The 72,089-nt window shown below is 42.2% G+C and overlaps 1 protein-coding gene across 2 annotated transcripts; it reads left to right on the top strand.

The window, feature by feature from the left end:
- Positions 1 to 36,742: 36,742 nt before the first annotated feature.
- Positions 36,743 to 54,496, top strand: LOC126187572 (uncharacterized). 2 transcript variants are annotated; one of them, XM_049928738.1, is made up of 3 exons: positions 36,743 to 36,839; positions 53,876 to 54,074; positions 54,135 to 54,496. In XM_049928738.1, exons 1-3 carry the CDS (start codon positions 36,825 to 36,827, stop codon positions 54,368 to 54,370), a joined length of 450 nt encoding a protein of 149 aa, XP_049784695.1. In that variant the 5' UTR covers positions 36,743 to 36,824; the 3' UTR covers positions 54,371 to 54,496. The 2 variants fall into 2 exon arrangements, with proteins under 2 accessions (XP_049784695.1, XP_049784694.1); XM_049928737.1 differs by having other exon boundaries at positions 53,876 to 54,496.
- Positions 54,497 to 72,089: the final 17,593 nt, after the last annotated feature.

The raw sequence follows: 72,089 nt of genomic DNA, 5'->3' as shown, positions 1-72,089 counted from the left end.
TGCTTGTTCTTGTTACGATTGTTATTATCATTCTCTCATTCGCAAGAGTCTTATGCTGATGCTGTATGAATAAATTATGCCATTGGATACAAAGCGGTTTAGTTTTGAGACCTAACCCACGAGGGGGGAAGGCACAGTGGTCTGCTTCAGGAATTCCAAGCAATAAAACACAAAAAACAACCCAGGAAGGGTTCGAACAGCTACTTTCACGCAGAGACATGCATTTGGAATCTGTTCATCGTTACGGGGTCAAACAAGAGGGTAACATTACTGAAACAATGATCGGGCTACTTAGTATATAATAGAGCATACAGATTTCAAGGAGGAAACGTATGAAGACGCAGACTTCCTCGTTATCAATATGTGCGGCATATCTTTCGTGTTAACGAAAGTAAATTCCCGCTTTACCTCTTCTTACGTGTCAAATGAAATGAATGCCATGAGGAATATAATATTTGTTGACTGCGTCTCTTCTTGCTTCCATCCTTACCAACATATTTCTTCATTCTCGTGGTAATCATGACATTCTATGTGCATGCTGCAAACGATTGCAAATGGACAAATTCGACATCGAGGTGCAAAGCGTTTGGTATCTTACATTATATTCAATTCGAATAAGCTTCCGGTGTATTTTTACTTCGTTTGTATTTTTAGATGATTATGAACGTTACGGAAATTTATCTCACATGCTTTATGTTGAATGAGAAACATTGAATGATCCGTTTTGCTTTCCCTACGTTGAAATGATATAATGTCGGCGTCAACAGCCTTCTTCCACGCCGGAAGCTGAAACTTGTATCATTCTGGATTAATGATAATTGAATGTCTCATATGTATACGTAGCCCACAAGGCGACGTCAGAAACCATCAGGGGAGAACGCCGCATAAAAACCAAACGTGCACGCGCGTCTCCACTCTGAAGAACCGTATCGGAGAATCACGGCAAGCATTTCGCTGAAGAGCTGCCTCGTCAGAGAGCCGAGAAATGGCAGCGTCGTAGCAAGTATTTGTCAACACTCTGATAGTGCATTTACTTCCGGGTGTAGGTCGGCGTTACCTCGCTAAATTCACTTGACATTCGTTTTCCACATCGAAGACTCGTACGATATAATCCACTGCAAGATGACATAATTAGAAAGTATATTTAATTTCTGGACTCCAAGAACGGCGTTCTTCACATAAGTAACACCTGTTTGTGTGTGCATTCGGGAGGACGACGGTGCAATCCCGCGCCCGGCCATCCTGATTTAGGTTTTCAATGATTTCCCTAAATCGTTTCAGGCAAATGCCGGGATGGTTCCTTAGGAAGGGCACGGCCGATTTCCTTCCCCATCCTTCCCTAATCCGAGCTTGTGCTCCGTCTCTAATGACATCGTTGTCGACGGGACGTTAAAACAGTAATCTCCACCTCCTCTGTTTGTGTGTTTAAGGTTGCGTTTTGAGGCTCAGGCAACATCGCAGTGACTATAGCCCGCCTCTGGCCGCCAGTGTGTCGTTAGCTCAGAGGTTCCCTTGTGCGTTGCAGTGCTTGTACTATAAGTTCGAATCACGGTAGGAGCCGCTGACTACAACCTTTTATTTTTCATTTTAATTAATGGAGTTGCAAACTGCTAGTAAAAATTTCTTATGCGAAATCTGAAGAATGCCTTTAAACATCAATCTTCGTCCGATTTCGAATTAGTAAATTAAGTTAATATCATGGATTTCTGCTTTGCAAATTCCAAGGTGCTTCACTGTAAAATAGGTCCTGAAAAGATTCAAACCGACTGTCAACGATATAAATTTGAGCTTTGTCCGTCACATAGGTCTAACATGTCGGCAGGTTGTTTATGAAGTGCACATGTTCATTAATATAGTTCCCATCTTCTAAATTTTTGCAATAGCATTTAACTGTAGACGTTTTCTAACACCGGCGTTAGCAATTCCTTTCCGTTCTCTGAAACCTTCAAAATGACAAATTTTTCTGGTTTAAATCTGATGACCTTAACTATCACTTCCGATCAACAATAAATACTTCATGAACCCATACATGGAACTCCAAATGTGCAGTGTGCCTGCACTGCTACAGAGCATGCATTGCAAGGTATTCACACAGTTTATCGCATAGACTTACCATAAGAAATGAAACAAGAACTGTAATACACTTTACACCACAGACGCTCACTCTGGCTTGACGAAAACATCCAAACATTGACCAAAAGTTGCACAAATAATTAAGTTTGAAAGGAAAAGAAACGAGGTATGTAGCATTTATAAATTCATCGAATGTAGTGAGGTGGTTTAATTTCGTCCCAGTCTATAAAATTAATTTCGGGCCATACTCAGCTCTTGCCGATTACCCGCCTACTAATCAGGGCGTCTGTCTCCGTTGCTTTTGAGCGTGAATGGAAATTGTAGAAATTTTTTGTGGAGCAACATTTAATGATAAAGCGTTTTAAATCATCAAAAGCGATGAGTGGTAGCAGGCGCTTTCGATAAAGAACGGGGGGAGTGCAGCGCCGCTGCTGTCGCCACGGCCGCTGCCAGTAGCCAGCAAATGGATCCCGGAGCTTTGCCGCATACGGCGTCCAGAGGAGGACAGTCTGCAGGAAATCTGCCGCAAAATCGTTACTAGATAAAATTTTGATACCGGTGTGTCACAAAGCGAAATAGATTGAGTCTGCGCTACCATAACATTCACGTCTTCAGCATTCAGACAGAAGAGGCTATAAAAATATGTTATGCCAGCTGCTCTCGATCCACTGACATTATGAACAGAAACAACGCACGCTACCGCTAGACCAGAGGCGTAATCAGCCTAGAGTCTCTCTATCTTGGGACAAGTTTTCCTCCAGGAAGTGCCGCAGTCTACAGTGTTGCCAGATTGTGCAGATAACCGGACTTAGAGAATTAGCGAGTTGGCCAGTTTCTTTGTCCCATGTCGCGATCGGCGCGGATTTAGCCTCTGAAGCGGTCGGCCGCCGGTCGAGTTTTATGTCAAAGAGTGTACATCCCTCTTTTGAAGCATTCATTACCCGTGCTGTAGTGCACAATTACGTGATGGACAACCAAATATTTCGCTTCTGTAATTATCGTCTCAGAATATGACTCATAGATAATAAAACAGTTCAAGAGTCTTCGTAAAACGTTATCGTTCCATTTTCTTTGAACTTCGTGACTCTGAGTTTTAATTTTATGCTCCGAATGACACGGATAATTACGAGTGCTGTGAGGATGGGTTGTGATTCGTTCTTGGGTAGCTAGCTCAGATGGTGCCGGCACGGTAGCTCAGCGTGTTCGGTCAGAGGGTTAGTCGCCCTCTCTAAGAATAAAATTTAAAAAAAGTAAATGGATCAATGACGAAATGAAATAAAAAAGATAGTAGAACTTTGGCCCGCGAAAGGCAAAGGTCCCGAGTTCGAGACTCCGTCCGGCACATAGTTTTAATCTGCCAGTAAGCTTAATATCAGCGCACACTCCGATGCAGAGTGAAAATTTCATTCTGTAATTACTAGTTTGCTGGTAAAGGGATTGAATTAATGTTTACAGACCATGATCATGCGCCTTTCCCCTCGTCCCTCCTTATTTACAGTTGCAGTCGTTCTTCACGTTAGTAAATTTTAGATCCGCCTGTGAAGCTAAACTATCACTTCTGATGGCCATGTGGGGGTCCCGGGTTCAATTGCAGGAACTGCCAGGCATTTTCCCTTGGTGGGAGGACTGGAAAAGGGTCTAGTCAGCTTCGTGATGCCAACTGAGAAGCAACTGGAATGAGAAGTAGCGGTTCCGAGGTCTGGAAAGCCGATAACGGCTGGGAGATCGGTGTGCTCGCCCTTTGCTTCTCAGTACCGCACCAGAATGATGCCATGTGGCATAGGATGCACAACGGCCGGTCGTCATCGCATAGTTCTCTGAGCCCGACCGTCGAGTTCGGATTTTTTTAGTAGCAATGTTTAGACTTAAACACTAGATACCTAAAGCTTCCTTTCATGGAAATAAATATTTCAGCTTCCTTTTAAGGAATTTAAATAAATATTTCAGAGAAAGTAATCATTCACCCATTCCCCTCTCACATTAACTGAATAAGTAACCACACCGGAACCATAGAAACAAATAACTTAAAAATGCAGGCACTAATTGTTGAGATGTCTACAGTTAACGGGTACTGTAAAGCATCATTTCTTTTCTTTTCGTACAGGGTGAGTTATTTTTTCTTTCTTCCTCGCATATATTTTAGTGTTTCGTGCAGAGATTTTCAGTACACGAGATGGATAATAACGAAGGTTATAAAGATTGTAATTACAGTTTTGAATTAAGAGTTCAGAGAGAGGGTACTAAAGCTTGCTTGTGTATTTCATGCCGGCCGGAGTGGCCGGGCGGTTCTAGGCGCTTCAGTCTGGTCGCAGGTTCGAATCCTGCCTCGGACATGGATGTGTGTGATGTCCTTAGGCTAGTTAGGTTTAAGTAGTTCTAAGTTCTAGGGGACTGATGACCTCAGCAGTTAGGTCCCATAGTGCTCAGAGCCATTTGAACCTCCTTTTTTTAATTTTTTTTTATGCGAGACGCAGCGCCAACGCCATTTGTCTGCTGTTAAGCATATCCTGTGTTATGTTCGTGATGCTGAGACAGAGATGGCAGTTGGGAAATGGCATATCGGTAACTTATGATTTTACGGTTTGGAGATCCAAATCTTAGATAAATGACAGAAATATTTTAAACTTTTTAAAAAGCTATTAAAATCTTCTAGAAAACTTTTTAGCAGCCGGATTAGCTGTAAGTAGTTCCTTTATAATATGAACATACGCAACCTGTTTCGCGATTATTTAATTGCATCCTAGGTGTACGCTTCTAGGAAATGGATTTACTTACAGTTGTAACCATTTTTATAGCACACACTGTAATGTTTATATCACTAATGTTTTATCATAGAAAGTTTTTGCATTGTACTTTAATTTTATCTTAGTCTCTCTGTGTGTTTGTTATCTTACTCACTGTATTTTTTCTTAATTTATTTTGTAACAGTTCTCAGCTTTCGGTTGGTACGTAAACGTGTTTCTCCCGTCTCTATGTTCGCACCCTCTAGCGGCCTATTTCCATACTTCTTGTTGGCCGCTTCCCTCGGGCACACAGCGCGATGCCAGTTTCAGTTACTTCAACTGGGGTGTCACGTGGCCTAGCCGTCCTGCTTCAGGCATAGTCACTCGTCCAGCATGGGTCTTCTGCGGGAATTTTTTGATTTTTTATCGATGGTAAGTCTTAATATTTTTCTGTCGAAACACGGGTGTATTCCGAACAGTTTTCCTCCGTGATTTTATTTCAGCTCCATCTTTAGGTCCATACCCGAGAATCGCAGTCCTCATGTACACTGCCTGCCATCCTACCCACTGGAATTTGTGATATTTCATCTCGTAACCATCCAATTTAGGCGGTTCTGGGAATTCTAACACCACACGAAACCATGTTAAATTAGTTATGAATTTTTCCCCTGTCTTTCTGGTCAATTGCCCTATATTTATCATTGTTATACCTTCTGCTTCATTTTTCATAGATGTACACAACTGAGGGTGCGATTAAAACATTGCGCAACCGGTTGTGTACGATCCTGTAATAAAGGAATTACTAACAGCTAATGCAGCTATCAAATGTTTTTTAGAAGGTTTTAATAGATTTTTTAAAAAAAATTACAATATTTCTATCATGTCTGTAACGAGCCACGCATTATGGAGCAATTTTTCTTTTACTTTAGTCAGAACGAGATATACTGTTTTTTTTTCTACAACAGATAATTTCATTTATAAAATAGATCTTTAAAAATTGAATTTTATTGCAGAATATTATTTCAAACAACAACACAGAAAAGAGTTTCTGCACGATTAATTCATTTGTTACTGTTTAATGACCATGTGATAACAGATTAGTAATCTGATACATAAGTATTGTTGATGTAGAGTTAAAAAATTAGTTACATACAGCGAGCTGAAAAACTGTCATTGACTCTTATTTATTTATTCACTTATTTATTTTTTTCAATTCAAATAGTACTGCTAATTTGTACGGCCGACTTCGAAGTTGCAAATCGATTCAGTTAATTTTGAATTTAGTCTTGCGAGTCAGTTTCTTTAAGAACTTTATATTTTCACTTAAGGTAGTAGCTCGTAAAGAAACTGGGTTCTGAACTCTTTCATTACGCTCTTAAGTCACATTTCACACACGTAGATAAGAGTTACATTAAGATTTTGGCAAAGGACTGTGTTATCGTACGGAAAATGATTACAGTGATCATTTTTTATAGTTTTGGAGAAGAAATCATAATGTTTGGGCGTGTCCAGCTGTTGGAAGAGTCTCATACGCTTTTCTAACCCCTTAACAAATGCTGCTTTTTGTGCACTATTGCTTCCGAGTGTGTCTCTCTCGAAGTTAACTTAAATGAAAGCAAAGTAAAGAAACTGAATCTGTAAAGAAAAAAAGAGTTTTCAGTCTAATAGATGTAGTCATTTTCCAGGAAATTCCAATTTTTATTTCAGAGTCGCTATCGTGAATTAGCACAGCTAATACTATTATGCCATTTCGTAATCTGCTAGATCAACTACTACGGAAAAATAACTACACCACTGGCCATTAAAATCGCTTCAGTCCTGAGACTGGTTTGATGCAGCCCTCCATGCTACTCTATCCTGTGCAAGCTTCTTCATCTCCCAGTACCTACTGCAACCTACATCCTTCTGAATCTGCTTAGTGTATTCATCTCTTGGTCTCCCCCTACGATTTTTACCCTCCACGCTGCCTTCCAATACTAAATTGGTGATCCCTTGATGCCTCAGAACATGTCCTACCAACCGATCCCTTCTTCTGGTCAAGTTGTGCCACAAACTTCTCTTCTCCCCAATCCTATTCAATACTTCCTCATTAGTTATGTGATCTACCCATCTAATCTTCAGCATTCTTGTGTAGCACCACATTTCAAAAGCTTCTATTCTCTTCTTGTCCAAACTATTTACCGTCCATGTTTCACTTCCATACATGGCTGCACTCCATACAAATACTTTCAGAAATGACTTCCTGACACTTAAATCTATACTCGATGTTAACAAATTTCTCTTCTTCAGAAACGCTTTCCTTGCCATTGCCAGTCTACATTTTATATCCTCTCTACTTCGACCATCATCAGTTATTTTGCTCCCCAAATAGCAAAACTCCTTTACTACTTTAAGTGTCTCATTTCCTAATCTAATACCCTCAGCATCACCCGACTTAATTCGACTACATTCCATTATCCTCGTTTTGCTTTGGTTGATGTTCATCTTATATCCTCCTTTCAAGACACCATCCATTCCGTTCAACTGCTCTTCCAAGTCCTTTGCTGTCTCTGACAGAATTACAATGTCATCGGCGAACCTCAAAGTTTTTATTTCTTCTCCATGGATTTTAATACCTACTCCAAATTTTTCTTTTGTTTCCTTTACTGCTTGCTCAATATACAGATTGAATAACATTGGGGAGAGGCTACAACCCTGTCTCACTCCCTTCCCAACCGCTGCTTCCCTCTCATGCCCCTAGACTCTTATAACTGCCATCTGGTTTCTGTACAAATTGTAAATAGCCTTTCGCTCCCTGTATTTTACCCCTGCCACCTTTAGAATTTGAAAGAGAGTATTGCAGTCAACATTGTCAAAAGCTTTCTCTAAGTCTACAAATGCTAGAAACATAGGTTTACCTTTCCTTAATCTTTCTTCTAAGATAAGTCGTAAGGTCAGTATTGCCTCACGTGTTCCAGTATTTCTACGGAATCCAAACTGATCTTCCCCGAGGTCGGCTTCTACTAGTTTTTCCATTCGTCTGTAAAGAATTCGTGTTAGTATTTTGCAGCTGTGGCTTATTAAACTGATAGTTCGGTAATTTTCACATCTGTCAACACCTGCTTTCTTTGGGATTGGAATTATTATATTCTTCTTGAAGTCTGAGGGTATTTCGCCTGTTTCATACATCTTGCTCACCAGGTGGTAGAGTTTTGTCAGGACTGGCTCTCCCAAGGCCGTCAGTAGTTCTACTGGAATGTTGTCTACTCCGGGGGCCTTGTTTCGACCCAGGGCTTTCAGTGCTCTGTCAAACTCTTCACGCAGTATCGTATCTCCCATTTCGTCTTCATCTACATCCTCTTCCATTTCCATAATATTGTCCTCAAGTTCATCGCCCTTCTATAGACCCTCTATATACTCCTTCCACCTTTCTGCTTTCCCTTCTTTGCTTAGAACTGGGTTTCCATCTGAGCTCTTGATGTTCGTACAAGTGGTTCTCTTATCTCCAAAGGTCTCTTTAATTTTCCTGTAGGCAGTATCTATCTTACCCCTAGTGAGATAAGCCTCTACATCCTTACATTTGTCCTCTAGCCATCCCTGCTTAGCCATTTTGCACTTCCTGTTGATCTCATTTTTGAGACGTTTGTATTCCTTTTTGCCTGCTTCACTTACTGCATTTTTATATTTTCTCCTTTCATCAATTAAATTCAATATTTCTTCTGTTACCCAAGGATTTCTACTAGCCCTCGTCTTTTTACCTACTTGATCCTCTGCTGCCTTCACTACTTCATCCCTCAAAGCTACCCATTCTTCTTCTACTGTATTTCTTTCCCCCATTCCTGTCAATTGTTCCCTTATGCTCTCCCTGAAACTCTGTACAACCTCTGGTTCTTTCAGTTTATCCAGGTCCCATCTCCTTAAATTCCCACCTTTTTGCAGTTTCTTCAGTTTTGATCTACAGGTCATAACCAATAGATTGTGGTCAGAGTCCACATCTGCCCCTGGAAATGTCTTACAATTTAAAACCTGGTTCCTAAATCTCTGTCTTACCATTATATAATCTATCTGATACCTTTTAGTATCTCCAGGCTTCTTCCATGTATACAACCTCCTATCATGATTCTTAAACCAAGTGTTAGCTATGATTAAGTTGTGCTCTGTGCAAAATTCTACCAGGCGGCTTCCTCTTTCATTTCTTAGCCCCAATCCATATTCACCTACTACGTTTCCTTCTCTCGCTTTTCCTACACTCGAATTCCAGTCACCCATGACTATTAAATTTTCGTCTCCCTTCACTATCTGAATAATTTCTTTTATTTCATCATACATTTCTTCAATTTCTTCGTCATCTGCAGAGCTAGTTGGCATATAAACTTCTACTACTGTAGTAGATGTGGGCTTCGTATCTATCTTGGTCACAATAATGCGTTCACTATGCTGTTTGTAGTAGCTTACCCGCATTCCTATTTTCCTATTCATTATTAAACCTACTCCTGCATTACCCCTATTTGACTTTGTGTTTATAACCCTGTAGTCACCTGACCAGAAGTCTTGTTCCTCCTGCCACCGAACTTCACTAATTCCCACTATATCTAACTTTAACCTATCCATTTCCCTTTTTAAATTTTCTAACCTACCTGCCCGATTAAGGGATCTGACATTCCACGCTCCGATCCGTAGAACGCCAGTTTTCTTTCTCCTGATAACGACATCCTCTTGAGTAGTCCCCGCCCGGAGATCCGAATGGGGGACTATTTTACCTCCGGAATATTTTACCCAAGAAGACGCCATCATCATTTAATCATACAGTAAAGCTGCATGCCCTCGGGAAAAATTACGGCCGTAGTTTCCCCTTGCTTTCAGCCGTTCGCAGTACCAGCACAGCAAGGCCGTTTTGGTTATTGTTACAAGGCCAGATCAGTCAATCAACCAGACTTTTGCCCCTGCAACTACTGAAAAGGCTGCTGCCCCTCTTCAGAAACCACACGTTTGTCTGGCCTCTCAACAGATACCCCTCCGTTGTGGTTGTACCCACGGTACGGCTATCTGTATCGCTGAGGCACGCAAGCCTCCCCACAAACGGCAAGATCCATGGTTCATGGGGGGGGGGGGGGGGGGGGGTTATCCATTAGACAAATATATTATACTAGAACTGACATGTGATTACATTTTCACGCAATTTGGGTGCATAGATCCTGAGAAATCAGTACCCAGAATAACCACCTCTACCCGTAATAACGGCCTTGATATGCCTGGGCATTGATTCAAACAGAGCTTGGATGGCACGTACAGGTACCGCTGCCCATGCAGCTTCAACACGATACCACAGTTCATCAAGAGTAGTGACTGGAGTATTGTGACGAGCCAGTTGCTCGGCCACCATTGATCTGACGTTGTCAATTGGTGAGAGATCTGGATAATGTGCTGGCCAGGGCAACAGTGGAACATTTTCAGTACCCAGAAAGACCCGTACAGGACCTGAAACATGCGGTCGTGCATTATCCTGCGACCATCATGATGCTGTAAACAGAACCTGGATTCATCCGAAAAAATGACGTTTTGCCATTCGTGCACCCAGGGTCGTCGTTGAGTACAACTGCGCAGGCGTTCCTGTCAGTCATGAGCGTCAAGGGTAACCACAGCCATGGTCTCCGAGCTGATAGTCCATACTGCTGCAAACGTCGTCAGACTGTTCGTGCAGATGGTTGTCTTACAAACGTCCCCATCTGTTGACTCAGGGATCCAAATGCGGATAAGATGCCTGTCATCTCGACTGCTAGTGATACGAGGCCGTTGGGATCCAGCACGGCGTTCCGTATTACCCTCCTGAAACCACCGATTCCATATTCTGCTAGCAGTCATTGGATCTCGACCAACGTGAGCAGCTATGTCCCGATACGATAAACCGCAATCGAGATAGGCTACAATCCGACCATTTATCAAAGTCGGCAACGTGATAGTACGCATTTCTCCTCCTTACACGAGGCATCACAACAACGTTTCACCAGGCAGCGCCGGTCAACTGCTGTTTGTGTATGAGAAATCGTTTGGAAACTTTCCTCATGTCAGCAGGTTGTAGGTGTCGCCACCGGCGCCAACCTTGTGTGAATGCTCTGAAAAGTTGATCATTTGCATATCACAGCATCTTCTTCCTGTCGGTTAAATTTTGCGTCTGTAGTACGTAATCTTCGTGGTGTAGTAATTTTAATGGTCAGTAGTGCACTATATATGAAATTACATGTTTTTAAGTTAGGTTTAATACCTCGTGACGGCCAGATTCTTCTATGATCTTTATTGTTTTGGCATTGCACAGTTTACACAGGTTACGATATTCCGGTTACATGAAAAGCACCTCGTAGTATTCTGGCCAAATGTCTTTTCCAGAAACATTATCATGTCGAAACCACAAGCAATTCCATACCTCAAGGCAAAGTCATCAATGAAGTACAACACCACTGAAAGTATATATATAGCCGGCCGCGGTGGTCTAGCGGTTCTGGCGCTGCAGTCCGGAACCGCGGGACTGCTGCGGTCGCAGGTTCGAATCCTGCCTCGGGCATGGGTGTGTGTGATGTCCTTAGGTTAGTTAGGTTTATATAGTTCTAAGTTCTAGGGGACTTTTGACCTAAGATGTTGAGTCCCATAGTGCTCAGAGCCATTTGAACCATTTTTAGTATACATATTATTGACACCAATGTACAGCCAGAACAAAATGGACCAGAGGGAGCAGCAATTTATATGAACATAGAAAATTCTAGATTTTTGGTGTTAACAAAAACATAGAACATTCCATAATACACAAATATTACAAACATAAGCTATTTCAAAAACATTCCAGAAACTATAAATATTAAATAGCAAATAACGGACGGGGGGCGTGTTTGAACTTGCAACAGCGATGCTACACACAACACCACACTGCGTACACGCTAACTCGGCAGCATTGCTTCTTCCTCTGCAAAAAAGCAACACGCGGTTTCAGAATTCCTCATTAGAGCCAACTGCTGCATCCTACATCTAGATCTTGTCAAAAGTTCTGTTTATGGGGGCACGGGCAGAATGTCGCGTCCTGGACGCGTTGTTATATCCTCTTCGCTATGACGAGCATCGAAGATAGCTCCTCTCGTCGAATCTTTGCGACTGTCGAACGGATCTTTCGTTACCTTGAACTTTCCAACGTCAATTTGCTCCTCTGGATAGCAACAGGCCTTCATACGGTGGACGTGGACGATGTCTCTGCGCTTTTGTCTTTTTGATAAAGGGCAATAACATTCGATTTCACATGTGACGTCCGACAAGCGACAGTGGATAAGAAATGCCCCAAAGTAGGGTTTTGGAGACTTTTCACGCCGTCAGTGCATGACGCTACAGCATTCGCGGTCTTTCTCCCGGGCGTTCAGAGTCCATACGTGAGTCAGCTACGTCTCGCTTCTTCGGTCTTGGAGATGAAGTGTATCATGTAGACATTGTGAATATCATCCGGTTGAAACGAAAACAGTGCATCTATTGTCATTTTGGTCTCGTGGCTGTGGAACGGGAAGAATGGTGTCAAGCTTGTGCATTGCTTCGCCGTAATGGATGCGAATGTCATGACGGGCAGTATTCTACCCAAGTCTCTCTGTCTGACATCAAAAATCGACGTACGTCAAAAGCAAAATGGTTCAAATGGCTCTGAGCACTATGTGGCTTAACTTCTAAGGTCATCAGTCCCCTAGAACTGAGAACTACTTAAACCTAACTAACCTAAGGACATCACACACATCCATGCCCGAGGCAGGATTCTAACCTGCGACTGTAGCGGTCGTGCGGTTCCAGACTGTAGCGCCTTTAGCCGCTTGGCCACCCCGGCCGGCCGTCAAAAGCAAATCTACCAATGTCTCACTGCAGAGCTTCGTGACCCCTTTCCTATGTGAAGAGCTGGCAGTTGTCATCATGTGGGTGACATGAAATTATCTCTGATACTGATCTAAACTGGAAACTATTGCCACTGTCCGAGATCATCAGACGAAGTGCATCGAGCTTCAAATTGACTCTCCTGTAAGGAATTTTGGTATTAGCGAAACTATGGCAGTTGGAAAAGCTTTGGTACCAGCATAGTGGGTGAGGTAGTCAGTGCAGGTTTCAACGATTCTAGTTTGTCGACTTCGGGAATCTTCCCAAGAGGTCGATTCCAATTCGGTTAAATATCGGTGCTACAAGGGAATTGGTACCAAACGCTCCGGAAGCAACTGCGGCATGTGCTTACGTCACCGACATTCAAACATGGTTCAAATGGTTCTGAACACTGTGGGACTTACCATCTGAGGTCATCAGTCCCCTAGAACTTAGAACCCCTTAATCCCAACTAACCTAAGGACATCACACACATCCATGCCCGAGGCAGGATTCGAACCTGTGACCGTAGCAGCCACGCGGTTCCGGACTGAAGCGCCGAGAATCGCTCGGTCGCCACGGCCGGCCCCACTGACATTCCTTGCAGTGGTTCACATACTGTTTAACGAATCGGTAGAGATCTGGCCAGTGATGCCTGCATCTGATTCCGTTTAGTCTTCACGAATTCCATACGAGCGGGTAATGGAGCGTCGTGGAATACTTCAATATAGCTGGCCACAGATGAGCTTTGATGGCGAGTAACGATTTCCACCCCACTGCGTCATAGTTTCTCTTACATAACGCTCCGTCTACTAACCGGAATTCACCTCCTGTCGGTCCTCCTTCTTCAAAGATTCTATGATTTTCAGCAGTGATGGATCTTCCCTCTGTGCACAGGCTGTATCATCTAATGTAGCGATGACTGATATTTCATTCACGCTGCTGTGTTTTGTCAACGGATTCTACGTCTACATCTACACGACTCATCCTCAATTCACATTTGCGAGCCTCTCAGAGGATTCATTGAACCACTTTCCCTCTGTTTCTATACCGTTCTACTTTAGAAGAGCGCTCGGGAAAACACGAACTCTTAAGTCTTTCCATACGAGCTATGATTTCTCTAATTTCGTTACAGTGATCATTTCCCACTATGTAGGAGTAAAAAAATATTTTCACATTCGGAAGAGAAAGTGGTGGATCGAAAATCTGTAGAAGTATCTTGCCACAACAAAAAAACGCCTTTGTTTTACGACTGCCAGTCCATCACGCATGTCTTAACCGTTACGCTCTCTCCCCTATTTCGCTATAATATAAGACGAGCTGAGCTTCTTTGAACTTGTTCGGTGTCCTCTGTAGTCTTAAATGGTAAGTATCCCATACGGCTCAGCAGTACTCCAGCACAGGAAGGACAAGCGTAGTGGAGGCAGTCTCTTTAATAGACCTTTTACATCTTAAAGTGTTCTGGCAATAATACGCAGTCTTCGGTTTGCCTTCTCCATAATATTATCTATGTAATCGTACCAATTTAAGTTGTTTGTGTCTGTAATTTCCAAGTATTTAGTTGAATTAACAGTCTTTAGATTTGTGTGATTTATAATGTAACCGAAATTTGAGGGATTATTTTTAATACCCATGTCGATGATCTAACATTTTCAATTATTTATGGACAATTGCCACGTTTCACACCATACAGATATCTTGTATAAATCATTTTGCGATTGGTTTTCGTCATCGACAGTTATACTAGACGGTAAATGGTAGAATCATCTGCAAACAATCCAAACAATCTAAGATGGCTGATCAGATTATCTCCTAAATCATTTATATGGATTAGAAATTGCCGACGGCCTCTAACACTTCTCATAGAACGCAAGATATCACTTTTGTTTTACTCGATGACTTTCTGCCAGTTACTGCGAACTGTGACATTTCTGACTGGAAATGATGAATCCAGTCGAACAACTCGAGGCCGTATTTCACAGGCACGAAATTTGAAGCTGCTTATGAGGAAATACAGAAATATGGCGTCCCCTGTCCTCAGCACTCATTACTTCGTGAGAATAAAAGAGCTATTTGTGTTTCACGAAAACGATATTTTCTGAGTCCGTGCTGTATATCAACAGATCGGTTTCGTCGCAGTAACTCATAATGTTCGTAAACAGTATATGTTTTAAAATTCTACTGCAAGTTGACGTCCATGATATGGGTCTCTTTTCCATCGGATTACCTCTACTTCCTTTCTTGAGTATTGGTTTGACTTATGCAACTTTACAGTCTTTCGGTACGGATCTTACTTAGAGTGAGCAGTTGTGTATGAATGCTAACTACGTTGCTATTACACCAAAGCGCCAGAGAAACTGGTCTAGGCATGCGTATTCAAAAATATGTAAACAGGCAGAATATGGTGCTGCAGTCGGCAACGCCTATATAAGACAACAAGTGTGTGGCGCAGTTATTAGATCGGTTGCTGCTGCTACAATGGCAAGTTATCAAGATTTAGGTGAGTTTGAACGTGGTGTTATAGTCGGCGCACGAAGGATGGGACGCAGCAACCCCGATGTAGCGATGAAGTAAACACTTTCGCGTACGACGATTTCACGAGTGTACTGTGAATATCAGGAATCCGGCAAAACATCAATCTCCGACATCGCTGTAGCCGAAAATACACTCCTGGAAATTGAAATAAGAACACCGTGAATTCATTGTCCCAGGAAGGGGAAACTTTATTGACACATTCCTGGGGTCAGATACATCACATGATCACACTGACAGAACCACAGGCACATAGACACAGGCAACAGAGCATGCACAATGTCGGCACTAGTACAGTGTATATCCACCTTTCGCAGCAATGCAGGCTGCTATTCTCCCATGGAGACGATCGTAGAGATGCTGGATGTAGTCCTGTGGAACGGCTTGCCATGCCATTTCCACCTGGCGCCTCAGTTGGACCAGCGTTCGTGCTGGACGTGCAGACCGCGTGAGACGACGCTTCATCCAGTCCCAAACATGCCCAATGGGGGACAGATCCGGAGATCTTGCTGGCCAGGGTAGTTGACTTACACCTTCTAGAGCACGTTGGGTGGCACGGGATACATGCGGACGTGCATTGTCCTGTTGGAACAGCAAGTTCCCTTTCCGGTCTAGGAATGGTAGAACGATGGGTTCGATGACGGTTTGGATGTACCGTGCACTATTCAGTGCCCCCTCGACGATCACCAGTGGTGTACGGCCAGTGTAGGAGATCGCTCCCCACACCATGATGCCGGGTGTTGGCCCTGTGTGCCTCGGTCGTATGCAGTCCTGATTGTGGCGCTCACCTGCACGGCGCCAAACACGCATACGACCATCATTGGCACCAAGGCAGAAGCGACTCTCATCGCTGAAGACGATACGTCTCCATTCGTCCCTCCATTCACGCCTGTCGCGACACCACTGGAGGCGGGCTGCACGATGTTGGGGCGTGAGCGGAAGACGGCCTAACGGTGTGCGGGACCGTAGCCCAGCTTCATGGAGACGGTTGCGAATGGTCCTCGCCGATACCCCAGGAGCAACAGTGTCCCTAATTTGCTGGGAAGTGGCGGCGCGGTCCCCTACGGCACTGCGTAGGATCCTACGGTCTTGGCGTGCATCCGTGCGTCGCTGCGGTCCGGTCCCAGGTCGACGGGCACGTGCACCTTCCGCCGACCACTGGCGACAACATCGATGTACTGTGGAGACCTCACGCCCCACGTGTTGAGCAATTCGGCGGTACGTCCACCCGGCCTCCCGCATGCCCACTATACGCCCTCGCTCAAAGTCCGTCAACTGCACATACGGTTCACGTCCACGCTGTCGCGGCATGCTATCAGTGTTAAAGACTGCGATGGAGCTCCGTATGCCACGGCAAACTGGCTGACACTGACGGCGGCGGTGCACAAATGCTGCGCAGCTAGCGCCATTCGACGGCCAACACCGCGGTTCCTGGTGTGTCCGCTGTGCCGTGCGTGTGATCTTTGCTTGTACAGCCCTCTCGCAGTGTCCGGAGCAAGTATGGTGGGTCTGACACACCGGTGTCAATGTGTTCTTTTTTCCGTTTCCAGGAGTGTAGATCCTGTAAGAATGGGACCAACGATGATTGAACAGAATCGTTCAACGCGAGAGAAGTGCAACCGTACCGCGAATTGCTGCAGATTACAACGCTGGGCCATCAACAAGTGACAGCGTGCGAACCATTCAACGAAACATCATAGACATGGGCTTGCGGAGCCGAAGGTCCACTCATGTGCCCTTGATCATTGCACGACACAATGCTTTACGCGTCGCCTGGGCTCGTCAACACCGACATTGGACTGTTGACTGGAAATGTGTTGCCCGGTCGGACGAGTCTCGTTTCAAATTGTATCGAGCGGATCCATGGACCCTGCATCTTAGCAGCGGACTGTTCAAGCTGGTGGAAGATCTTTAATGGTGTGGAGCGGGTGCAGTTTGAGTTATATGGGACCCCTGATACGTCTAGATGCGACTCTGACAGGTGACACGTACGTAAGCATCCTGTCTGATCACCTGAATCCATTTATGTCCATTGCGCATTCTGACGGACTTGGGCAATTACGGGAGGAGGATTCGATACCCCACACGTTCAGAATTGCTGCAGAGTGGCTTGAGGAATACTCTTCTCAGTGTAAACACTTCCACTGGCCACCAATGTCCCCGGACATGAATATTATTGAGCTTATCTGGGATGCCTTGCAACGTGCTTTCATAAGAGATCTCCAAACTCCCTCCCCCCCCTCCCCCACAGCGTACTCTTACGGATTTATGGACAGCCCTGCAGGATTCATGGTGTCAATTCCCTCCAGCACTACTTCAAACGTTAGTCGAGTTCATGCGACATCGTGTTGCGGCACATCTGCGCTCTCGCTGGGGCCTTACGCGATATTAGGCTGGTGTACCAGTCGAATTAAATTGGGCGATGCTGAGGGAATTAGATTGGGAAATGAGAAACTTAAAGTAGTAGATGAGTTTTGCAATTTGGGGAACAAAATAACTGATAATGGTCGAAATAGAGAGGATATAATACGTAGACCGGCAATGGCAAGGAAAGCGTTTCTAAAGAAGAGAAATTCGTGAGCTTCGAGTATAGGTTTAAATGTCAGCAATTCTTTTCTGAAAGTATTTGTGTGGAGTGTAGCTATGCATGGGTAGCGAGATATGGACGATAAATAGTTTAGACAAGAAGAGCTTTCGAAATGTGGTGCTACAGAAGAATGCTGGAAATTAGATGGGTAGATCATGTAAGTAATGAGGTAGTACTGAATAGAATTGGGAAGAAGAGGAATTTGTGGCACAGCTTGACTAGAAGAAGGGATCGGTTGGTAGGACACGTTCTGAGGCATCGAGGGATCATCAGTTTGATGGCCGTGCATGTCAGCAGAGGACTGTACAAGCTGGTGAAGCCTCTGTCATGGTGTGGGACGTGTGCAGTTGGAGTAATATGGGACTCCTGATACGCCTAGATACAAATCTGACAGTGACACGTACGTAAGCACCCTGTCTGATCACCTGCATCCATTCAGGTCCATTGTGCATTCCGACGGATTTGGGCAAATCCCGCAGCACAATGCGACACCACACACATCCAGAATTGCGCATATCTGGGATGCCTTGCAACGTGCTGTTCAGAAGAGATCTCCACCCCCTCGTACTCTTAGACGGATTTATGGACAGCCATGCAGGGTTCATGGTGTCAATTCCCTCCAGCACTGCTTCAGACATTAGTCGAGTCCATGCCACGTTGTGTAGCGACACTTCTGCCTGCTCGCTGAGGCTCTACACGACATTAGGCAGGTGTTCCGGTTTCTTTGACTCTTCAGTGTAGATAATAGACAGGAACCAGTATGGGATTTGATAAGATGTTTAATGAGGTACAAATATTACAGTAGCAAACAGCACACGCTTGATCTGATATATTTGTTTGAAAACATGCGCATCTGTTAGCAGAGTCACTCCGCGTATTAACTTCGTACTATGCCCTCACAATTTAGCTGATAATTCTAATTAAGTTCTTAGTTCCAGTGTTCACGCAATATAATCATTAACCATGTAAATACGATAGACGCAGTTCGGTACACATAAGCTTCCTTTCCCATAAGTCTATTAATGCTTGAAGTTAACTATTTATTCGCACTTCTGTAATTAGTATGTATTGCAACAATGACCATCAGAAACCAAAATTCTCGATGCTTCACATACATGACGTCAGTCATTAACATTCCTTCAGGTCCTCAGTTCTTCTTTTCTGCACTGTGAATCTCCACTATGCAAATGCTACTGTCCGTTCCTAAACCTTGCGGTCTAGCTTCCTATAGTGCATCCAGAGTACTCATGTGCAATGTTTAACCGACGGCTCTATGGAGCGGGAGCGTTCGTCAAACAGTTCTACAACCCCGCCACTATGTCCCGCACTCCGACAATTAAAAACACTTGACAGTTTCTCTCAAAGCCAACTTCATGTTGCGCGACAACGAACGCACCTTGTTTAACCTTCATTTCACCAATACATTCCAAGTTAGCGTTTCTCCACGTTTTCATAGTACCGACTTTTCCCAACTCACAGTTCCACACTCAACTCTCAGCTATCTTTGTCTTTCTCTTTCGCTTAAACACAAATTATGTTTAAGCCTAACTTGAAAATTAATTTATAATAGTTTATTACATTGAAAAATTTCCATAGAAACATTTTTAAAACCATCACTGTTACGTAACAAAATACACGGATAAATTGATCACATCTTTACAGACAGAAATACCTCAGTACATGAGAAAAGAATTTATGCTTGAAACAGAAAAAATAAGTTAATCAATACACATCGCCTGATCATACTGGTTAATAAAATTTACGTCTCACAGAAAAGTTTGTGAAATGAGCAAGAAGTTTCAAATCACACAAAACCGTTGAAATTTCTTCTACTCATCGAAACATAAATTCTTGAGATTGATGAAAAATCGGTAAATTTTCTATAATCGGTGAAAACTGTAAAACAGTTGGTTCACATAAACTCTAAACATCCGTACATAGTTCTTACATTTCTAATAAATTTAGCAATAGCTCCTCGACAAAAGATCAGAATTATTCATGCTCCGTTGCCTATGCTGTTGCTTCTCCAATACAGGCCAACACCTAGATGCTTTCAGCCGTCACTTAAAGAACCCATTAACAGCATATGCTTGAACAATAGGGCAATATTCATATTTCCTATACACAAAGAAAGCAGTGAACAACAATGAAGACTCAGTTACTGCATTATGAAAAGAGGTAACCTTGTGAGACTTCTAGAAGAGACAGAAATATAAACATTGAGCTAATAAATTCAGGGTGTCTACAGTACTATGTACAGGAAGGTACACTGCAACACTGGACACAGTGTTTATTATTTCATATGTTATCACCTTTGGTCAGCGTACATTGGAAGCAATTAATAAATGTGTTTTGTGTGTGTGAAGTAAATTTTTGTCATAATATAATTTTCTGTCTATTGTTTATAGGCTACACAATTGACTTATATCTGAGTGTTATGGCGAAAGTAATATTCCAATGTATCACGCTGCACTGCAAAAAATTGGTAAAATTTTTCACATTTTTCAAAATGTAAGAAATTATATAGACCTGCCATATTGACACAACGTAACGGTTTAATGTTGGGCACTACGTAACAGTGTTAACAACGATGTGACCAGCACAAGTTCTATTCTAGGAGCCAACGTTAATGATGAAGGTTAATGTGAGTCACAGGAAGTTCTTCTTTGATATAGTAATAACTGAGGAACATGCTTCATACCAGAATTTAGTTAGTCTTGGTAGTTTTAGACGTTTCCTTAAAGCAGACAAAAGAACGAGCAGCCAAAGAAAAAAAAAAGGAGAATACATTGCACTGTAGCAGATAACGCAGTGTTAGAAGTTCTTTAAAGATATCAGAAGAGCAAGCGCGAAAATGAAACCAAAACCACTGTAAGGGTTACGACGATTTCAGGTGCCACTCCAAGGGATGAGCAGTGGAGTGATTGGCCAGTGAGACAGTATTACAAACGGGTAGTCGAGAGAAATATTTAGTTGGACTGCAGTTACACACGTCTTGGCAAAGCGAGGGAGATACACCAAATTCCGGTGCGCAGGCCGTAAAGGCCAGTGACAGTTGACGTCTGCTCTGGTGTAGAGGTACATGCGTCAGCATCAGCACTCTCTGACGCTGACGTCAGGCCGGCAGCAATCCAAATGATCGACGACAGTGTCACTCTCCTTCCTGGGCTGCGACTGCTTTCCACTGCAGACGCTCACACCCAAGCGACTCAGGTCCAGCTCGCGAACACTACGGTGAAGAGGGAAGCTGCATTGCACGGGACACAACCCGCTGCCACATAGCAGGAGTCTGGCAGCAGCGATACATGGGGCAGTTCATTGGCATTGTAGCACTAAATTCGGCAAGGTGGATTTAGTGCAGCAGGCGGCTGCCTCGGCTCAGTCTGGAACCAGTAGTTAAAGCTGCCGTAGTGCCATTCGTCTTATCATCTAGTGCAGTCCTCGTGTCTGGTTCTTCTGAACTATGGATGCATTTGCCTGAAAAATCACAACTATTTGTATGGCTCCAGAGTGCATTTGTTGCCCTTTCACCAGCCGCTGGTCACACAGCTCATGAAATGGTACTTGCCCTGGTGTGCAGACAGCGTTATGTCTTCTCTGACTATTACTATTGCGTGGCGCAAGTTTTGTTGAGCGTGGCTAGATCATCTTGTGACTAGTTCCAGTGTCGATTTACAACAAAAGTGACTAACTCCCAAGATTATACTAGACTGATCACACATTTCCTATACTACATTAAACTTTATGGCTACTGTCTAGTAGTTCCTTCAACACATATTGTGTACTGTGTCTATGCGGTGGGCACATCCTTGCCACTAGAAGACTTCTTTCATGCTTCCTTTCCACAGAGCTTGCTCAGGGAATCCAGTCTACTGCTACCTGGAATACCCATGAACAAGACTTGGTTCCCAGACAGCACTCAAGAAGGTAAGTTTTCGTGTAGGGTACATCTCCAAGGGTTCATGTGGCCGACATAACTGCAACTGTGTTGTATTTAAAGGAGTCATTCCCATAATTGTAGCTGGTAAATAAAACGCTGCTCCTGGAATTTAATACATGGTTCCGTTAACTAAAAATATAGTGCGTCTTTAACCCGAAGTTTTTTTTTATCCCAAGAGCTTCCCTTGGTGATAGCAACTTTTCACAATTTATCTCATGGTACACTGAGTATATCCAATGCATACCCGCTCGTTGGAAGTGCAGCTTTGAATCCATCACCTCCTTTCAGCACTGTCGAGCCTCTTTCTTGAGCCTCAACAATTGCTTGGTGCTTGTGTTGCCTTGTGTCCGGATCTCGTGAGTAGGAGATATGATGACAACGCAACTTTGACATTGCTGTTGTTGGTCATTATCTCATGCCAATCCTCATTTTCTGCTCTCAATAACACACCATTTTCTTTTCTGTATACAAATTTCCTGTTTCCAGCTTCAGTTAATAGGTGTGCCCCACGTAACATGTAAACAACGTATGCTGGTCTGCCACCAGTACCTCCACTAATACATACGACGGAGATCATCTGTTTTTAATTTTGTAGTTCTTCTGTGGTAGTGCAAAAAAAGGTTCTGATTGATAGGCTCTGCTACTAACTGCGTTTCTGGCGGAAATTTCTCCTGCATATTTCTCCATCCCTTCAGATATTGCTCGCGTGACAGTAGGCCCGCACTTAATTGCCCATATACTGCTTGATGAATGTGTACTTGAAAGTTCGTTAACTCCATTCTTGCGTTCCAGATAATGCCTCTTAGTGACTGCAGTAGTGTTGTTAGCGTTATTCTCGCATACAGTATTTTTATCTGCGCTTGAACAGCTTCTAAACCCCGATTTAGAGTGCTATCTGATGCTCTGGCATAATCCATTTCCTCTCTAATTAGTTGCCGAAGCATGCAAGTGTTGTTCAACACGCCACTCTCCAAACTCATAATCCTCGTGGAATTCCACTCAACAGGCGCCCTATTCCCTTATACCAATTCTCTTGAGGCTTCTGTTCTGCTATTCAGTTCACTTACGTCGTTTACATCTGGTGTCCCAAATACTGTACTGAGTATCCTTATCGCTGCACCTATCCATCCCCTTATCTTCCTCCGCAATTCACTGGCACCACTCCTACTATTTCTCGCAACTGCTACTTCAACCATGCATACGTTACAAGCAACTTCTTGCGTTTCTCTGCCACCTCCCTGAGTACTCGAGTTTTGCTTGCTAACTGCTGCAAATCCTAAAGTACTTCTTCCAACTTCCTTATTTCGTTTCGCAGTTCCCGTACGTTAAATATCCAACTTAATGTCCACTTTCACCTAGACAATACCACATTCTGCTACCTGGGAAACAAAACCCCTCCATCCCGATGATGACCTCGCATTACTCCTACTCCACCCCAGGCAAAGGACACCACGAAAACCATCATACTTCCTTCCTCCTCCTGGCCAGAGGCTGGGACCATTATCATCTCCCCTTCCCCCAGAAGCCTGCTGTTTCCCATCACAATAATTAAAGAAAATACTGACCCTACATATACATATGATCATACCTCCAGTTACATTAATAACTTACAAAGAACAACGTGTGAAAAATCTTAAAAACATAAAACACATGGACTGTCTCCCTGGCCTTAATGAAAATGGTATAGAAGGCACAAGGTCCTCTTCCTGTTGTTCACTCTTCCAATCCTTATTTTTTTTTTTTTTTTTTTTGTTTCTACTAATATTACCCCTGAGATTGACTCTGATGGACTCTTGAATAGTCACTTGGTAAGGGCCCTGCTACTGTGTTACAAACTTCATTGTCTTTCCTTTTGGTGTATATAGACTCTAAAAGATCACCCATTGGCCCACCTTCTATAGATAGAGTTCCTATACTCTTTGCAGCCTCCTCTTGCCTTTCCAGTGCCTTGGTGTTCACTTGTTGGATCCTCTTCCAAACTTCTCTCACAGTCTCGCAAGCTCTCGGACTGATTCTCCATTCCTGCTCCATATTTGCTTACTCATGTCTAATGACGATGGTATCTTCTTATTATACACCACCTTGAACTGTGACAACCTTTTGCTGGTGTGTGCTTTGAAATTATATCCAATCACCACAAAAGATAAACACATATCCCAGTTCACATTGTGGAAGTTAACATAATAACAAGCATAGTCCCGATCATCCAATGAACCCGCTCCATCCCACCATCTGACTGAGCATGAAGTGGTCTAGTTCTTAACTTTTTCAGTCTCAGCAACTGGCACAACACCTTCATCAAGTCTGACATGATGTTTGTCCCTTGACATCATTTTTCCTTCTTTTCTGACAGTGTTTGTTCTCCCCTCTGCACACTCCATGACCAGACTAAACGTGATCATGAATTTCTCTCAGCTTTTCTTCCCTTAGCTTCGCTTATACAACCACCCATGGTCCTAATCCTGTCTCCTCACATAAAAATCCATTACACATGCAGTTCTGCCTACTGTACTGCTTATATTCTCCGTCAGCGCTGAGCGCTGCTTGTTTCTCAGCAAGGTCCTAAAAAAATGGTTCAAATGGCTCTGAGCGCTATGGGACTTAACTTCTAAGGTCATCAGTACCCTAGAACTTAGAACTACTTAAACCTAACTAACCTAAGGACATCACACACATCCATGCCCGAGACAGGATTCGAACCTGCGACCGTAGCGGTCACACGGTTCCAGACTGTAACGCCTAGAACCGCTCGGCCACCCCGGCCGGCAGCAAGGTCCTCGCCTAATGCTTTTCACCGCTGCTATACCGCTTAGTGCATCCGCATTTGCGTATTTCTTCCCTGTTTTGTTGATTACTTGATACTCACATTCACTGAGTGTTAATGGCCACTTTGCCACTCTACTGGATGGGCTCTTCAAATCTAGTAACCATCCCAAAGCAGCATGGTCCGTCAATACTTTAAACTTCCTATCATACAGTTAACACCGGGCGTATTACCCTGTACACCAGGCTAAGCATATCTCTCTACGTGGTAGAATAATTCTTCTCAAACCCATTAAACTGTCTCAACGCAGAGGTATGAGGGCGTTTTTCTTCATTAATCTTTTGGCTCACAATACAATTGCGAATGCTGTTCACTGCATTGTGTGACAATATTATTCTTTCTGAAAATCTGGGAATACCGACACTGCACTCGACGCCAATCCCTCCTTTCTGCTGTCACTTCTCACACCACACTGTTAGTAATTGTGTAAGTGGTCGTGCTGTATCCGCCTTCCTCTCACAAACATTATAAAACAATTTGTGAGGCCCTAAATTCTGTAACCCTTTTCTGGTCCTTAGGAGCTGAGAGTGATAAAAGTTGTGTGAGATTTTTCATTATTAGTATTGGAAAATCTCACACAACTTGTATCACTCTCATATCATTCCTCACACCATCCTTACGAATTACATGACCCAAGTAATTTTCTTCTTCCGATGCAAAATACTCAGTGGTAAATTAGCAGCTCTAAACCTCTTGAAGACTTCCTGCAGTCGCTTTTCTTGCATGTATATTGGAAAAAAAATATGTCATCAAAATACACTAAACATTGTTGAGATTTCAATCCCTTGAACATTCTATCCCACAAACGCTAGAATGTTTCTGGTGCATTTTTCAAGCCAAATGGCGATCTTCTACACTGGTAATAACCCCAAGGTACCGAAAACGCAGTCTTTGATCTGTCCTCTGGAACCACCTCCAGCTGATGATACCCCTCCGCAAGTCCATCTTTGGGAAATACCAGCACTGGCTAAAATTATCAGTGGTTTCTGTGACGTTTGGAATGGGATAAGCATCTGTCGTTGCCTTCATGTTCAGATGTAGGTAGTCACAGCACAGTTAATGCTTTCTTGAACAATCCGTCGACATTTTTGGTTTGATTACAATTCTTTCCTCCCGTAGGATACTGAACTCAGGGCTACTGTCAGCTAACTGCTGATTGATAATCTCTTCTAAAAATCAGCTACAGATACCATGGTGTTCTGTACAGCCTCCAGTACACTGGCACTTTGTTCCCCATAGAGATCCTGCATTGGACCACAGGTGTTGCACGCAATGGCCCCTATGGAAATAAACAAGTCTTGAAACTCTAACAATAGTTCTTCAGTCTGCGCCCTCTATGTTCACCTCAAACGTTTAACCTTCACATGCAAAGCAGTCTTAGTGGCATCTTGTGCCTTTTCACAGCTTGCGCGTTTTGTACAGCAATCTTCCTCTGCTGGAATTTCTAACATTCCCACTGACATTTCCTTTACAAGGTAGCCTCCTTGGTGCCAAAATTATCCACGTTGATTGGTATTACCTTCCCTCTGTCCTTTCCCTGTATGCATTCGTCTTACTAAATAACACTTTACATTTAGTACTTCACTGTCCTCCAGTGGTTCCGCAATACACACCATGCCTACACCGAACTTCCCAGTGCCACTCAACACATTATCATGTGAATTAAACCTTAATGTCATTGCTCGCAGTTGAACTGGACTGCTCCGATACAACAGATGCTCCTCGCTACAGATCAACATTGACGACAGCTTCCCATAGCCAGAATGTCTTCCCACTAAGTCAATTATGGCAAGATGCTGGGGCGGAAAGTCCAACACTAGGATCTTGCTGTGCCCTCGCTTACATGAGATACAACTTTTACACACTGTCTAAACGTGTTGTCTCCAACAACTGAAAATTCACTGCACACAAATTATAAAGTCATGGGTCCAATTACCTCCTACCCACTAAATCTAGGCCACCGACACACATGTCCCTGTGTCCAACAAAAGCATATATTTCTTACCATCTACTACACCCATTACAGCAAGTTCCACGCTTCTTCATTCGTATTTAAAACATTTGCTTTTACTAGGAACGATTTTTGGCGGTTCTGTGGTTCCTTACGGAGTTTAATGAGTGCTTATTACAGCCCTGATCACCTCTAACATTATTCCCATAATACTGCCACGGACCGAGTGAGGTGGCGCAGTGGCTAGCACACTGGACCCGCATTCGGGAGGACGACGGTTTAAACCCGCGTGGAATCCTGATTTAGGTTTACCGTGATTTTCCTAAATCGCTCCTGGCAAATGCCGGGATGGTTCCTTTGAAAGGGCACGGCCGGCTGCCTTCCCTAATCCGATGAGACCGATGACCTCGCTGTCTGGTCTCCTCCCGCAAACAACCCAACCCAATCCAACTGCCACGGCTTCATACCAACCCTGTTATTTCCATAAAAGCATTGGTAATACATATCCACCCTGTTATTCTGTGACTGGCTGTACTGCCTATATACAGGGTGAGTCATGTAACATTACCGCTGGATATATTTCGTAAACCACATCAAATACTGACGAACCGATTCCACAGACCGAACGTGAGGAGAGGGGCTAGTGTAACCGTTTAATACAAACCATAAAAAAATGCACAGAAGTATGTTTTTTAACACAAACCTACGTTTTTTTAAATGGAACCCCGTTAGTTTTGTTCGCACATCTGAACATATAAACAAATACGTAATCAGTGCCGTTCGTTGCATTGTAAAATGTTAATTACATCTGGAGATATTGTAACCTAAAATTGACGCTTGAGTACCACTCCTCCGCTGTTCGATCGTGTGTATCGGAGAGCACCGAATTACGTAGGGATCCAAAGGGAACGGTGATGGACCTTAGGTACAGAAGAGACTGGAACAGCACATTACGTCCACATGCTAACACCTTTTTATTGGTCTTTTTCACTGACGCACATGTACATTACCATGAGGGGTGAGGTACACGTACACACGTGGTTTCCGTTTTCAATTACGGAGTGGAATAGAGTGTGTCCCAACATGTCAGGCCAATAGATGTTCAATGTGGTGGCCTTCATCTGCTGCACACAATTGCAATCTCTGGCGTAATGAATGTCGTACACGCCGCAGTACATCTGGTGTAATGTCGCCGCAGGCTGCCACAATACGTTGTTTCATATCCTCTGGGGTTGTAGGCACCTCACGGCACACATTCTCCTTTAACGTACCCCACAAAAAGAAGTCCAGAGGTATAAGATCAGGAGAACGGGCTGGCCAATTTATGCGTCCTCCACGTCCTATGAAACGCCCGTCCTATGAAACGCCTGTCAAGGGTCAGCCTAGTGTTAATTGCGGAATGTGCAGGTGCACCATCATGCTGATACCACATACGTCGACGCGCTTCCAGTGGGACACAATTCCACTTCGTAATTGAAAACGGAAACCACGTGTATACGTTTACCTCACCCCTCATGGTAATGTACATGTGCGTCAGTGAAAAAGACCAATAAAAAAGTGTTAGCATGTGGACGTGATGTGCTGTTCCAGTCTCTTCTGTACCTAAGGTCCATCACCGCTCCCTTTGGATCCCTACGTAATTCGGTGCTCTCTGATACACACGATCGAACAGCGGAGGAGTGGTACTCAAGCGTCAACTTTAGGTTACAATATCTCCAGATGTAATTAACATTTTACAATGCAACAAACGGCACTGATTACGTATTTGTTTATATGTTCAGATGTGCTAACAAAACTAACGGGGTTCCATTTAAAAAAAACGTAGGTTTGTGTTAAAAAACATACTTCCGTGCATTTTTTTATGGTTTGTATTAACCGGTTACACTAGCCCTCTCCTCACGTTCGGTCTGTGGAATCGATTCGTCAGTATTTAATGTTGTTTACGAAATATATCCAGCGGTAACGTTAGGTGACTCACCCTGTATATGCCCTGCACACCCAGAGTTAAAGCACCCTACATTCGTTGCAGACACTTTTCGTCGATCTTTTATCCCTGTTGCAACATCAGTTTCCTCAAATTCCATTGATAGCCTAACTGTTGCATGGAAACCTCTAGGCGCATCAGTGCACACCCTACTGGACTTTTCTGTGCTAAATCCCTTTCGAAAGCGTCGAGTGCCCTCTACTGGGCTCCCTGTAACAGTACCTTATTTGCCACATCGGTCTGCATCAGTTCATACGTATACACATTAATTTTTCTAATCTTGTTCACAAAGTCCTCTATGGGTCATTAGGCCTCTCAGAAATTACTCTTAACTGCTCGTGGAATAACTGCTCGCTATTCTGCTTCTTACATCCACCAACCTTTGCCTGAGCTACTCAAAATTTTCTGCCTTGTCGAGTGTCTCTGTGCAACATACAAAGGTGCAGTCATACTATTCGCTGCAACCGCTTGACTGTCCATCTCTAGCCGTGAGACCATTGTCTCCGCAAATGATAACACATTCTTGGCCAACTTACCAGCTAAATCCACCCCTAGACTCTCTCATTTAGCAACCCCAACCCCTCATCCCTTTTTGCAAGCTTACAATTCACAGATGTATTCTCTGTTCTTAACCGCAATACTTGATCAACTATCATTCCATTGCTTGCTGACCAGTGACACTTTGTGTGTCTGATTTTGCCATTGCCTCACCTTCCTCATATTTACGAATTCCACAATAATAATGCAACAATAAAAAGAACAGAGTATGTGTTAGTTAATAACACTAGAACACTTATTTCTGATTATGATTCACCTGGACATCCTTCATTGCCTCTCCATTTGGCCAAAAGACGACTTGTAAAACAAACAACCGTCATATATTCGGCACAAGGGGCAGAACACCAAAGGAAATTACACTGTGCTCGTGGTATGGGCTCTAACCAAAGATCCTTAAAATTACCCTTAAACTGGGAAACACCCACTGATTCCTCCAGCCACACAAAAATAAGTTTGTGATTGTGTTCTCATTCACCCGACAATGAAGACACCACAGATCGCGGCTCAGACATTGTGCTGTGGGTGGACTGGTACACGCTCCGCTGTCCACTGGTAGCAACATCAGCTCTGTTCACACCACTCTATAGGACTGTTGACGACTTCAAGTGCCACGCCGTGGGGTGAGTGGTGGAATGATGAGTTGGTGGCGTCCAGTGACAGACTGCTTGTCTATAGAGATATTTTATTAGATTTCACTTACAATCTTGTCACTGATAATGTGAGGAAAACATGCCCCCCACACAGCAGAAGACTGGCTTCTGCCCCAGAACAGAGGTACACTTATCAGTGCCTTGCGATGCTGACGTCAGGCTTGCAGCAATCCAGTGGTGCATCAGTCAGCCAAGGCCCCGACGTCAGCAGTGCACTCTTCCTTGTGCTGTGATTGCATCCTGTGGCAGACGCCCACAGACCAGGCGATTCAGTCTAGGCTTTCTTCCACCACAGTGATAAGGGAAGACTGCGAGACATGGGCACAACGTGCAGCTCCCTGGCAGGAGTCTGTGGTGACAGGTGCAGCTAGGTCAGTAGGGCTGTGATAGTGTAGACCTGGTGAGATAGGAAGCTATCCTGACCCAGTCTCGAAACCATAGCTGCAGGTGGTCATGTCCAGTCGTTTCATCATCTAGCATAGCGTTGGCACGGGGGTGGAGGGGGGGCGGTAGGGGGTGAAACCGTACTCTAAATGCACCTGTCTCAAAATTCAAAGCTATTTATATGGCTATGGGGCACATTTGTTGCATTATTACCCAGCCCCCCAGTCACATAGCTCATGACACATTGTTGCCATGGCGTGGTGCCACTGTCCTGCCTACTCTGGCTGATACCACTATGTAGTGTAGGTTTTGCTGAGAACAGCTACCCCTCTAATGATCCTTTTGTGTACATGTTGCTATAAGATATATTTTGCCACACTGCACTTATTGGCCAGCGGTAGTTGATACAACTTGTACTGCGGCTCTCTTACAAATTCCCACAAGTTTCCCTTAAAACAAGGTAACAACAATACACCACCAAACTTAATCGGTTTCCAAAAGTACCTGAATTGCCCGGACAAGTGGAAAACAAAGTGTGGTCCTTTAGATTACCAGACAGTGAAGAAATTAAGGGTGAAAATGAGGGCAAAGAGGAAAACAGTAGAAAGGCTGTTCAACACGATTATATTTTAGTAGAGTTCTCTCACAACAACACAGTTCAGCAAATTTGTAAAGTAAACAGTAAAAAAATTTAAACTTTTTTCGGAAAAAATAAATATTTACGGTGTTAAGTATTTAATTGTAGATTGTATTCCGAAGCAGTTTAAGAATACAAAAATGGTTCAAATGGCTCTGAGCACTATGGGACTTAACATCTGTGGTCATCAGTCCCCTAGAACTTAGAACTACTTAAACCTAACTAACCTAAGGACATCACACATATCCATGCCCGAGGCAGGAATCGAACCTGCGACCGTAGCAGTCGCGCGGTTCCGGACTGAGCGCCTAGAACCGCTAGACCACCGCGGCCGGCTAAAAATACAAGTTACACTAACACGAGTGTAATTTTTCATGCTTACTACACTGTACCACAGTGTGTGTAACATTCTGCCATCCACTGGGGCTCATTGTAACAGTTTACATTCATATGTAATATTAAATACCCTAGTTTCGAAGCCACACAGTCTATGAGCTTGAAGTGATTGTTAAGGGATCATTAAGGAAAAACATATAAAAAGAACAATATCTTCACAAACATATTTTTTAAAATGTAAGAAAATAATTTTATCCGTTGCAGTGTACCCAACATTCCTCTATTCTTCCTTCTTGTCTTAAATCATAAATACACATTAACCTTCTTGACACTTAAAACATACGTAATAATCGAATATCATGTACAAAACTAAAGACTAATAGCGTGTGCGTGCATATAACTCTTTTGTTATAAGTTAATTCAATATAGAACTATCAAATTAACATGATATCATAATAAGCTTTAAGAACGTGTAATGTAATATCCACAACTACAACATTGTATATGCAGTACTGCCTCACTATTTTTATTACAATATACAGAATAATTAATTCGTTGTAGAATACCAAGTAGCTGTCGCAATATTTAAAATGGTATTCACTGACATAACATTTCTCTGTGCAGCACAGTCTGACATCAGTTGTTTCAAATAATGCTCATCCAGCAGTCATTGCATGTAAATAATTTGTCAAATTTCTCCTATAAATAACTATCCGATGTGTTATTTGAATTTATTTCACAATAGAATGTCTAAAATAGCACTTGTATAATTATGAAAATGTTTTCAAAAAATGTTGTTGCATAAATCCATTAAATAGTAAAGACAATGTAATTGCCATTGCGCAGAGCTCACAGAAACTGTATTATTCACGCCTCATGAACTTGTTGTGTAATATTTATATCAAGGTGATAACAACTCTGGCATACATTACCTTTAGCTTAGCTTTTTTTTCTTTTTATCAGCCGTTACATTAGTGCACAAGTGTCCTTGTGATCGAGGTACCGAGGTGAGTATGTGCCACTGTTAACTCCAAAGCCAGAAGAGTGTCTGTTGTACCTTATTATTCTGAGAAATGTGAAATCCAACAGCAGACATCAGTCACGAAAAAATGGCGTAAGATTTTCGAGGTAAATATCACAAGTTGATTATTTTGTTCTCATGCAAAGATGTTCATCTTATTTTGGTTCGTTATTACGTGTGTTACAAATGCGGTACAAATCCATTCTTCTTCTAATACTGGGCCTTCCTATAGGCCGCCACCACCCTAGAATGCCTCACAAAACCACTAACGTCTCGTAGTTGGTATTTGTAATTAACATACAAGAAATGTGAAAACAAACAGTTGAATTTGAATCCCATGGTTCAAAGTAAAAGTGCCACATTTTAATACGTAAAATATTTAACAGTGGCTTGTTGCTGATTTTACTTTCAGTATAAGCCCACCTTTAATACGAGTGAAATTCTACAGTTACATAGCCACACAAGAGGAGTTGTAAAATATTTTTGAAATATATAGCATATTTCTCAAACTGTACCACAGTGGAGATAAGCAATGTGTCGTTCACGTGCATATATGGGAATAGTACGTAAAGCTGTGGCAAACATGTGGATTTTATTTGCATTGTTTGTTCCTTGTGATTCATGTAATTCATTGTCAGTGTAACCTAGAGATGACTTATACTTGACGCAGATACACAGGTAAGCATTTATGTGGAAGATGTGAACTTCTTAAGGTGGTGCCTTTGAAATGGAAGGAATTTATTCATTCAACAACCAAGACCATTGCTTCGCCGAATGAAACTCGGCTAGCTTACTCTTCTAAAACCACCTACACAAGGTAATGGATGGAAGAGGGTGTTCTAGCCCAGGTACCACCCGATGAAAATCCTGCAGTTAGTTGTTCAAAAATGGTTCAAATGGCTCTGAGCACTATGGGACTCAACATCTGAGGTCATCACTCCCCTAGAACTTAGAACTACTTAAACCTAAGTAACCTAACGACATCACACACATCCATGCGAACCTGCGATCGTAGCGGTCGCGCGGTTCCAGACTGAAGCGCCTAGAACCGCTCGGCCACCACGGCCGGCACAGTTAGTTGCAATGATACGCTTGGGTAATACTTGCAAAGCATAAGAGCAAAGAAATTTCCGCAAACTGCTCTCATGAATCAAAACCAGAAGCATTCAAGAGATACCTCATGTGTGAAGACGTGTGGGAATCGCTATTTTAAAATTATAAAAGTGTGAATAGGAGACAGTAGTTGAGGTGGTTGCTTGAAAAGTCATACACGTTCCAAGAGGGTGTGGGACTACATCTACATCTAGATCTATGTGGATACTTTGCAAATCACATTTAAGTGCCTGGCAGAGGGTTCATCGAATCACCTTCACAATTCTCTAGTATTCCAATCTTGAATCATTGTCACAAATATTCTCAGGTGGAAGCAGTAGATGCCATTTTAAGTAACGTAATTGAGCTGTGTAGACGGGAAAAACATATGCTGATGTGTCCCCATATGGAGGGTTGGAAATGATAGTCGAGAGACCTCTCATTTTTCGTGTTACCTGACGCTCCGTTATTAACGGATTCTCTCGTTTTTTCACCCAAATTTTCTTTCTTTGTTTATTCTATTATTTTTTTTTTTTTTTGGCCCAGAGGGAATAATTCTCCGTTTCTGTTTTTAAGTCTATTACGAATTATATTTTATGGAATAAATACGCTCTTGAAGCTCATCTTCTTGAAAACTATCTTTGTTATAGTTTCTTTGGTTATGTCAAATTTCTTTAGCGTTGACAACGCTTCAGTTTCCAAACCGTAGCAACAACCAACGACAATAATTCATTCCGCTTTCTCCAGCGGCTACAGTCTGATTCAAGCGTGGTTCAGAATGTGTTCTTAATCCGTTGGTCTTCTGTAGAAAATTAGTTTCAACTTAAAAATGCTCGAAGTTGAAGAATATCCATCAAAAACTCCTCTGCGAAAAAAGTTTATATCTCAAGGCCAACTCCACCAAATATATCTCAAATAATGGGAAGATACGTTTCGGTTGGTTAAGCCAGCACCAGACGAGAGTTGAGCACTTTTTCCTTTGTGTATGAAGCATTTTAGTAAGTCTCGCGGTAGACGCACTGACACGGAACAACAGACGTATACAATACAAGGGATATCGCATTAACGAAAAGTGGTATTCTGTTAATTCAAATAAACTATCGAGCTATTTAGTTGCTTAAGCAATAAAGAAGTGCCGCTTGTGAACTTGGTTTAGTGTGTCGTATCTGAACTGGAAACATAAATCTGTGTTTAATGAGTCTCTAATTGCCTCCAAACTTTCATTTGGACGCACTAAAGCGGAAATGGTTGTGTAGAACGTTCTTGATATTGAAAATGTTAATGACTTTCTGTCTGTTTTAAGGTATCCCAAAAGGACTAACTTTTTCTCGTCTGCAAGCGCTGCATCAAACAAAATCAATCGAAAAATGTTCCCAGTTTCCATCCTGTACTTCGTCTCTTTAAATAGAGTGCAGAATACTCTTCAGATTTTGTTGGAAGTACTGAAGAAACATCTATTCTCATAACCGATATGGTGCTGCTGTGCTTAAAAAAACACAATTTTGATGTTAATTTGTTTCTTCTCACGGTGCAGACAATGCCAATGTGAACTTTGGAAAAAAAAAAATAAATCCATATGTCATTTGCTGAGAAAAAAGATTTCCAACTTCCTGAAAGGTAATTGTTATAATCATGACATGCATCACACAATTAAATCTGCAACTGACAAATTAGGTACTGTTGTTGAAAACGTAGTGTTTAAGAGATATAATCACTTCTCACTCTCAGCCAAAAGAAGAGGAGGATTAATATATCATTTTAATTTGTGATGTGGAGTGGACTTGAGACATGGTCCCACAAGGTAGCTCTTCAGGAAGGGCTTGAGTTATAATATTTTGAAAAAGTTGCAGAGCTTTTTCGCTTAGCGAAAATATTTGCGTAGATCACTTACATGAGAAGTTCAGCAGTCATCGAGATTATCTTAGCGGCAGTGTCAACAAAGATGGTGATTATGTTGCTAAGTGGCTTAAAAATCTTTCCTTTTTTTTCGTACCTGAGCCAGGTGTATCAAATATTTCCAGAGTCGTAGAATTTTTGCTCAGGAACCCTGGCCCCAATGCCTTTGTGGAGCGAATCTTTTTATTCGTGAAGAATAAGATTTGTGACACAAGAAACAAGTGCTCAACAGGTTTAGTGAAGGCAGAACTTCAGCTGACAGACAACTATGGAAGCATGTCTTTTTCAGAATTTTTGGAATTCGAAAAGAGTAACATTCAGCTATTAAAAAGCGCCAAAATTTCAGTGAAATACAATAAGAACCGATCTGAATCTGATTGACTAGTCCTTGAAAATGATAAATGAGTACTTTTTGTGTTTTTTAGATGCGCGGTTCTGCACTGTTAATATTTCATGCACTCTATTAAATATATGACAGGGCTATGTAATTTTTTGTGTGATATAATATTGTATATTTGTGTATTTCAGTTCTAAAAATATTGTTATGAACAAGTAATAAGCCATCATCTCGTTTTTTAATTTTTCAAAATCTGGCAACCACATCGTATTTGCATAATAATAACCACTGGTCGAGGGAGCACCTTTGTTGGGTTAAAATCACACGAGGTAGTTACTTATTATCTATGAAACATGCAATGCCTGTAACTAAGTAAATAACTTGATTTATGCAGGAATTTGTTTATTATTCGTAATGGACTATTTTATGCGTAATATTTCGAACTACGTCTTGTAACAGTTATTGCGGTTATGTTCATTACATAAGGTTCTCGTTTCAAGAAATAAATCTCTAGCCTTATCATGAAACTCGAATAAAAATAGACAATGTAAATCCCTTACGTTGATCAGCTGATTGCATAAAGCATTTCAAGTGAAATATGGCGTTTTGGTAAATGTTTATCTAATGCATTATTTTTGTAAGGATTGATACTCGCAGCAAGAGCTCATATGTCCTGTAATTGCGCTACACATGTGCCCCACCCCCCCCCCCCTCCTATCCATATACATTCTGCTTATCACCATTGTTACAGCTTTGCTCTGCACTTGATTCTAACCTAATGGTAGAAAGTGACGCACAAATAAATTAAACTGTCGCAACTGAAGCTGACGTTCTTCTACTTATGCAAATATTTTCTCACTAGAGAGTCCATACTCTATTCTGTCTCAAAATTAGTGCATAACAAACAGAAATAGCGTATATTTCCTCATCAATTAATCTTCTACTGGAAAGAATCTCAGAAGTATTCGTTTCGATATCGTAGTGATAAGGGGGTGAACATATTCTTTAGCTCGTTACTCCTTCTGACATTTTATTCCACTCCATAAAACCATAAGTTCTTAGAAAGAGAAAAGGGGATTCATTTTGGAACTTGGCATATAATGCACACATCTAGTTTATTTGCTTCGCATCTGCTGTGTTTTCATTCACTAATTTATATTACAATCTACTTGATGCATACGCTGAAATTATTCGAAATTGGTAGAAACATTCCAGCAAATTCCAGCAACAAGACTTTACATACGTGCGTCTCTTCACCTTTGTTAATCCTTTATGGGTCAGAAAGATCAGCAGTGGGACAACTTTCTCCCCTGAGGCCTACGACGATGATTCGCCAAACTCATTGTTTGCGCAGCTAACACAAGCTAAGAACGGTTCAAGGTAAGGGCCCAGCGGTTAAAAGCGAAAGAACGCCTCACTGCGGTTCTCAGTCCAGCTCACGCAGCCACATGGCCAAGCTACTGGTGAGCGTCCATTTTGTTACCTATTTCATGTGATGTTACTTCTTTCCCAAGTGTGTTTTTCTAATTTAGTCGAAAATTTGAGGATTCGGTTTATATGAACGTTTTTTTATTTTAACTTTTCCTTGCAGTTTTTTGAAGTAGCATAGGGAACACGAACTTCTTTCCTTTAAATTCGTGTGTCGACCCGCCACCCGAACCTTCCTTGCCCCCCTCCCCCTCCCGCCCTCCTATGGCGTGCACTAGTCCTCTCGCTCGACGTTTATTACAACTTTACGTCAACTAGTGTCCCACAATTGACTTCAATTTACTTACTACTCGTCTATCTGTTTTGATATGAGTTCATAAAAGAGTACACCAGTAAACAGGATCTAATATTAATTTAATGGAAGATAATAGCCTTGTTTGTGTTCATAGAAGGCTATTACAACTTTACGTCAACTAGTGTCACACAATTGACTTCAATTTACTTACTATTCGTCTATCTGTTTTGATATGAGTTGATAAACGAGTACGCCAGAGAACAGGATCTAATATTAATTTAATGGAAGATAACAGCCTTGTTTGTGTTCATAGAAGGCCTCTCCTCTTGGCCACTTTTTTTATTTGGCTTTAAGGCAACATCTGCTATTTAGTCAGTAATAATTATAGCCGCACAGGTTTAACATAAATATTGAATTTAAGTAGATTGATAGAACAAGCTTACATTATCAATAGTACAATATACTAGGGAGATAAATTATACGGCCGGCCGAGGTGGCCTAGCGATTCTAGGCGCAACAGTCGGGAACCACGCGACCACTACGGTCGCAGGTTAGAATACTAACTCGGGCATGGATGTGTATGATGTCCTTAGGTTAGTTAGGTTTAAGTAGTTCTAAGTTCTAGGGGACTGATTACCTTAGAAGTTAAGTCCCATAGTGCTCAGAGCCAATTGAACCATTAATTATACTCTGGATTACACTACGAATAAGTTTATTTTTAGAATGGTTTCACAAGGAGTATGTTACACAATTTAGCATCAAATAAGAGTTTACAAGCTTACAGTAGTTCGAGTTGTCATATATAAATAAAAGTTCTTAATGTTTTAAAATATATACAAAGATGCACCGCATTATTCCAGATGCTGAGCTGTTTCCGCAAGATTACTATCAAATCCTTCGGGTAAAGAGTCAACACTGATAGGTAGAAGAAAACCTCTTGTTACCATTTTGATACGAGGAACATGGGCTTATGTGAACTTTGTGCATGCGGTACTACACGATTCAGCTCGGCTTCATCGGCCTATCCTGATTACAGCTTCCAGAGATTAGAATTTTTATTCTTTGTAAATGTACTTGGTGAAATGTGAGTCCCAGCTTTGTATGAATGATGGACGGTCACGTGATGCTTACTTAGCTTCACATAATCGAACTAAAGTCGCAGGAGACAGCAATTCGTTTGTTTGGCTCACCCGATACTGTTACTGAAATAATGAAATATTAGAACGGTAAGGGGAAAACAAAACGTCGATCAGTTTCATAAACAAAAAAAGATCCGTGGGATTTATAGTTCTCTTAAAGTTGAAATACCAAATTTCCCTGAAGCAATTTTTGTTGTATGTGATGGTAAACTTTATTAGTCTTCAAGAACCAAGTTTCCCAGGATCGCTAGTAACTCTTTTTATCACTCTTCCCAGTTTCGATAGATCTACACTGCCATCATCGGATGTTGGCAGCGTGGATCTGTCGAAACCTGTAATAGTAATATTAAGAGTTACTTGGGATCTTGGCAAACTTGATTTTTTAGATCGCCACCAAGGACTGACGCAATGTTAAACACTTTTTTCAGCTGCCACATGACTTTTTGTTGTTGAAGAAATACTGATCAAATGGTTCAAATAGCTCTGAGCACTATGGGACTTAACTGCTGAGGTCATCAGTCCCCTAGAACTTAGAACTAGTTAAACCTAACTAACCTAAGGACATCATAAACATCCATGCCCGAGGCAGGATTCTAACCTGCTACCGTAGCAGTCGCGTGGTTCCAGACTGTAGCGCCTAGAACCGCTCGGCCACCCCGGCCGGCAAATACTGATCAGTCATGATATTTCTTAATACGTTTATTGCTGATTAATTTAAAATATATTATTGTAAACTTCATTTACACTGAGAAAACAAGTGCTCCATACACATTTTACATTAGTTTACGATTCTTGATAAATTTAGTCTGAAGTCAGTTCAGAGTTACATGTACAGTGTTAAAGCACTCAAAACACTGTAAATCACGAATAGGAATTACTGCAGTGAGGTATCCACCACTCTTTATTTATGCTCAATGATCATAACACTCTGTACCTATGTAACTGAAAAAAGAGCTAGTATCCAAGTACTCAGACTTTAACACGACAAATCAAATTTTTAAGGCAAATAAAATTCCTGTAGTGTCAAAACTGCGAGCAGATGCGAAACACATTACACTGTTTCTTCCGTACTGAGTGGTCATTGACTAAAAGTACTAAAAGAAATAGTAAATGCGTTACAATAGACTCATCGTAGTAATTATAATAGTAATATAATTTCACTTGTTAGTTCCTCTAAGATATTTATAGTCTCTTCTGTGTCTCATTATGTGCTGATCCTAATTTTTCCGTTGCTTCCAACTTGATTTTTTTCTTGGATTTTCTTCTGTCTTTTAGGATACTTGCTAAAACTGTGTTGCCTTCAAATCTTTTACTTACAGTAGTATGACTGCCTTTTTCGACTCTTCCTGTGTCACAGTAGCCTGTTTTTAATGACGACGCTCCGTATTCACGTCGACATCAGACGTGTCTTTGCTTAAGAACAAAGGCAAATAGAATACCTTACGAAATACATTTTACTGCAGAAATACGTCGGAAGAGTGGCAAAAAAAAGTATTAGCAGCAGCTGACTCCACTTTAGTGCTTCAGTCTGATTATGAAACTTACGCCATTAGAGAAACAGAGTAGAAAAAGATCATTAAGTAGATTTTTTGAGTTACGCAGTTAGAGAGGTTTGTGGCGAAATTATTAGCTGGAGACCAGAAAGGTGAAGAAGAAACGATAGCTTATTTACAGTTTCATCTACAGTTCTTTAAGTTATACGATCTTGTGTCATTGTGAAACCACTTCAATTGCGCGAGAAATCTTTGCAGGATTACGCTTCAAACAATGTTGTCACTGGAACGTAAAAGTAACAAACTTTGATAGCAGTTATGCTTCATGTTTCAAATGGAACCGTTTTTCCTCTACGGACATTGCTAACATGAAACATGACACTACAGGAAATTGTCGTAACACTACTTTGCACTGAAAATAGTTAACAAGAACCGAAAACTGAATAGTCAAAGTCGATCTAGAAAACATAAATGTTTAAACATGGATTCGTATTTGTATATTTTCTTGTCCAGTTTGTTTTTTTGCGAATGACTAATTCACACCTACATCACAAATTCTCACGTCCGAGTTACACTCCTTTGTACTCACAACCATGCAATGCCAGGAGCACCAGAACCCACGGGCGATAAAGAATATTATCGAGGTTGGCGAGCGACTCCACAAGCGACTGTCCCTAAGCAAAATCGCAGGGGTATTTGTAACAAAATGACTTGCAACGTTTCTGTCCGTCAACGAACAGATCGGTTCCAGCCAGAATCTGAGAATACCTCAAGCTTTTCGGTTTTCTCTGACATTTCCCTGATTTATCAATTAAATTCTGTTTCTCTTGAATTTCCAATTTTCTAAGTTTTGGAAACTGTCTTAGTAAAAGCTCAGGTAAACATTTTAGCTGCCGCGTATGCGTTGTTCAACACTTGACGACGGGGATAGAACAACCATAGGACTCAGCTTGGATATAAGGAATCTTCCTTCCGGTGGTGCTTTTCAGAGTGAATTATATACAGCTTTTGGTAGAGCTAACACAGTCACGCAAATTTACGCAGAGTGTAGATGTACAACCGGCGTAGAAGTCGAATCAAAATGAGTCTACAAATTACCATTGAGTGAACAAGAAACGCTACAGAATAAGTAGTGTCACTTGCAAGTTTCTGCAGCAAAGAAAGTTCTTATACCTTTCCTCATTGCCAGATTTATGTTGCACTACTTAACAACTGGTCGAATTATCTCATACGACAAGTGAACAGAGTAGGTCAGAGATTGCGGTGCCATTTTCTTCATCCCATTACAGTACGATGCGTCCAAACCCTGAGATTTAGCCTAAAAGATCGTAGTGTATCAACGGTCCTGTTGTCTTCTGGCATATTTCACATGTGCAGCTGCAGGCAGTACGAATTTCAGCAGTCCAGGCTCTATGCAGGGTGGTCCATTGATCATGACCGGGCCAAATATCTCACGAAATAAGCGTCAAACGAACAAACTACGAAGAACGAAACTTGTCTAGTTTGAAGGGGGAAACCAGATGGTGCTATGGTTGGCCCGCGAGATGGCGCTGCCATAGGTCAAACGGATATCAACTGCGTTTTTTAAAAATAGGAACCCACATTTTTTATTACATGTTCGTGTAGTACGTAAAAAAATATGAATGTTTTAGTTGGACCACTTTTTTCACTTTGTGATAGATGGCGCTGTAATAGTCACAAACACAATTTCAGACGAACAGTTGGTAACAGGAAGGTTTTTTAAATTAAAATACAGAACGTAGGTACGTTTGAATATTTTATTTCGGTTGTTCCAATGTGATACATGTACCTTTGTGAACTTATCATTTCTGAGAACGCATGCTGTTACAGCGTGATTACCTGTAAATACCACATTAATGCAATAAATGTTCAAAATGATGTCTGTCAACCTCAGTGCATTTGGCAATACGTGTAACGACATTCCTCTCAACAGCGAGTAGTTCGCCCTCCGTAATGTTCGTACATCTGACAATGCGCTGACTCATGTTGTCAGGCGTTGTCGATGTATCACGATAGCAAATATCCTTCAACTTTCCCCACAGAAAGAAAATCGGGGACGTCAGCTCCGGTGAACGTGCGGGCCATGGTGCTTCGACGACCAATCCACCTGTCATGAAATATGCTATTCAATACCGCGTCAACCGCATGCGAGCTATGTGCCGGACATCCATCGTGTTGGAAGTACATTGCCATTCTGTCATGCAGTGAAACAGCTTGTAGTAACATCGATAGACCATTACGTAGGAAATCAGCATTTAGATTGCCATCGGTAAAATGGGGGCCAATTATTCTTCCTCCCATAATGCCGCACCAAACAATAACCCGCCAAGGTTGCTGACGTTCCACTTGTCGCAGCCATCGTGGATTTTCCGATGCCCAGTAGTGCATATTATGCCGGTTTACGTTACCGCAGTTGGTGAATGACGCTTCGTCGCTAAATAGACTGCGTGTGCAAGAAATCTGTCAGCGCCTCGTAATTTCTCTTGTGCCCAGTGGCAGAACTATACACGACGTTCAAAGTCGTCGCCATGCAATTCCTGGTGCATAGAAATATGGTACGTGTCTTATCGATGTTGGCCGGCTTGGGTGGCCGAGCGGTTCTAGGCGCTACAGTTTGGAACCGCGCGACCGCTCCGGTCGCAGGTTCGAATCCTGCCTCGGGCATGGATGTATGTGATGCCTTTAGGTTGGTAAGGTTTAAGTAGTTCTAAGTTCTGGGGGACTGATGACCTCAGAAGTTAAGTCCCATAGTGCTCAGAGCCATTTGTACAATTTTTTGCAATCGATGTTGATGTAGCATTCTCAACACCGACGTTTTTGAGATTACCGATTCTCGCACAATTTGTCTGCTACTGATGTACGGATTAGCCACGACAGCAGCTAAAACACCTACTTGGGCATCATCATTTGGTGCTGGTCGTGGTTGATGTTTCACATGTGGCTGAACACGTCCTGTTTCATTAAATAACGTAACTATCCGGCAAACGGTCCAGACACTTGGATGATGTCGTCCAGGATACCGAGCAGCATACATAGCACACGCTCGTTGGGCATTTTGATCACAACAGCCATACATCAACACGATATCGACCTTTTCCGCAATTGGTAAACGGTCCATTTTATCACGAAGCAAATACCGTCCTCACTGGCGGAATATTACGTGATACCACGTATTCATACCTTTGTGACTATCACAGCGCCATCTATCACAAAGCGAAAAAAGTGGTCCAACTAAAACATCCATATTTCTTTACGTACTACACGAATATGTAATAAAAATGGGGGTTCCTATTTTAAAAAAACGCATTTGATATCCGTTTGACCTATGGCAGCGCCATCTAGGGGGCCAACCATAACGCCATCTGGTTTCCCCCTTTAAGCTAGACGAGTTTCGTTCTTTGTAGTTTTTTCGTTTGGTGCTTATTTCGTGAGATATTTGGCCCGGTCACTATCAATGGATCACCCTGTATAAGGTTGCAGTCCCCATGTAGAGAACAGTCGCATTCGCTGCAACAATTCACTGATGTCCTTGTTAACAGTACAAGGCACATAGTAGAGGTAAACATTTTTTATATGTATGTCTACTCTTGAGGCATGCGTCATTTTCACTTTTGTTTATACAGCAAACTGAGGTCAGTAGTTCAGTAATTCTGAAGTTTATAATAGTCGTTCTGTTTATATACTTTTTAAACTTCATTTGTTTTCCAACGGCTTTGTGTAAAAATAGACACTGCTTGACAAAAAAAGCATCCTGAAGCAGAGGAGAGAAAGAAATGAAACTCCTCGGGTTGATAGAATCTATCCTCTTATTTCGATGATTACAAACTCGAGTCAGTTTACAAAGAAAGAGGCACTGTAAACCCGCTTATCAGTATAACGTTGCACATCTCTGGCTTGGATGCATGATCCGGCTGGTAAGGGCGTTATAAAGCCGTTGTGTTCTCTCCCGAGGCAAGCTTGTCCATTAGTGTTGGAAGTGGTTCTTGACATGCGGCATGATACGGTTCGCATGTAAACGTTTCCGACACGGTGCCGTGATTTCTGCGTCACTCAGATTCTGAAGGCCTAGTGACTCACCACCAGTTACGTGTCTGGTGTCTGCGATTACACAATGAGTTCATACCTCCAGCCGCTCACGTTCTCACAAAGTCAGCGTTGTCTAAAGGCAAGTTCTCAGGTCTGCCATCCAGTCGGCTAGGCAGACGTAATTTGTCAAGTCTAATCATTACAACGAATACTCTGCACTGATTCCAAGATTCTAGTCTCACATAAGGACGGTCAACTATGTCCAAGCACCCAACGTGCAAGCGATCTTGACGGGTTAAAAAGAAAACCTGAAGGGATATTTCTTGATTCCTCTGCAATACTCTCAGACCTATCACGCATTAAATACACTTTTCCCTCTCTGATCGCAAAAACATGAATCAGGGCTACAACAGTCAGCATCATAATCAGCAACAGCTAGCAAAACGGCTACTCGATTATACGTGTATAGGATTAACATGACTGCGAAAAAATCGTAATCACACGGTATTAAGGTACCATGGATTCCAATATTAAAGTCAGTACGATTAAAGGCCACTATGACGTAATATGACGCGGTTGGTCGTAGTCCTCGAGCTTTAAGACCCTTCAAAATGTCAGTTTCAGATTTTGGTTTGTACACTTAGTTTCTCATCCTTGAAGCTGTTATCGATTGAAGCATCTTGTTAGATTACATTAGTAATAAAATTAACAGTAATAAATGTTTCCTTTTTACAGTAAAGTGTACACGAACATAATTGCAAACTAAACGAACAACCATCCTTTTGAAAACGGCAACTTCCAATTAGCAGACAAATATTACGGATAACAAAATTATTTGCTCTTACATGTGCCAGTTACGTACGATCCTCACCTCTTCACAAACGACTTTCTTATGCGAGTCGCGATAGCAGAAAGGTCAACACAAACAAAGCACCCTTGGATATACAGCCCGTTTCCATCAAGTTCTATTCGTATTTTGGAACCCACATTTCTTTATAGCCACTAAATGGTTAGGTATTACGACACACAGATTAACGAGAAGAGAAATCTGAGTGTGTGAATGCATTCACAGGAACCAAAGATCCAAACTGTGATAAGCGACAGTCGTACATGTTCACAGAAATTAAACTCATCTATGTGATGTACAAACCTTTTAAAGTACGAGGGTTAATTCGATTTGAAACTACATTGTGAAATTTGGAACCAAAATAAGGATGCGTTTTTATAGTTGCGTTTATAAACATAAACCTCGGTGACAACTCATGTCCGAACCTAACCTTGAATTGCTAATCCGATATTCCATCCACTTGAACCAACATACAACACATCAAAAAGAAACGCTTTTACATAAAGAAAAAGCAATTCATCAGGCGTCCTCCGATTTTGGTAACTGTTGAAAGTTTTATCTTTATGCAGTGAAGAGTGCAGCTGTGCCTACAATGCGTTCCATTACATTGTGAGAAAGCCTCAATACGTATTAATTCATTTGCTGCAAAAGCCCAGTAACAGATGACACGCAACGTTAGTCATCTTATAAATTTGAGGGAGGTTGCAAGTTAATGTCCCAAAAATCAAAACCAAGATGGAATTTCACGCAGTCTCTTTAGGACAGTGCGATATCATAATCTCAAGTATATAGGTTTTAGTACTTCAATCGATCTTAAACAGAGAGTTTTCTCGCCAAATAGATACGCAGCTTAGAAAAATGAAAGTCTTTGCACGTTGCAGATATGTGCATTTGTATTAAGGAATTGGACGACTATATAAGTAATCCATGAAGTGTATGGTTCAAATGGCTCTAAGCACTATGGGACTTAACGTCTGACGTCATCATTCCCCTAGGCTTAGAACTACTTAAACCTAACTAACCTAAGGACATCACACACGTCCATGCCCGTGACAGGATTCGAACCTGCGACCGTAGCAGCAGCGTGGTTCCAGACCGAACCACGAAGTGTAATGAACTTATATATAAGGAATGATACAATTTTTGCTGTCAATACAAACGAAAATACTGCTGAAAAGTTTTATTTAGACATGTCGAAAGGTCACTAATCCAGAACCAATATATAGTGATAGATATTATTTATGCAGTACTGCTCGCTGTGATGGATATTCTGAGTCGTTCCTGGAAGACACATACTTTCCCATGTACGAGTGTCGTTCAATAAACGATGCAACTAACTTCTTTCTGAAAGCAGATTGGCTTTATTGACAGTACCAACACGCCACATTATGACCCACTCTTTTGGCTACAAATCGCTATTTTTAACATAATCTCTGTTCAATGCGAGGGACTTGCACCACATTACTGGGAGGGCATGTACCACTCTAATAGTCGACGTTGGAGCTAAGGTCGTGCTGCATCAATAAACTCCCCTTCACCAACCTACCTCTTCCCGTGGAATGCATCCTTCATTGGGCCAATGGAAATCGGAAGATACGAGATCCGGGCTGCAGGGTGAAAGAGGAGCAATAGTCCGATAAAGTTTTGTGAGCTCTTCTCAGGCTCGTAGACTTGAGGCCTTGCGTTACCATGGAGAAGGAGAAGTTCGTTTGCATTTCTGTGTTGACGAAAACGCTGAAGTCATTTGTTCAGTTTCCTGAGAGTAACACAGTACATTTTAGAGTTGAATGTTGCACCATGTGGGAGGACATCAAACAGAATAGTCCGTTCAGAGTCGAAGAAAACCGTTGCCAGGATTAGCCGAGCGGTCTAAGGCTCTGCAGTCATGGACTGTGCGGTTGGTCCTGGCGGGGGTTCGAGTCCTCCCTCGGGCATGGGTGTGTGTGTGTTTGTCCTTAGGATAATTTAGGTTAAGTAGTGTGTAAGCTTAGGGACTGATGACCTCAGCAGTTTGGTCCCATAAGATTTCGTACACAACTGAACAATTTTTGAAAACCGTTGCCATGACTTTACCGGTTGATGGTGCAGTTTTGAACCTTTTCTTCCGGGGAGAGGTAGCATGGCGCCACTTTATGGATTTCAATTTTGTTTCTGGTTCGAAGTGATGAACCCTCGTTTCAATGATTGTGATGATGATTAACAAAAAATTGTCACACTCAGCACCGTAATGCGCCAGCAACTCCGCTCAGATGGTCCTTCGTTGCTCTCTTTGGTCTTTTGTGTAAGGGATGAGCCAGACAGTAGGGGATTTTACTTTATTATATGAACTTTCAAACGGTAACTTCATTTTTCCATTACGGCCGAGCCACGGCCGGCAGTGTTAGATGTCCCACGATTTAGCAACAGGAAGTCAGCATCGAGGAAGGGCACCTTGGCCACACGCCTCCCCCACGTGCTGACGAGGTAACGCAGACCCAGGCGTCGTTTAGCAGGCGGCGCTCTGGAAAATTCCATGCCGCCCGCACGGTTTTCTCGATCGCGACCAATCAGGGCGGAGAAAGCCGCGTAGTGCGTCGAATATACGCTGCCACCGGGCCCACTCTGGTATTCTTGCTCGCCCACGAGTCCGATGCGCACCCTGTGGCATTGAACATCTCCTGCTTCTCCCGGTGGTGCGGCGCTGTGGACTTAGTTTTGGCAGACAACAACTTTCGGTAGCTTCAGGAACTATGTTTTGCCAAACTCTACGCTCTGCCTCACCCTCACCTCCCTTGGCCCATGTGACCCCTTTTTAACATGCTTCCGCCAATAAATGGCCTTTGTCTAAATTTTGTCCTATTCATTTCATAACGCCCACCGCCTGCCCATACGAGCATCCTGTACAGTTGTTAGGCAGTGAGGAACCCAGCGGACAAACGTCTTTGAGTGCGAAAACTGGTTGTCGAGTATGTCAACACTACCAACAGAGACATACAGTTGAACCCTGAGGTGTCTGATGTGATCCGTCGATCACCTCGAACGATAGTGTCCACATTTACCAATACTGCAGGAGTCAGCTGCATGCGGCCGGCCAGCACGTTGGAGATAGGATACATTTGCGCAACCTTGTTGTGATGACAGACGCCTCGCCCCAGGTCTCCGCAGACATTCTGCAAGCGCCAATGAACATCTGCGATTCTCTGGTTTTCCACCAAAAGAAACCCAATGACAGCTGTCTGCTTGGAACACACCTTCGTTACAGACAACAGTCTGAAGGCTATGTATGGCTCCGCCACGTATCGAAACTTTACGAAACTGTAGGCGCTGAAGCGGAAATTTTCCACTATGTCCAACAAAAACTTCCTCATTTTTTCAACCGGTACTGGCCGACGAGAACGTGACGTTGCCTTTCATTACTTATTCAAAACCACCGTACTTTTTAAGCATTCTACACAACTGGCCATTAAAATTGCTACACCACAAAGATGAACGTGCTACAGACAGGAAATTTAACCGACAGGAAGAAGATGCTGTGATATGCAAATGATTAGCTTTTCAGAGCATTCACACAAGGTTGGCGCCAGTGCCGTCACATACAACGTGCTAACAGGAAAGTTTCCAACCGATTTTTCATACACAAACAGCAGTTCACAGGTGTTGCCTGGTGAAACGTTGTCGTGATGCCTCATATAAGCAGGAGAAACGCGTACCATCACGTATCCGACTTTGATAAAGGTCGGATTGTAGCCTAACACGATTGCGGTTTATCGTATCGTGACATTGCTGCTCGTGTTGGTCGAGATCCAATGACTGTTGGCAGAATATGGAATCGATGGGTTCAGGAGAGTAAGACGGAACGCCGCGCTAGATCCCAACGGCCTCGTATCACTAGCAGCCGAGATAGCAGGCATCTTATCCGCATGGCTGTAACGGATCGCGCAGCCACGTCTCGATCCCTGAGTCAACAGATGGGGATGTTTGCAAGACAACAACCATCTTCACTAGCAATTCGACGACGTTTGCAGCAGCATGTACTATCAGCTCAGAGACCATGGCTGTGGTTAACCTTTACGCTGCATCACAGACAGAAGCGCCTGCGATGGTGTTCTCAACGACGAACCTGGGTGCACGAATGGCAAAACGTCATTTTTTCGGACGAATCCAGGTTCTGTTTACAGCATCATGATGGTCGCATCCGTGTTTGGCAACATCGTGGTGAACGCACATTGGAAGCGTGTATTCGTCATCGCTATAATGGCGTATCACCCGGCGTGATGGTATGGGGTGCCATTGGTTACACGTCTCGGTCACCTCTTGTTCGCATTGACGGCACTTTCAACAGTGGACGTTACGTTTCAGATGTGTTACGACCCGTTGCTCTACCCTTCATTCGATCCCTGCGAAACCCTACATTTCATTAGAATAATGCACGACCGCATGTTGCAGGTCCTGTACGGGCCTTCCTGGATACAGAAAATGTTCGACTGCTGCCCTGGCCAGCACATTCTCCAGATCTCTCACCAATTGAAAACGTCTGGTCAATGGTGGCCGAGCAACTGGCTCCTCACAATACGCCAGTCACTACTCTCGATGAACTGTGGTATCGTGTTGAAGCTGCATGGGCAGCCTGTACACGCCATCCAAGTTCAGTTTGAATCAATGCCCAGGCGTATCAAGGCCGTTATTACTGCCAGAAGTGGTAGTTCTGGGTACTGATGTCTCAGGATCTATGCACCCAAATTGCGTGAAAATGTAATCACATGTCAGTTCAAATATAATATATTTGTCCAATGATTACCCGTTTATCATATGCATTTCTTTTTGGTGTAGCAGTTTTAAGGGCCAGTAGTGTACTATAACACAGCTGTCTCGTAGGCTTTTCAGAGCAATGTTTCATTTTCCAGCGTTGTCGAACATAGAGGAATACATATTTCACAGCGAGCTGACATGATACTGATTGACAAATGAGGTATTTCACAGTCATGTATCAAGCTGTCGGGCCACCATAGTGTCATAACTGCATTTGTCAATGTCTCCGACAGCGTTAAACTGGCTGAAGATAGACTACGTCGATTCTTCTTGATACGCTGACTGAAAAACTGGAAATTTAAGGTGTCTTTATCACAGATGACAAGTAATTTGAATCATTTTACACTGTGCTTTCCAGTATAACGGAGGGGACGCGAAAGGCTCTATAGAGAAACATGACGTCATTTGCACCTCAAGGTTCAGTGTAGGAGTATTACTCATAATAATGGAATATGTTTATGTTTCCACTTTGTGCATGTAGATGAACGATCTTAAATTACACCTTAGCGCTACGCTACACCAGGAAATCGAACCGCTTCTTTTGATTCGATTAACGAAGATGTTCAATTTGTGTATGAAGACCAACAAAACAATGCTTAAGATAAAGTCTGCTGACTCAAAGGCATACCCAAAGTCCCTCGATAAAACGCTAATTAACAACTGATGGAGTCATTTCCTTACGTTGTTCTAACTAGTGCAATAAGCCCTTCCAGTGGCTCGTTTCAAGATTTTCTTTTATAGAGTGAACTGATGAGTAGGTGTAAGCATGTATATCTATTATTTTACTAAAAAGTAGAAGAAATATAGGGAGGGATGTGGAACAAATTATACTCTGAAGTGGCAAAGAAACTCGTATTGTCATGCGTATTCAAATATAGAGGTATGTAAACAGGCAGAATAAGGCGCTGCGGTCGGCAACGCCTATGTAAGACAAGTGTCTGGCTTAGTTGTTATATCGGTTACTGCTGCTACAATGGCAGGTTAGCAAGATTTAAGTGACTTTTAACGTGGTGTCATAGTCGGCGCACGAGCGATGGGACACAGAATTTACGAGGAAACGAGAAATAGAGATTTTCCGGTACGACCATATCACGAGTGTAGCGTGAATATGAGGAATCCGGTATAACATCAAATCTCCGACATCGCTGCGGCCGGAAAAAGATCCTACAACAACGGAACAACTAAAGAGAATCGTTTAACATGACAGAAGAGCAACTCTTCCACAAATTTCTGCAGATTTCAATGCTGGGTCATCGACAAGTGTCAACGAAACATCACCGATGTGGGCTTTCGGAGCCGAAGGCCCACTCGTGTACCCTTGATGATTGCACGACACAAAGCTTTACACCTCGCCTGAGCCCGTCAACACCACCGACATTGGACTGTTGATGACTGGAAACATATTGCCTGGTCGGACGAGTCTCGCTTCAAATTGTATCGAGAGTATGGGAGTGTACTGGTATGGAGACCACCTCATGAATCCATGGACACAGCACGTCTGCAGGTGATTGTTCAAGCTGATGGAGGCTCTGTTATGGTGTGAGATGTGTGCAGTTGAAGTGATATTGGACCCCTCATACGTCTAGATACGACCCTGACAGATGACACGTACGTAAGCATTCTGTCTAGTCACCTGATCCATTCATGTCCATTGTGCATTCCGGCGGACTTGGGAAATTCCAGCAGGACAATGCGACGTCCCACACGTCCAGAATTGCTGCAGAGTGGCTCCAGAAACACTCTTCTGAGTTTAAACACTTCCTTTGGCCACCAAACTCCCCAGACATTAACATTATTGAGCATAACTGTGATGCTTTGTAACGTGCTGTTCAGAAGAGATCTTCGCCCCCTCGTACTGCTACGGATTTAAGGACAGCTCTGCAGGATTCATGGTGTCAGTTCCTTCCAGCACAACTTTAGACATTAGTCGGGTCCATGCCGCGTCGTGTTGCGGCACTTTTGCATGCTCTCTGGGGCTCTACACGATATTAGGCAGGTGCACCAGTTTCTTCGGTTCTTCAATGTATTTGTATGATGGTATTGCTGCAATGACAATGTTGTCGTAGATTGGCAAATTTCAGTTTCACGATTGGAACAACATTTCATTTTAAAGAGAAAACAGGTACTGTATTACTTTTGAATCTGAGGGTGTGATCTGATTTAGCAGTCTTTCAAGAATCTCTGCATTGTTTACACATCTTTTTGTTGCAGAATTTCGATATGTGTTATGTATTTGCAGCAGGCAAAAATAAAGATCCTGTGCAGTTGTAGCTGTCGTCGTAACCTTGATGTAGAGAAATTGCAGTTCAAGAATGTGCTGGATTTTGAAATACGCAGCACTGACGTGTTTATGGAATATATTCTTATGTACTACGTATTACTCCGTGGCACTTGTGACACAGCTCCAGATCAGTAATTGGCTGATACGAAACATTTCAAGGCTTATTCACATGAAAGCAAATGATCAAACCTAATACCGTGCTCACGCATTTTTTCACCAGTGACCCATCGGTTTGTTTCTATCACACGGGGGAAAACTGTGTTAGTTCATCGACGCATAAAAGCAGAGTCCACAGTTTACAGCTTATTCTTTTCTTTCTGCAGTTCAAACGATACAGTGCACAGATTGTTTATTTTTATTAGCGAGTAAGCCCATTATGACTACGCAGAGTACTTAGAGTTAGTCAATGCCTTCTTTGGTGACATATTTCTTTCGTTCTCTTCCTGTGTGCTCCCTTTCTCTCTTCAGACCAAGTCTTTTACTTTGGATTTTCCTCTCGGTAACTTGTCACGTGTGAATTCTGGGCCTGAAGATTTCACCGTTTGGCCGTCTTCTGGAGCAATTCTTCGCAATTGTAGATCAGTTTTGATCTCGCCAACCTACTTCATCCAGTTGTGGCTTTGCTTCTACTGTAAAAACAAAATAGACCATTGCCGGCCGATGTGGCCCAGCGGTTCTAGGCGCTTCGGTCCGGAACCGCGCTGCTGCTACGGTCGCAGGTTCGAGTCCTTCCTCGGGCATGTCCTTAGGTTAGTTAGGTTTAAGTAGTTCCAAGTCTATAGGATGTCGACCTCAGATGCTAAGTCTCATAGTGCTTAGGGCCATTTGAACCATTTGAAAATAGGCCATTTGTAAGTTAGTCTGGGTTCATTTTTGTGATCTTAGCCTGCGTTTCAAATGTCTCTATGGATATTTGTGTATTTTTTTTATTTTCTAACGGCTTCTCAGTGGGTATGTTTCGTCTATAAGTTTTGGACCTAGAATTTTTCTTACGATTTTTCGTTCTTTTTCCTCACTGTTTTCAATTTCTGTTTCCCTTTTTAGAGTAAGTATTTCTAATCCATAGAGGCATTCTGAATTAATTTCTGTTTTGTAATGTGTTAATTTTGTGCCTGAAGATACAGCTCTTGTTGTAGATATTTTAGCTGAATCGATATGCAGATTTCATCTTTTCGCAGTTTACTATTGTTTCAGTTTCATTTTCTTAATGGCTGCATTGAGATATTTAAACTGTGGAAGCTTCAACACCTGCCTAAAGCATCATTCGACGGCAGCAAGGAGCCATTTGCTCTCCCTGCTATTCATGTCAACCTGCAATACGGGGAAGCGCTAATAATCTTTCCTCGCATGTCATAACTTGGCGAATTAATTACTCCCTTCTCCCCGTTCTCCTCTTTCCTTGTCGATTCTCTCTCGAAGCAAAATTCTCTAATACTAGCCGTAATCGAAATAGGATTTGCTGTGTACCAAAAACGCACGCTCTAATGCGCGCTAGCGACGTAACCCCAGAGGTTCACTAGTCATAAAAGAGTGCAGGTATTCCAGCCAAATTATGTAGAACATTTCAGTTTTCAGGCTATTTAAACATGGTTGGCTTGTGTGTGGCTGGCCTTTTACTGATTATTAAACCGCACAGCAGCTGAAATTTAATTAAAACTAACATAATAGTCTTCGCAATTTCCCAAGTTACTACTGAAGCGTACTTAAATTTAGCTTGAAAGTTAACATGTCGGTCTACTACACTACGTTTTTTACTGTTTCTTAACGAAACATTCATTTATAGTGGAAGGAATATCCAGAAGTAAAGTGATCATACGATCTACTACCAGATTCGTTCAGTGAAGGTCGTTACCTTCATTGTATATAGAGAGACACAGAAATTTCTGTATGTTGCTAAAAATTTCATTTTTTGCTATATTTTCTCTTCAAATTTGAATCACGTCGATAGCTAAAATTTTGGCTCTGACTGTGGTATCATTGAAAGAATTTATTCGTAAATTCAGTTTTTTCCCCAATCTCTTCAAAAATTATGTTACTGAATCCATAGTCTCCAAATGAATATAATATATCAAGACAGTAGAAAGGTAATATCTGCGTTGTTTGTTTCTTAGTTTAGAACCTGCATACTAAATGGAAAATTAGTTTAATATAGCACCTACAGTATTTCATCTGTTGTTTCAGATGGTTATAGCGACGGTGGCATGGTTTGCCACCACCTCAAACGCACAGTTTGGAGGAGGTAAACGACCTCTAGACCCCGGATTTAGCAAGCCTGTCAAAGATCCAAACTATGACAGACCAGCCAGTGTAGGAGATCCAGGTTTCACCAGGCCTGTCAAGGACCCAGAATACAACAGACCAGCCAGTATTGGGGACCCAGGTTTCACCAGGCCTGTCAAAGATCCAAACTATGACAGACCAGCCAGTGTAGGAGATCCAGGCTTCACCAGGCCTGTCAAGGACCCAGAATACAACAGACCAGCCAGTATTGGGGACCCAGGTTTCACCAGGCCTGTCAAGGATCCAGAATACAACAGACCAGCCAGTGTAGGGGACCCAGGCTTCACCAGGCCAATCAAGGACCCAGAATACAACAGACCAGCCAGTGTAGGAGACCCAGGTTTCACCAGACCTGGAAATGTAAACTCTGGACTCTTGCGACCAATTGGTCAATGATCTGGCAGGCAGCAGTTAGCTCATCATTGACTTTCTTCGCCTGCCTGCGACTAAACAATGCATATTATGTCAATTAACTGTAACTTTCATTATGTACAATAACATAATAAATATTTTGCAAAATCACTTAGTCTGAATGTTTGTTTCACTGTGGTTACTTTAATCAAACTAGAAGCTCAAAAGGGTAAATTATACTCTAATCTCAGAGCAGCCATACTATATTTTATAATTAAATGAAACAATACTACAAAACCTGCTTATCAAATTATTATAGTTTCTCCCTTTTCCTTTCCTCACTCTATACACGCATTCTACTTCAGAGCTAATATAAACTATTTGAAAGGCATCCTGATGGAACGAATATGGAACCTCTCCATAAAATATGCTTGAAAGCTACCAGTCACGCAATAGTAGTAATGAAAACACACTGAAACTCAGGACAGATCGATCCCATGATATGTTGTACCTCACTATAAACAGCTCTGAACATAATTTGTTCATACATAATGTAAAATACTGTTTACTGTCAGGCTGGATAGCACTTTTACTTTTCTTCGTGGACAGTTTTAGTAAAGGATAGTAATCATCAGATATATGTTACATCAGTTACACTGTAAGTCGTCAATTTTTCATGTTATATGCATTTAATCGCTGAACTCATCGTCTCGTGTGTTATACAAAAGTCTTAATACAAGTCTCATTACTAAACACAATGAAATTTCTAGTTTCCTGTTTAATTTCTTGTTGACAAGTTACAGTATCTGCAAAAGTTTTCCAGGACGGTTTCTGTTACCTGAAAAGTTACTTGATTAGTATGCTGTAATAAAGTAATGTCTCCTTGTTTGCTGAAACAAGCTTTTTATTTTTTATATACAATTGCTGATTATTTGTCACAGAATTTTGTTAGCATTTGTTAAGTATGGACACCTATGTAGTGACCCATTAACTAAGCAGATACGAGAACAAAGAAAATGTGAATATAAAATCCTGGATCCCCAGAAACGTAGTTTAGGTAAGCCGTAGGCTACACATTTAATATTCGCACTAACTTAATAGTTTTTGCTCGGAGTTTGTTGTAATTCTGGGGTTAATAAATGATCCCACAAGAAAATGGCTTTTTATTAAAAAAGTGAAGCACAGTAATAAAGTATTGTAGCAATTAACAAAATACTGACGAAATAGTAGATAAAGTGACTTCTTTTTGCGACTACAATTACTTAGGTCCCCCGAACTGTTCCATAGTTGATTACTTGCAACCTCTGAAACTACCTGATGGATAGAGGTCGTTTTCGAGTAATTGGCTGTCTTCTCATGCTCTCTCTTCCTCTCTCTTTCTCTTCCTCACACACACACACACACACACACACACACACACACACACACACACACACGTAGTCTATAACTGGGGCCTACATCTGTATCATGAACAATTACCAACTATTCAGCTTCATAAGGGTACTAAAGTAATTTTTTGGCGCTCTGCTGGCCAAGTGTCACGAGTTGCTGCAAAGCTGTTTCGTTCAACAGGGGACCACTCTATACAGCGATAATCGAAAATACGATATAGCAATAACGAACACACATCTCTTTCTCAGTTTTATCCGCCCAAGGACTGGGTGTTGTGCTGTCCTCATCATCATCTTATCATCCTCATCGACTGCAGGTCGACGACGTGGCGTCAAATTGAAAGACCGGCACCTGGCGAACGATCTGCCCAACGGGGGACCCTAGCCATACGATTAAATAAATTAATCTATTTCTCACATTGAAACGGTGATTGCGTTCATCTCCGACTCATATGGGTCCAACACCGAAAACGACTCAGCTGGTGTAACCAGTGTTTCAACTGGTCAGTGAGAACTGGTTAAAGTGCTGTTCATGCGATGGATCAAGGTTTTTATTCCACCACAGGGGCAGACGTTTATAACCCTCAGCTTGCAACAGAGTCGTACTGTCGTGATCCTGTGACCTTTGCAGAACTGCCAAGGCTGCACCTCCTTCTCCCCCTCCACCCTCAGAAAAACAACGTCTATTGGAATTTTTCTGCATACCTTTAGGAAATTTTGTGATTTGTAGGGCAGGTTTAATAAAAATGAAACATTATTTGAAAATACACTCCTGGAAATTGAAATAAGAACACCGTGAATTCATTGTCCCAGGAAGGGGAAACTTTATTGACACATTCCTGGGGTCAGATACATCACATGATCACACTGACAGAACCACAGGCACATAGACACAGGCAACAGAGCATGCACAATGTCGGCACTAGTACAGTGTATATCCACCTTTCGCAGCAATGCAGGCTGCTATTCTCCCATGGAGACGATCGTAGAGATGCTGGATGTAGTCCTGTGGAACGGCTTGCCATGCCATTTCCACCTGGCGCCTCAGTTGGACCAGCGTTCGTGCTGGACGTGCAGACCGCGTGAGACGACGCTTCATCCAGTTCCAAACATGCTCAATGGGGGACAGATCCGGAGATCTTGCTGGCCAGGGTAGTTGACTTACACCTTCTAGAGCACGTTGAGTGGCACGGGATACATGCGGACGTGCATTGTCCTGTTGGAACAGCAAGTTACCTTGCCGGTCTAGGAATGGTAGAACGATGGGTTCGATGACGGTTTGGATGTACCGTGCACTATTCAGTGTCCCCTCGACGATCACCAGTGGTGTACGGCCAATGTAGGAGATCGCTCCCCACACCATGATGCCGGGTGTTGGCCCTGTGTGCCTCGGTCGTATGCAGTCCTGATTGTGGCGCTCACCTGCACGGCGCCAAACACGCATACGACCATCATTGGCACCAAGGCAGAAGCGACTCTCATCGCTGAAGACGACACGTCTCCATTCATCCCTCCATTCACGCCTGTCGCGACACCACTGGAGGCGGGCTGCACGATGTTGGGGCGTGAGCGGAAGACGGCGTAACGGTGTGCGGGACCATAGCCCAGCTTCATGGAGACGGTTGCGAATGGTCCTCGCCGATACCCCAGGAGCAACAGTGTCCCTAATTTGCTGGGAAGTGGCGGTGCGGTCCCCTACGGCACTGCGTAGGATCCTACGGTCTTGGCGTGCATCCGTGCGTCGCTGCGGTCCGGTCCCAGGTCGACGGGCACGTGCACCTTCCGCCGACCACTGGCGACAACATCGATGTACTGTGGAGACCTCACGCCCCACGTGTTGAGCAATTCGGCGGTACGTCCACCCGGCCTCCCGCATGCCCACTATACGCCCTCGCTCAAAGTCCGTCAACTGCACATACGGTTCACGTCCACGCTGTCGCGGCATGCTACCAGTGTTAAAGACTGCGATGGAGCTCCGTATGCCACGGCAAACTGGCTGACACTGACGGCGGCGGTGCACAAATGCTGCGCAGCTAGCGCCATTCGACGGCCAACACCGCGGTTCCTGGTGTGTCCGCTGTGCCGTGCGTGTGATCATTGCTTGTACAGCCCTCTCGCAGTGTCCGGAGCAAGTATGGTGGGTCTGACACACCGGTGTCAATGTGTTCTTTTTTCCATTTCCAGGAGTGTATTACCTAAATGAGCTATGCTGATTAAAAGATACAGATAGCCACGTCATTCGTGCAACCACAGCGAAGGAGTGTCTGTGAAGAGGCAGCACTAATTCGTGGTTCCCGAAGAGGGGCAGCAGCCTTTTCAGTAGTTGCCGGAGCAAAAGTCAAAATGATTGATCTGACCTTGCAACATCAGCCAACATTGTCTTGCTGTAATGCGAAAGGCTGAAAGCAAGGCGAAACTATGGGCCTGACTTTATTCTCCCAAGGACAGGCTGCTGCACTTACGGTTAAATGATGATGGCATCCTCTTGCGCAAAGTATTCTAGAGGTAGTGATTTCTCATTTGGATCTCTGGACTGGGACTATTCAGAAGGATGTCTTCCTCAGGAAAAGCCAAGGTCCACGTGGGGTTAGCCGAGCGGTCTAGGCGCTGCAGTCATGAACAGTGCGGTTAGTCCCGGCGGAGGTTCGAGTCCTCCCTCGGGCATGGGTGTGTGTATGTTTGTCCTTAGGATAATTTAGGTTAAGTAGCGTGTAAGCTTAGGGACTGATGACCTTAGCAGTTAGGTCCCATAAGATTTCAGACACATTTGACCATTTTTTGAAAAGCCAAGGAATTCGATGGGTCGGAACGTAGGATATTAGCTCTCTTAATAAGGCAGGATTTAAAAACAAGAACGGGAGGTTGAAGCTAGATATAGTAAGAGTAAAGTGCAGCAGCTGGAAGATCAGGACTTCTGGTCATTTTAGTACAAAGATATCAACACAAAATCGGACAGGAGTACCTAAGTCTCAAGTAGGCGTAAAAATAAATAAGAAAACAGAAGTGCCGATTAGCTAGTATGAACAGCATACTGAATGCATTATTGTAGCCAAGACAGTCATCAAGCCAACAGCCACCACAGAAGTACAAGTTTATATGGGTGCCAATTCTGCAGATGATTAAGAAAGTTACACATCGTACGATGAGACAAAGGAAATTGCTCAGCTAGCTGTGATAAGTGGCTGGAATTCGGTAGGGAAAAGGAATAGATGGAAGAATGGTAGGAGAACATGGACCAAGGACTGGGGAGGGGGAAGGGATGAAAGACGTAGTTGCCTTGAGAATTCGGCACAGAGCATAAATGGATCAACGCTAAGGTTTAAGAATTATGTAAAAGGTCGGGTAAGTGGAAGACACTTGAGGACATCGAATCGTTTCAGGAATATATAATGGAATGACGGAGATTTCAGAAACAGATTTTAAACTGTAAAACACTTTCAGGGGCAGAACTGGACTCCAATCATTTTATTGTATGTATTGTACGATAACCGGGTGCCTAGAAACGACGGAGAGGCTCCGTCCCCGCCGCAGCCACAGTGGTCCACAGCCCCACGACGACTGTTGCAGTCCACTTCACCCCTCCGCTACCCCACACTGAACCACTCTTCCAGCGGACTCCAACCATAATTTATTGGTTATGAACTGCAGTGTAAAATTGAGGAATTTGCAGAAAGGTGGGAAATTAAAGAGAAGGAACCTGGCTAAGTTGAAAGAACCACAGGTTGTTAAGGGTATCAGAGGGAGCATTAGGCAACGTTTGACAGAAACAGGGGAAAGGAAGACAACAGAAAACGACTGGGTAGCTTTGAGAGATGAAATAGGGATGGCATCAAGGAATTACATAGGTGAAAAGACAAGACAGTAGAAAACTTTGGATAACACGTGAGATACTGAATTTAACTGACGAAAGGGGAAAATATAAAATGGTAGCAAATGAAGCAAAAAGGAATAAAGAGAGTGTAAAAAATGAGATTGAAAGACAATGCGAAAAGATTAAGCGGGAAGGTCTAGGGGATAAATGAAAGGCTGTAGAATCACACATAACTAGACGAGAGATAGACGCTGCCTGTAGGAAAATTGGAGAAAACAGAAGCAACATTATGAATCTCATAAGCTCAGATAGTAAGCCAGTGCTATGCAAAGGGAAAGCTAGAAGGTGGGAGGAAGATATATAGGGCCTCTACAAGGGATATTAAGTTTAAGACTATATCATACAAGGGGCGAACAAAAAGTTTCCGTTTGAGGGCGTTACTGCAGTATGTGTGCAACGTAGAGCGACTCCGATGGGGGTTTATATGCACCGACACGTATGCAAGGGATAGGTGTGGTATTCGGATCTTTACAAGATGCGTGCGATAAACGCGAAAACGTGAACTACGGTGACATTATTACCAAATAGGTCCCAACAGGACCAATGTTATGTTATTCTTTTCTTGGCTGGCGAAGGACAAACACTGATAGACATCTATCGGATAATGAAGAATGTGTATGGGAGACGGGGTGGGGCAGCATGTCTGCCGAAAACCGCCATTGTGGGATGGTGAGTGACAAGGGGTGCTGCTGCTCCATGCCAACTCACTGCCCCACGTCGCAAATGTCGTAACGCGTAAGTTAGGCCGACTTAAGTGTGAGACACTCGAAAACCAGCGCTGCAGTCCTGATCTGTTCAAATGGTTCAAATGGCTCTGAGCACTATGGGACTCAACTTCTGAGGTCATTAGTCCCCTAGAACTTAGAAGTAGTTAAACCTAACTAACCTAAGGACATCACAAACATCCATGCCCGAGGCAGGATTCGAACCTGCGACCGTAGCGGTCTTGCGGTTCCAGACTGCAGCGCCTTTAACCGTACGGCCATTTCGGCCGGCTCCTGATCTGTCCCCATTCGATAATCACGCCTTTGGCTTCTTAGAAAAGGCCTTGAAAGGTCGACGATTCCTGTTTGACGAGGATGTGCAGAACACCCTGTTTTACCTGACGGGTATTCTTGGGAAAGCCACCCATGACAAAATTATTCTACCTGGGACTCAGACTTCAGACATGTGTGTTTGTAGTTATCAGTTTTCAAATTTTCACTTGAGGTTTTGTCTTATGAAGTTGCAGGCCATTTATCTAATGGTTTCTGTAAGTTTTATGGTTTGAAGAGGTGAAATGGAAGGTGAATATGTTTTTAAAGTTTTTCAAAGGTCTGAATTATTATTTTTGCTTTGATGGCAGAGACACAAAAGGTTTCGCAGAGGTGAGGGGAGCGAAAATGTACGCAGAGAAAGAAATTTCGAATTTAAATGTTGTGAAAACGCGCCAAAATAGTTGGGATTAAGGTAAAAGATAAACGAATGGATAAAAATTTTTTGATGCTAATTTATTAACCGGTCGTGGAAAACTACAGATAATGAGAGTCATTTGTTCCAGTGTTACTTGAGATTTGGCAATACAGATAAGAGCAATATAAGCAGTATTTTTTAACTTTCAACAAACACCAATCCACGGCGTACATTTTGCCCGAAATGTTCCGAGAAAGGATATGGTTCTCACAAGGCATTTTTGAATAGAGGAACTAGCATCCAAAAGCAGTGAAGACGACCAACAAACATGAATGAAATTTTCACTCTGCAGCGGAGTGTGCGCTGATATGAAACTTCCTGGCAGATTAAAACTGTGTGTCCGACCGAGACTCGAACTCGGGACCTTTGCCTTTCGCGGGCAAGTGCTCTACCACACAGTTTTAATCGACCAACAAACATGTTTTTCAAAATCTAAGTGATGTAAGACGTTTCGGCGACGCAGCAACAAACGGGGGGCGGGGGGGGGGGGGGGGGGGGTTAAGAGTTATGGATCGGGAATGGTGTTGACGATAACACTGTTTATAAGAAGATCAGCAGAGATTTTCTCTACAAATAATAAGTAAAGCTCCCGAATGCAGGAGCGAGAAGATGGAAGGAAAAAAGGAAGAGAACGTGGGTTAGGATGAAGTAACTGAAATTGCTGGACTGTTCTGATGCTATTTGAATAGTTTGAACTCTTGTACATAGCCTCTTGAGTTTCCCATAACTTTGATTTGCATTACTTCAAGCACACTTTAATCCGGAACAACTAGTAACAGGGAGCTAGCAATCTGAGTGCTACTTACTTTATAATGGACAGAACAATTTTCTTTAAATATTTCAAAAGTGGAAAATACTGAAAAATTCCAAACCTTTGGAGAATTTTTACATGTGATACGTACTTCATTCTTTTGGCATTACGGACATAAATGAATAGTAAATATTGCCCTCATTTCATTGGTGATTATGTTTTTATTACATTACATGGAAGTATCCCTTGTAAAGTGCAGCGAAATCGACTCTTGCAGTAGAAAAAAATTAATAATTCCAGTTAAAGTTATACAAATAGTGCGTGAGGACAATTTGAAATACACCATTTTTCATTGTTTCTGCACCATCTAAACACAGTACAACGTTTCACAAACAGAAAGCTACAATAATCAGTCTCTTAAGGCAGCTGCCCGGATATTTCCTTTCGAAAGGAAATGGCTAATTTTCTTCCCCATTCTTCTTCAATACCTTTGTGCTAAGTCTCCAACAATCCCCTCAACGATGGGACGTTAAACTCTAATTTCCTTTTAGTACCCTGAATAGCTATTGCTAGATCAGGAAGTGACGTAGTCAGGTGCTTATAGATGGGCACAAATACGAGTATCAAAATCCACGCTGTCTGGAACGTGTTCCGTAGCCGTTAAATAATGCATCACGGAAAATTCTTACAGGTATCATGATCTTCTTTAAGGTTACACTCCGAGGCATTCTACATCCACGAAATCAGTTTGAATTCTTGAACTTGTTCAACCAATCACACGAAGCCAATTCTATGGATGTTGCAAATTGTAATATCTTCCTAAGATTGCCTATCCTTTCCAAGACAGATAATTATTATTTGGTACCGAACGTGAACTCCGAGAACGGCTTCGTAAACAAAAGAGACGTGTAGTCATAAAATGAACGAATAATCCTAGTGGAGGCCACTAGAGCATGCGCTAGACCTCTCTCCATCAGATATTTTCGCGTAATAATTTAAAATAGTAATGTTTCTTTACTGTCGTGAGCATGGGTCCATAGCGCATACTTCGAAGACCCCTTCTGCTTACTTGTTATCCTGGATCCAAGTGAGGTTGTTCCATGTGTTACTTGGGCTGTGGTATGTTCCAATGTAGGAAGACAGTTAGCCTTCATGTCCTATAGTAGCCGACGTTCAATTCGAACGTCAGAAGTACGTTTAGCTCTACAGCGCCACAGTACTGTCATTGTGCGACGGGCGTTCATTAACTAATGCAACACAATTTTTCTGAAAGTAGGTTGGTTTTATTGGGGATTCCATTACACTATGTTATTCCCAACTCTACTGGCTACAAAACTCCATTTTTCAACATAATCAGCGCTCAATACGTTGACGTTACGTCATCTTTCCTGGAGGGCTGTATTTACCACCTGCTGGTCGATCTCGGTGCCAACATCTTGCTGAATCAATACCCTACCCATCATCCATGTACTGCTTCACGCGAAGTGCATACTCCATTGGGTCAAACAGATACAAGTCGGAAGGTGCAAAATCCGGGTTGTAAGGGAGATGACGAGGACCGGTCCATTGTTGAGATAATGACATACGCCTTGCACGCCGAATCACCGTGCTTTTGTTCACTGCCAGGTCTCCGTAGACATCCTGCAAGCGCCTATGAATATCTGTGATTCTGTGGTTTACCACCAAAAGAAACTCAATGACAGCTCTTTGCTTGGAAGGCACCTCCGTTAGAAAAGCATTTAGAAGGCTACGTATAGCGCCGTCACCCATCGAAACCTTACGAAACTATAGGGGTTGAAGCGGAAATAATCCACAAAGTCCCAAAATAAGTTCTGCATTTTTTCAACGGGAATTGGCCGAGTAAAAGAAAAATGTGTTGGGTTACGTACTGAACGCCCCTTTTACATCCACGACACTCTTTTATGGTACAGTGAATGCTTTCACACTTCGTTATTTAGAAATATACTGCTCCATTAGCCCCCAGGCCCACGATTTCTGTTACAAACTCAGACACATCACTTAGTTAATTCAGCAGTGGACAAGATGTGCACAGGCAGTCCCATTGTACATCACGTAACGTTACCCTGGAATGTGAGTAAGCGGTGTACATTTTGTGAGCCTCCATTATATGCTCATAAATTTGGTTGAAGGCCATGGAGGCACTTCGCACTTTGTAACTATTTTGCTACGTATACATGTGCCTCGATATTGACTGAATATGCAAACAATTGATGTGAATCGGACCTTTATGTTATAAATATGTTTAGTTGTTAAACTCCTCCTAACTGTTATAGAGTGAAAGATTGAATTAAATTTTCTCTGCTCCTGTCTGTAGTTTTCACAGGTGAGTTCAGTGGTTGACGCAAAACTCCAGATACGAGCTTGAAGTTGCTTTTGATTTTTCCTCGAAATTGTTAAGCCATTGTAACAATAATAATTGAACGTCCCGCATATCTGATGACTACATAACGTTAGTAAATATCTTCACAGTTTCTCATTTGGATTAGAAAACAGTAGTATCACGGTGATGTAATGCCTGTTTCGAGCCATGTTTAAGAGCAGAATATAATCGTTGCGCAAGTGTTTGTTCATGCGTTTCTAATAACGTTGCATTATTTTTTTTCACAATTAGTGACAATGTAACCCTTATACTAGCAGAGCATACAGCTACAACTTTGCCACAGAGTCATATTCACTCATGGAACTATTGTGGTTGTCAGCTAGAAAACGTGTAATTTGTTCCTAGTATTTTGTTTAAAGCTAAACAGAAACTTTCTTAACATACTTGTGTGCATTAATAAAGACTAACAAATTTTTCTGTCATTCCAGATAATCGCAGAGGTGTTCGCACTTTATGTCATTATAGTGCGTGCACAACATAATGAAGGTGATCGCCACGGAGTTTCAGAGCCAAGCGACTTTGCCACTGGAAGTGATTCGGGGTTTAGACGACACAGTGAAAAAATACATGAAGACTATTACATTTCTAAGCACATCAATCAACAAGATCTCCAGGGAGCAAGTGATGATATAGCTCCCCATTTCATCAACCATATTTTCAAAACTTCGCGCTCCAGTTCATATGGCCCATCTGTAATCTTAGACAGGAGTGCTAGATCGGTTCCTATAGCACCAAACGTACGGCCCCTACCTGACAATCCCAGTCTGAGACCTGTACCCTCTAACCCTAACCTTCATCCCATACCCTCAAGTCCCATTGGTAGTGTGATCCCTTCAGACCCAAACTTAAAACCGATACCTTCAGATCCAAATCTTAGGCCTATACCCTCTGACCCTAGCTTGCATCCCATACCCTCAGATCCCAATGTCCAGCGAATCCCATCAGATCCAAATTTAAAACCTATTCCTTCAGATGACAATCTTAGACCTATACCTACTGACCCTAATCTCCGCCCCATACCGTCAGATCCGAATTTAAAACCCATACCTTCAGATCCCAACCTTAGACCTATACCCTCTGACCCTAACCTCTATCCCTTACCATCAAATCCCAATGTCCGTCCGATCCCTTCAGATCCGAACCTAAAACCGATACTTTCAGATCCCAATCTTAGACCTATACCATCTGACCCTAATCTTCGTCCAATACCCTCAGATCTCAATGCCCAGCCTCTACCTTCAGATCCAAACTTAAGGCCCATCAATTGAGGTCGTGATGTATGACTAGTTTTTTCAGATTCAAATGTAAGATCAGTCGTCCCCTATCCCAGTGACTTATTAATCTCTAAATATCCAAATTCAAAGTTAATGTCCTTCCACTGTAATATTATAAATATACCTTTGCCCTCATCGCTCCACATCCCATATTGAGGCCTGTAGCCACAATTCTTACGAAGGACCAAGTTCATTAGCTCCCTGAGTCCATTCTACACTCTCAAGCCAGTATACCTGACCATTACACTGTATTGCCCATGTTCGTCCATGATTTAGTGACTTCAAAAATTACTGCGTTCTATGTAGAATATTTTGAACTGTGTGACACTTTGAATATTTTCAGAAATGTTGTGTAATGTACCACATAAATAATTTTAACTTTATGCCGTTTAAACAATGCTTGTATAAATATTTTATTACACACCTCACCTTTTCCTTGAATACAGTTTAAGGTATTAGTGCAGGCCCGCCAAGCAGCGCTCTACGAACGTGAGTGCTCTTAATGTGCTCCCGGGCACAGCAGTGAGGATGAAGAGCAAAACATTCGCCTTCTCAGACGCCAATCAGTTTTCTGACAATACTTCTTACGTTAGATTTCATTTACGTTCTACTTCAGGAATACTGCGGCATCTATGCGCTTGTCTAAAAATGAAATGTGGAGAAGCCACATCGTTCAGTGCCGAATGGGAATTGCCTTACTTTTTGTATCGTTTAAAGACCATGAAAAGTGCTTTAATATTCCATCGCACTGCTATAGGCTGAAAAAACACTTACTAGAACATTATGACACCAACCAGAAAGTCGATACGATGCACTTGTCTTCTGACTGAAACCTCGCCTTAGAAAAATTTATGAATGGCGCTGCTGGAAAAACTCTTACGTTATTTGATTTTCAAACAGCTGAGCAAAACTGAACGTACTCAGACATTTCTCTCTTTACTTTTTCTGATCATCACTAACCTGATACACAATATTTTTGGCGCAACGCAATCTGACTTTCAATAATCCCTAACAAATGAATGGCCCCGACTAACAACAATAACCTATACCTTTCATGAATCACTTACCTCACAAAAATCTTCGTTACTCGAACTACTGCAACACAGCGAGTGCCAATACTGCCAGCTAAATAAAGGATTCTAACAACTGAAGGTTCTAACTACTGATAGGCATAGCTAGCAAATGAAAGATTTTGATAGAGAACAAACAATGTATTTACCTTAATAGCGTTCAAAAGTCATCATATATATATATATATATATATATATATATATATATATCAGTTCACGACATCCAGTCTTACGTGGCTCACCTCCAACTTGACAACGCTATGCGTTGTTCACATACAACTGCCCAACACTACAATAGCAAAAATTCCAACATTGCAAACCAGCCATAGACTGCACACAGCACGGTCAGTGATTTTCATCCACAGCGCTACGTGGCGTTACCAACATAAAAACCTAAACTGCCTACTAACCTGACGAACGGCAGTGAATGGTGACTGAACTGAAGGGAGCCATTAGGAGAAAAACTGAGGCTAAGGTAAGTAAAGTAGTGACAAAATGTTTTGTGGTCATCACGTATTATTTGAATTCATGAAATGCCTTAATGCAGGGGAAGAATCATTTATTAACGTGTGATGAACAGACTGATACCATCAAACAAAAAGAAGTTCTTGGGAAAACAACAGATTTCGGTTCATGGCCTGGAACATTTTCCATAAGCCGAGGTAGTCATTTACGGACCTGACATAAATGTCTACGTTTTAATAATTCAAACTTTTCATCACAATTTCGCAAAGAAATTTCGCAACTGAAGACTGATTTAGATTTATCTGTCAGATCGTGTAGCACACAGTTCAACAACCTGTTTGTCTATTCCAGGTGTTATGAAACGTCCCCTTCGAAAAATTAGTGAATTACTGTGCTGGTAAACCCCTTACGTTATTTGATTTTCCAGCAGCTGAGCAAAACTGAACGTACTCAGACATTTCTCTCTTTACTTATTCTGATCATCACTAAACTGACACAAGGTATTTTTAGCGCAACGCAATCTAACTTTCAATAATCCCTACTAGAGAATGGCCCTGACTAAATTAACCTATACGTTTCACAAATCACCTACCTCACAAAAATCTTCGTTACTCGAACTACTCAATACAGCGAGCGCCACTACTGCCAGCTAAATAAAAGATTCAAACTACTGAAGGCACTAACTACTGATAGGCATAGTTAGCAAATGAAAGATTTTGATAGAGAGCAAACAATGTATTTACCTTAATAGTGTTCAAAAGTCATAATATATATATCAGTCCATGATATCCAATATTACAAATTTACTCTTTCTGATGGACACACGTCCAGATCGTCCGCTCTCAAAATTCCGCCATCTCTCTTCCCACATCCACCACTGCTGGCGGCTCACCTCCAACTGCGCAACGCTACGCGCTGTTAACAGCCAACTGCCCAACACTACAATAGCCAACAACAATGCAAACCAACCACAGACTGCACACAGCACAGCCAGTGATTTTCAAACAGAGCGCTACGTGGCGTTACCATTCAGAAAAACCTATACAGCCTACTTACAGTGTTTAAAAGACAGTGATAAAATGTCACCTTAAGACCAATATCTTCGACTGCGCAAAGACAAGTCTCTAAAGTTATTTCAATTTTTGGTTCAATACAGGTGTTTTTCCCCCATGAAATTGACAACGTCTCACCAGCGTTCAGGTTTGGCAGATTTTAATCTGCGTAACTCCATGTGTTTGACCACATCACGAACCATAGTCCACGACATATTACATATTATAAACGAAAATTTATAAACGTAATAACTTGATATTAAATGCCTATAGGTAAAGCTATTTGTAGTTCCTCTCACCGTATTAGCACTACCTAAGGTATACTTCTTTAATCAAGTAATATAACTTATTATTTTGGCAGAAAAGAAAAAGTTGAAATTAGATATTAAATGCCTGTAGGAAAAGCTTTTTGTAGTTCCGCTCACCGTATTACCACTACCTAATGTATACTTCTTTAATCAAGTAATAAAAGTTTTTGTTTTGGCAGAAAAGAGAAAGTTGAAATTAAATACGTGTGATAAAATCTGCTTGTGAAAGTATGATGCAGATTTCGCTCTTAGAAACTGTTGTACTATGTTGAAATCGCGTCTTCCTAAGTTTCCTGCGTGTGCAGCCTTCAGCATATAGGCGTCTCAACGCACAACCTCTAGGAATAGCACAGTGGCAAGGAAAGCCGGAGTGTTGACCAGACTTGGCTGCGTTCGTGGAGCGCAAATCTTGGCCTGTCTTAGTGTATTTCCCTGAACACTCGCACCACATTTGAATCAGAATCAGTAACATTCCTGTGCTCTTTCTCGTGTCTTGAAGTGTAACCCTCCTATGGTTGTAAGAATCGTCAAACACTATGATTATATTTTTTCGCTCTATATTATATCATTCCATCCTTTTCAGTCACCACGTTGTTATTGGGGCAGGGTGCTTTCTTCCTAAGATAATGATCTCATCTCAACGTCACGGTGCAAGCTGGCACCCCACCCACGTCTCTGAGGCAATTGCGTGTGGTACATTCAAGGTCAGGATGCAACCCAAAACACGTCAACTGTCCCCTCCTTGGTCACCCATCCACTGTGCAGGTTCTAAGACCAAAACGAAGGTCACCTTTCCCCCACTGGCCTAGGTCAATAGGAAGATTTACAAGAGGCAAGAAATCATATCTTCCTTGCCTTTTTACGCCAATAATATTAGTTACAACAAATTTCCCATCTTCCCCTTTCATTTATATTCCAGTCGAGTGAATTTTTGTCATTCTTTGTCTGTTCACTATAGTGGATGGATCATTGCAGAGATTTGCCACTGTCCCCTAGGCGCAATAAAAATAATCCTCACAGTTAAATGCAAACATTATTAAAGCCTTCCTCTCACTACTACAATTTTCTGCTACTTACAGTTTTGTGAGTGTTTGCTCTAATTTGTTACAGTAGAGCCGATTTGCTCCCAATATTCAAAAAATCCTTTTTTTAACGTCTTTTCAAGAATAATATTACGTAATTTACACAGATGTACCCTGTTTAAGAAATATCACAGTGTAACATTTAAACAAATACACTCTTGCCACTTTCGGCCACCCCCATGAAACCACTCATGGTCCTAAGCTATATTTAGATAAGTCTGTTGTTGCAGTTTGTTGTAATTTACCCCATTTTCCCCAGAATTCCACAAATACCCACTTTTCAAGAAGGCACCCATAGACATAAGGCTTTTAATGTTTAACAATTACCACCACTGTGCATTATATAAACAAATAATCAATTTCTGCATGCCAAGTCCATGAGGGACTTATCCATGCATCTTTAATGTGTTAAAAAACAATAACATCACTATAAGGTTGCCTTACACAGATATGACACCAAAGGATAAAGTAGACTCATTAAAAACAGGAGAGAAATTACTAGTAGTATTATTTCTACATGCACAACACATTGATAAATTGCACAGTAAACCATTTTCCCATCACTGAATGGAAATGGTAGATAAATCCTCTTTACTTAAAATACCTCATTAAAAAATAGTATGCTCCAAATAGCAAGGGTGAAGTTAGGGTCAAATGGGCTTCATAGGTCCACAACACGTCAGACAACCAATAGTCATTTTCCCCCATTTTTTGAAGTGCTCACACAGCATACGTTCTCTGCATCACAGAACTGATGGATAACAGTTTATGAGGAAATGGGACTTTGAGGGTACACCTTAGTGATCTCTAAACAGTAGTGCAAAAGTGGTGGTGTGATATGTGACTTCAGGAGCACTACCTTACCATGTGGGCATGAGCCTGCTAAAGTCTCCATTCCTTCCAGAACTGTCCAAGTAGCAGTAGCACTTCTGTCTCATTGTCCACTATAGGGCTGCTCTTCTGAACATTCCATAGCTTCAGAATTTGCGATAATTTTTTTCACAGTGATCCTTATTGCATGAGCTTTACACATTGGAATACCCTTCTTTTGCTAATATTAAGCTTAAGTGATTGATTCTCGTCTGATGATAAAGCTTTGGTAATCATGCCTTTTCTGGCAAAGTCTACATGACATGATTGCTGGTGCATGTGACTCCCTCTGTCACTATAGCTCATAAAAAACAATTCTCATTCAGTGTCACTGATCTGTTGCTGTCCAGTACCATATTTTGGTCAGTTTTGTCACTTGTTTTTAGTTTCAGTAAAACCTTACGTCATTTCAGGCATTGTATCAAGTATCACCTCTCTACTTACATTATTCAGTGAATTAGTGCATTTTCATACGTTAACATGACTTTTTGGTCATCCTGTATATTAATGTATGGGTGAAATCAGCAATAACATCCTAAGCCTTCTGAGCACTTTTGGTGTGTCACAAATGGTAAGCACTGCTACTAGGATATCAAAAGTTCAGTGTCAGTTTGAGACCAGATAGCACAGGGAAAACTGTAAAGTATTTATAAGAGACCTTGGCCGTTCTGATCATTACTGTCAAATAATAAAGATGAAGGCACCCTTGATAAAACGTGCAAAACAGCAGGCCTACAAAAAGATTATCTTTGAATGTAAAATACATACTTTTCATAGGGCACTAGCAACTAAAACCTAGAATGAAGTATATATGGAAAACATTGTAGGTGTTAAGTTCTTTAATTTTGCACACTGTCTAAATTAATTTATGAGGAGGCTTTTTGAAAAGTAGCCACTTCTGCAGCAGAAGCTAAAGAAAACAGACTTACAGCTGCAGGTTTTAGAAAGTCCTCCCAGACACTTAAATTTCTCAGTTCTCTACAAAGTCACTACATTAATCCACAGTTCCTTGGTTATTATCAAAGGTACAGAAAAATATGTAGGAGATTACTGCTTGCTGCCAAACAATAATACGAAATCAAAGCAAAGTAGTGTGGGATGACATAAAACAAGAATCTGGGAAATTCACACACAACTATAACAACATACAAATCGAAGATGGTGGTAGAGTAATGGAAAACATTCATGGATTGGCAAATTTTGTAAATGATTATTTCTCTGGTGTTGTAGTGAAGCTGCAACAAAATCTTTTTAAAACACGTGTAGCATCCACAATGGCTTACATGGTACAATGATGCTGCTTCCTACAACAGAGTTTGGAAGTCAGGAACACTAAACAGAAATTAAAAAATAAGAAGTTGGCAGATATATGTGAAGTTAAAGTCTCTGTTCTAAAGGCATGCATAGAGAGCAAACAGCTCTCATTAACAACTGAAGCAAATGAGCCCTGTAGTTCAGATATTTCACCAGAGTATCTAGAGCATGCACAAGTTGAGCTCTTACTAAAGGAAGGTAAGGCAAAGAGTATTGAAATCAACAGGCAGATTCATTACTGTCTGCATTCTCAAAAATAACTGAATCAATCATGAAAGATAGGCTAATAAATGACATGAATAGATACAACCTTATAATGAAGCACAGTTAAATTTCCAAAGAGGAGAAGTATAATATCAATCACTACAGGTTTCACAAAAATGTTACGTGAAACTCTTGGCAAGGATGACTGTTTTACAGACACATCTGTAGCATTGTCCAAGGCTTTTGACACCACTGTTTA

This window comes from Schistocerca cancellata, chromosome 5, assembly GCF_023864275.1.
Source record: "Schistocerca cancellata isolate TAMUIC-IGC-003103 chromosome 5, iqSchCanc2.1, whole genome shotgun sequence".
Taxonomy (NCBI): Eukaryota; Metazoa; Arthropoda; class Insecta; order Orthoptera; family Acrididae; genus Schistocerca; species Schistocerca cancellata.
This window is presented reverse-complemented; position numbering and strand designations above follow the sequence as displayed.